Source organism: Vigna unguiculata, chromosome 10 (assembly GCF_037176805.1).
Source record: "Vigna unguiculata cultivar grain cowpea cultivar isolate G323 ecotype 2 chromosome 10, ASM3717680v1, whole genome shotgun sequence".
NCBI lineage: Eukaryota > Viridiplantae > Streptophyta > Magnoliopsida > Fabales > Fabaceae > Vigna > Vigna unguiculata.
This window is the reverse complement of record NC_140801.1, coordinates 25350611-25422699: the sequence shown is the minus strand read 5'-3', so window position 1 is coordinate 25422699 and position 72089 is coordinate 25350611. Positions and strand designations below refer to the sequence as shown.

The window sequence follows — 72089 nt, the reverse complement described above, 5'->3', positions numbered from 1 at the left end:
TCTTAATGAAGAGATGAGAAGGAAGGCACATGGTTCTTCATCTCAGTCTAAGATGTTTGTTACATAAGCTAGGGGGAGAAGTCAGAAAAAGGAACATAAAAGTGGTAGAGAGAAGAGTAGGAGCAAGTTCAAGTCAAGATACAAGAATCTAGAGTGACATTTTTGTCATAAAATTGGGCACATTTAGAAATATTGTTTTAAGTGGAAAAAGGAGAACAAAGACAAGAAGGGCAAGCAGAGAGAGAATGACCATGATGATGATGATCGTGATGATGATCGTGTCACTACTACCAAAGGTGGTGATCTTGTTCTTCTTCGTGACTTTGAGTTAGTCAATCTTATATCTGATGAGAGCATGTGGATTATTGATAGTGGTGCTACATTGCATGTTACACCTAGGAAGGAGTTCTTTACATCTTACACTTCTGGTGATTTTTGAGTGTTAAAGATGGGTAATGATGGTGTTTCAAAGGTTATTGGTGTTGGTGATATTTGTTTGCAAACCAACATGGGAGTGCAATTATTACTCAGAGAAGTCAAACATGCTCCAGATGTTCGCTTTAATCTGATATTTGTGCATTTTCTTGATGATTGTGGTTATGACAATTACTTTGGTTCTAGTAAATGGAAGCTCACTAAAGGTAACTTGGTTATGGCCAGAGGGGAGAAACAATCTAAATTGTACAAGACTAAAGCTTTGGTTACTAAAGACAGTGTGAATGCTATGTATATGAAGGCATCTTTGTGGCATTGGAGGCTTGGTCATATAAGTGAGAAAGGGCTTAACTACTTAGCTAAAAAGGATGTGCTTATAGGATTGAGGAATGCAGAATTGGAGAAATGTTCTCATTGCATGGCTGGTAAACAAACCAGAGTATCTTTCAAGAAGCATCCTCCCTTAAGGAAGTCAGAATTGCTTGAATTGGTGCATTCTGATGTTTGTGGCCGATTAAAGGTAAAGTCATTTAGTGGTGAACTTTACTTTGTTACTTTTATTGATTATTGTTCCAGGAAGCTATGGGTCTATGCTCTTCAGCGAAAATATCAAGTACTTGAAAAGTTCAAGAATTTATGCTATGGTTGAGAGGCAATCAGGCAAGAAGCTGAAATGCATCCGTAGTGATAATGGTGGTATGTATCGTGGACCCTTTGATGTTTATTGTAGACAACATGGTATTAGACATGAGAAAACTCCTCAGTTGAATGGTCTAGCGGAGAAGAGGAACAGGACCTTGGTTGAAAGGGTTACATGTATGCTTTCGGAAGCAAAGTTGCCTAAGCACTTTTGGGGAGAGGCATTGCTTGCAGTTGTGCATGTTATTAATCTCAGTCCCGTAGTTGCTTTGAATACTGAGGTGCCAGAAAAAATTTAGTTTGGTAAGAATGTTAGCTATGATCATTTGTGTGTCTTTGGTTACAGGGCATTTGTTCATGTTCCTAAGGATGAAAGATCCAAGTTAGATAAAAAGACAAGGCAATGTATCTTTATTGGCTATGGTGAGGATGAATTTGGCTACAGGTTTTATGATCCTATTGAGAAGAAGCTTGTTAAAAGTCGTGACGTACAATTCATGAAAGACCAGACCAATTGAAGACATTGATTAGGTGGAGAAGACCACACCCGAGAAAGATAGTAATCTCACTGATGGTAATCCGATGAGGTTGCCCGCTCACAATCTGGAGAATGTTGAAACGGAAGCTCAAGATGATGAGCAACATGGTGATGTTGATGATCAACAGGTTGGAAGTGGAGTAGAGGTTCCAATTGATGATGCTCAAGAGGAACATGATGATGATGATCTTGGTGATGTACCTGAACCACCTCAAGTCTAACTCAGGAGGTCTAATAGATAGAAACAGCCTTCTACAAGGTATTCTTGTGATGAGTACATAACCTTGAATAACGGTGGAGAACCTGAGTGTTTTGAAGAGGCTCTGGCTAGTGAAGAGAAGAAACAGTGGTTGGATGCAATGCAAGATGAGATGAAATCTTTGCATGATAATCACACTTACGACTTGGTGAAATTGCCTAAGGGAAAAAGGGCATTGGAAACTAGGTGGATTTTCAAGGTGAAACAAGATTCAAATTCTACACTTCCAAGGTACAAGGCCAGATTAGTGGTGAAAGGTTTCAAACAGAAAAAGGGTGTTGATTTCAATGAGATTTTCTCACCTGTGGTGAAAATGCCATCCATCAGAACTGTGCTAAGTTTAGCTGCTACTCTTGATTTGGAGGTTGAGCAAATGGATGTGAAGACAACTTTCCTTCATGGTAAATTGGAGGAAGAGATATACATGAAGCAACCTGATGGTTTTCTTATTGAAGGCAAGGAAGATTATGTGTGTAGGCTAAGGAAGAGTCTATACGGTTTGAACCAGGCTCCAAGGCAGTGGTATAAGAAGTTTGAGTCTTTTATATATGAGCAAGGTTACAAAAAGACTATTTCTGATCATTGTCTTTGTTAAATGTTTTTCTAATGATGACTTTATTATCCGGTTATTATATGTTGATGACATGCTTATTGTTGGGAAAGATATTTCCATAATTGACAGGTTAAAGAAGACACTTGGCGAGTCTTTTGCCATGAAAGACTTGGGAGCTGCTAAAAGGATTCTTGGCATAGGTATCTCACGTGATAGAAGAGAAACGAAGATTTATCTATAACAAGAGCAATACATTAGGAAGGTGTTGCAGAGATTCCATATGGAAAATGCTAAAACTATGAGTACTCCTCTTGCTAGTCATTTTAAACTGAGTGTTAAACAAAGTCCTTCAAATGAAGTTGAGAAGACCAATATGAGTAGAGTTCCTTATGCATCTGCGGTGGGTAGTTTGATGTATGCGATGGTGTGTACAAGACCAGATATTGCACATGTTGTTGGTATAGTTATTCGTTTTCTGTCAAATCCGGGTAGAGAGCATTGGAATGCTGTGAAATGGATTTTGAGATATCTTCATGGTACAGTTGATATGAAACTTTGTTTTGGAGGTGATAAACCTACTTTGATGAGTTACTCAGACTCAGATATGGCTGGGGACATTGATTCCAGAAAGTCCACTTCGGGCTATTTGATAAAGTTTGTAGGGGGAGTTATGGCTTGGCAATCAAGACTACAAAGGTGTGTAGTGTTGTCTACTATAGAGGCAGAGTTCATTGTTATTACTGAAGCATGCAAGGAGTTGTTATGGTTGAAGAAATTCTTACAGAAGCTTGGTTTTGTGCATAACAACTATCCATTATTTGTGGATAGTCAAAGTGTTATCCATCTTGGTAAGAATCCAACTTTTCATTCTAGATCCAAACATATTGATGTGAGGTATCATTGGATACGTGATGCTTTAGATGCTAAGTTTTTGGAGTTGGAAAAAGTTCATACAAATGATAATGGTGCTGATATGATGACTAAAGCATTGCCAAGAGAGAAGTTTGAAGTTTATTGTGAGATCGCCGGTTTGGCGGTTATCTCCACATAGTTGTGAAGGGGAGATTTGTTGGGTATTGGGCTCCCTTCCTATGTGGAGAAAATGCCCAAAACTTGAGAAGCCCATGTCTCACTTAATCTAGTGGAGAGGGGCTACAAAATAAATAGAGAGGCAGAACAATAGAGTCAGAACACACTGAAAACCCTAACACATAGAGGGAGAGGTAGAAGGAAATTCTGTTCACGTTTTTCACATAGCTGCCACTGTAAAATCGGCGTTGCGGATTCGTTCACCGTTGGATCAGGCTGAAATTTTTATAGTAGGTTCGGAACTCATTGTTTTTCATTCTGACCAGTCAGATGGTTGATACGAGGTCTGAGTTGGGAGATCTTAATTTCTCACTGCAGTAGTGATTTTATAGGTTTTTTTTCTCTTGTTCTTCTCTATTTGAAAGCTTTGTTTCTTTGTTATTTGGTTGGGTGTTGGCACTAATTTGTGATGTTGATTGAGACTCTTTTCTACTCTTGTTGATCATAATGGAGCTATTTCTTTGGTCTAGACGACTCGTGGGTTTTATCCTTGATTTGAGGGGTTTTCCACGTTAAAAATCTTGGTGCCTTTATTTGTGCATGTGGTGATTTATTATTGTTGCTCTTTGATTGTTGCTCCTAATATATTCTTGCAAATTAGGGGAAATTATATCCGCTGCATTCTCTGGTATATTGTTTGTGTTGTTTTTCCCCATCACTTAATCAGGATCATGTAACCAATGACTTATTGAAAAAAATATTTGAATAGATAAAAGTGGATTGTGAAAAGAATATTTCATCAACGTCATCCATGAGTGGCTAAGAGTCAAAATAATGCCTAGGTTAGCTAGGAGTGGTTACAAGTAGAAATAATATACTCATGGGTTACTGAAATGTGGCCACAAGTTCAAATAATAGTCAACTTGTTAATTAGAAGTAACTTAATGGAACATGTAACATCCCGTCAGGATATTACGAATTTTCATAAAATAAAGAAAATAAATAATTACACTGCATTTAATAATACCTCATTTCCCAAAAACGTGGGAAATTAAATTTTTATTAACCTATGAAAAGTCCAATATTCCAAAATTTATAAACACAATTTATAATAAATATCCACAGTGTTTACAAAGTATTATTCAAACCACATATCATCAAAAATTCCCAATCCAGCCCTTGCTCCGAGCCTAAGCCTCACCAGCTCCACCTACAATATCATCTGCTCACGTGTACCACGTACACGATCATCGTCAAACACAAGCAGATAGGGTGAGCTAAAGAGATAACACATAAATATACACCAAACATATATATATATATAATAAAATACATCAAAATAAAATCTCTTCTTTTATCCTGCATGGCCACAACCATGTATGATATCATTTCATCGTCAATGAACCTCCTCCTTCTTTATCACATGGCCACAACCATGTAATATCAATACACATCAAGGAAGACTCGTTCTCTTCCTTCCACATGGCCACAACCATGTAGTATCGGTGCACATCAAGGAGACTCGTTCCAGTTCTTCCACATTGCCACAACCATGCTAGCAGTGTTCTACATCCTCTAGTAAGTATCTCAAGGCGCCTTGTTGCCACACCTATCGGCCACAACTGATAGAGCATGTGCGGGAACCATGCTACGGATCACACACTGTAATGCCAGGTGGAGTTCCCAAATACGAACATAGTCTGTAACGTCCCAGGACTACCAAACTCGTCAGCAAATCACTGAGGAGGGCAATCCATCTGGACCCATCCGTACTAGCCACAACCAGCACACTCACATCGGCAATACTCGCCATCCCAAGCCACAACTCAAGAGTTCCTCGTGTTCATCCGCTATCCCGAGCCACAACTCAAGGGAAGTCATTTCGGGCCACAACCCATAGAATGCCAAATGCTTAACCCCTATCCTGGGCCACAACCCAAGGATACGTTCCGGGCCACAACCCATGGAACACCAGCAAGCCCACCATTGAGATATCTTAGAAGCCTTGTAGACCACGCCTCACAAATTCCCCTTATCCCATTAATACAACAGTAAAACTTACCTTGAACGCACAACAGCACCCTCGCTCGCTTAGGCTAAAAGACTTTGTTTAAACAGTCCAGCCTATCTCGCTTAAGCTAGGCCCACTAGCTTGAGCGAGCCCCTAGAACAGTTGTAGCCCACGAAGTCTCGCTTAAGCGAGCTCCTTCTCGCTTGGGCGAGACCCTCACTCGCCCAGGATTAAAGTGCCTCATCTAGGCGATGAGTTCAACGAGACAGCGGAACCACACTCGGAATCTTGCTTAGGCGAGAGGCTCTCGCTTGAGCGAGACGTCCTTCGCTCAAAACAATAAATCCCGCACGCGCGGGATTTGCAACCAAGCCACACAAAAACACACGCGAGTTCTCGCTTGGGCGAGACACACTCGCCTAAGCGAGATGGCCTGTCGCCCAAGACCAAATTACTCCGCCTGAGCGAGATGCTCGAGCAGAGCCTAAAACTGAGTCCATGCAACTCTTACCTAGGCGAGTTTGGCTCGCTTGAGCGAGAATTATAGACTTTGGCACTGTTTTACGCACACAACAGCAACAATTGAACCTAAAATGCACTTCAAATTCATACCATTCATTCAGCACAATTTCATTAGGCATATGAGCATAATTGGACACGAAAATATGCCCCAACAACCCAATTTTGCATACTCACAGAATATACAGAACACAACCCCATTATATGCATACATTTAGGTCAAATTCCAATGAAACAGTATCCAAAACCCACAACCCCAAATTCCCTCATATGCAACACGAAATTCAAGGCATAACTTCATTAAAATCATGCAAGACAATGCAATTAACATAGAACTTCGGGTTCAGCTCCCCTAACCTGGATCCTTTGGCTTAGTAGTGGATTACTTGAAAGCTTCCAAAAACACCAATGACCACCCTTCTTTGCCTATCCCTCAATTCAGTCCTAAAACCTCCCTCAATCTGCCAAATCACTAAAACTCGTGCTCTCTCTTCTGGGAAAAATTCCAGCTTGCCAAAAACCCTCAATTTCACCCCAAGTTGACCTTTTATATGAAGCTTTAATGTGGTTAAATAAAAAAACGAAAATTAATAAAAAGTGAGTTAAATTTGAGTCCACCAAGGTTCAAACCCACACCATGCCAAAGCCAAATCAATACCAAACCATCAAGCCAACTCATGGTTCTTGCTAACACACACCATTCAAGTATTATAACATATGAAACATGCTCTAACATATTACTAAAACAATAGAAATTAAATAACACATAATTTAGCACACATAGGACTTGAACCTAAGTCCTCTCACACAAACAAAGTACTCTCAACCACTTAAGCTAATACTTTTCCACATCATACCCATCAGAATTTAATGTCATAAATACACTACCTACTCGCATTTATTAATTATTTATTTATTTAATTAATTAAATTTTGTGGACCTTACCGAACCCAATTTGTTGATTTAGAATTCGATGACTAAAAGTACTTTCTTATATGCACTAACTTGGGAAGGAGAGTTATTATGAGAATACAAGTCTAAAAGCACATTAAACAAGTAAATCAATGAAGCTCTAAAGTTGCATTTGGTGCACACCATTATATGCAAGAGTTGCTAAGGTAACACAAAACTATTGCGGAAATATTCATCCTTAGATGATATATGTGAAAAAGATTTGTAAAGTAATTAAAACACAATTCAACCCTTCATTCTTATACTTTTCCCTATGTTTCACATACTTGCATTGTCTTTTGCATATCTACAAAAAATCTTTCAAAAAATTGGTCATGTTATATAAAATTATTTGTTAGATAAAACATTTTACCAGTTTTCACCACTTAAATACAACAAAGTGTAATGCTTAAAACATAGAGAAGTTGTGTTTAATGGAAATTAGGAGTGCAAGTGTTTCGTCTGGCAGATGATATAGCAATGCCAAGTTCCATTCCATCTAGTAAGAAATGAAGATTAATAAGACAATAAGTATGAACTAAGACTTCGAGCTAACTTGAACCTGAAGAATCTTCTAAAACTTTATATGATAGATAATGTTTTCCCCATATGTTGTCAAGAAATTTATGCCCAAATTCAAGCTTCATTTAAATATTTCTTGCGTTTAAAATGACTACCAACTATATTTGACACAAGCATATGTAACTTTGACCGAACTATTTATCCGGTATGATGTGCACTTTAATTAATTGAAGAAAGAATGCAACCCACGAAAATATTGAGATAAAGCTTTTTTTTTTTGGAAATGCATATTTTAATTCAAGTGTTTCTCATAATTCAATAAAAATTTTAGTATGATAAATTATTTTATAAATGTTAGGTATATAATATATGTTTATAAAAAACATCATGTTTAGAAAATAGAAGAGGTTGAACCATCACTTGCTATAATAAAAAAAATTAATAGTTTCAAAAATTACATATGAAATATTAGGTGAACCACAATTTTATTTGTCAATAAATCTATTTTGTTGTTAGCAACAGAAAAAAGAAATTACACACATCTTTCTTTCTTTTAAAACTTACTTGAATGACTTAATTATATTCATAACAAATACATTATATAATATTATCTTTGATTTTTTCAATAACAACGATACGATCGATATAAAGTAAAATAACATCATTTCTTTATAAGAATATTAGAAAAAATAATTAAATAATAATAATAATAATAATAATGATGATGTTGAGAAGATTAACGACACCAAACTATTCTTGTAATAAAATACAACAACTGTGACACTTATGTAGTGCAATAAATATGTTTGATCTTTATAAATATGAATATTTTAAAACACAATCCAATATAAGATTGAAAATAATTTTATATAAACCGTTAGTTTTATTATGTTTTTTCTAAGGCAAAGTAGAAGTAAAATAAGATTAAAGGATAATTATATAATTGAATAAAATAATCATTTATAGTAAAATTAAAATCATTAATTCATAAATAATATTATCCATACAATTAATCGTGCATAAAGAAACTAATCAAGTAAACAATCCCAAAGTGCGTAAGATGTTATTGCAAGGTCATTTTGTATGGATCAACATCTAAATAAAGTTGAAGGTGGAATATGAAAAACAAAATTCATCCAAGATTCCTATGTCTTTCTAATGAGAAAATTGACCAGTATTCCATATCTAACTCAATTGATCCAATTGTTGTGACGGGTCCTTATGTGTTTCCTTGTGGAGATGGAAAACTCATTTGATATTTGATATTGAATTTCCTAAAAACATGATAGGCATTGCAGTCTAATTTTTCTTCTTTTTTTTTTTTTTTTTTTGCCTTATAACAAAACTTTTGATATTTGATATTGAATCTCCTAAAAACATGATAGGCATTGCAGTCTAATTTTCTCTTATTGTTTTTGCCTTATAAGTGAACTGTGAAGGCTGGATTTATAAGTTATTTTTCTTCTTCAAACAGATCACAGTCTTCAAATGAGTAATAACATCTTTATTACATGTTGTAACAGATTAATCTAACATCCTTATTACATGTTGTAACAGATTTATCGGTTGTTGTTTGGGATGTGTTTCTATGATTGATAAGTTTGTGAGAACTTGTGATCATGTAAATTTGGGATTTGTAATTAATGATTGAATTTATAATGGTGGGAACATGTGTAGATCTAAGAGAGAGGACAAAGTAAAACCGTAAAATTTAAATTGATAAGATTATGTATACTTAATATTAAACCTTAAATCATTATACTTCTTTCTTGACTTTTCTTTCTAGGTGGTCTACCAGGAGGGTTTTTTGTATTTCTTAACCCATCTTTTGCTTTATTATTTTTTTTTTCACTTGTTAGACTGCTGCCGGTGCGCATTGTTGCATGTGTGTGTTGCGCGGTGATGCATAAGAAAAAACCCAAAACTATAAATGAATTCATGTATCTGGAACATTAACCTAATAACAATAAAGTTTATTTTTCAAATTTAAAAAAGTTTGCATAACTGGAAAACAATGGAGAAATTAAATAAAAATTTAAATATGTTTCTAATCTTTTAATTTTAAAAAATTAAAAATAGTCTCTTTTAAATATTTTAGTTCAATTTAGTTCTTCAATTTTTAAACTACGTGATTTAATTTTTTAACGAAATTTTATTAAGTTTATTTGACGTTTTAAACACGTTTATAAATTAATATTGAATAGAAATATATGAAATATCGTAAACAATTCAATGTTATCACGAAACTTATTTAAAACATAAAATAAATTTAACAAAATTTTATTAAAATGATCAAATTCACACAATTTTAAAATTGAGAAATTAAATTGAATCAAAATTTTAAAAAATACTAATTATAATTTTTGTTCAAAGTTAAAGAATTAAAAATATAATAGATGTGGGTAAAAAATAAGAAAAAAATAATACTTTATTAAAAGAGGAAGGAAAAACCTGATTGAACGGAGCCGGCGAAGAGAAAAGATGCCTCCATGTAAGTTGTTGGCGCAGAGATACCGGTCCACTGTGAATGCAACTTGAGACACTCTTCTCATAGAACTCTTACACTCTCAGTGTTTCTTGCATCATCATTTTTTATTTCAGACTTTGGAGAACGCAAGCAGATGGAAATTATGATGTCACAACTGTGTGAGCATTTCCTTATTTAAACACACACCACGGTCTGCAGGGGCATTTCCTTTGAATATTTTTTCTTAAATATTTTACGTTTTTTCGGTTTTTAGATTTCCCCTTATCCTTTTATCATTTTCTTTTTTTCCTTTTCAAAGTTTTTTTTTTCGTACTTCTATTTGCTTAAATGAGTCATTCTAAATTCTCATCACTCTTAACATCTCAAATTTAAAAAAAAAAACTATTAATATTTTATATTTTAAATTTATAAATAATTTTATAAAGATTATTCGTGTTTAATCTTTAATGAAGTCTAATTGAATATATTTAAAAGCGTTAGTATTAATCTGGTACCTAGTTTAATTGAATGTCTTAATCCAATCTCATGGAAAAAACAACACTTCAACTTAATTACATGTACAAAAATTATATATCATTTAAAGAATTTGAATGTCTTAATTTATACTCTATTTCATTAATAACAATTATTTAGAGAATACTAAAATTTGTAACATCTCATTTAATAATTTTTAAACTACTAAATAAAGCATTATATACTGATAACCCAAAGCAGATAGCATGGAAGTTAAGTATAATCTTATACAGTCATCCAAAACTGAGTAATGACAATACTATATGTATAAGACCTCTAGAAGAAAGGGAAGGTAAATTGTAAATTCTAACCACTTACTACAAAACACACCTATCTACAGGACCTCTGGATACTATTGCTCAGTCCTACTATCAACACCACACGAAAACTCTCCACCTGTAGCCTCCTCTGCTCACACATTTAAGTGATCATTGCAAAGAATAAAACAAAGGGTAGACAAACATAAAACACGTAGGGTAAGCTAATAATGATTTAAAGAAGGTTACATTAGAGTAAGAGCATAATAACAATCAATTATCACAAATTCATACAAGAACATTTCAATACTCACACGTCATCCAACTCTAGACTCAATTGTCCGGATATATGCAATTAACATCGGACCTCTTAGTGGCTTGCACCGATTTATGATTCCCAAACTCTGCAGAGTTTGGCCTCAAGGGATTATCACTCAATCATCACACCAGGTAAGTCTCCTTCGCGCCAAAGACTTGATCGAGTCCAATGGCTAAGACCTCCTGCTACTCCTCACGACATAACTCATTTTACTCTATATGAGCCTTAATGGTCATTGGAGCGTCAGAATACCAACCAAAACTGAGTCCTTATGTCTTTACATACCCTACCTCATACACACTTAGAATTTCTCCACGAAATTCCTCCATAATTCACATACAACAGGTCCATATTCACCTAATCTCACTCAAAGCATACCAAGACAGTCAAAATAATCCATTTCAAATCAATTAATGCAATGAAACACATCAAAACAGCAAACACATGAAATCTAGCAGCTCAACGCTCAGCCTCAGATCCCAACGCTCAGCCTCAACATTAAAATTTCGTTCTAGACCTGCAGGGGTCCCAGTGCTGGGGCACTGCTCGGTTGGCGCTCAGCCCCATTCTTCTCGCATTTTTCAATGCTAGGCACCGCTGGGTTGGCGCTCAGCGCTGATCCTCTCGCATTTTTCAAGGCTCAGCCTTGAATTCTGAGGCTCAGCCTCACACCAGAAAACAACACAGATTATGGTTTTTGTTGGGAGATGTTTCACTTGATTTCATGACCCAAATTGGCACCTCCATGGCAGTGTTGTCTAGTTTTCAAAATGCTTTTCAAGCAAAGTGAGATGATACCAATTAGAGCCATGATTCAAGTGTTCATTTTCCAATTCACCCTCAATTCACACAATGCAATCACAATTTCACTTATACCAAACATCAAACAATTCACATTGCATCACACTCCAAATAATCAATTCTGATTACACACAATTACATTCATTATATCCTCTAATTAAATTTAATTATCAGCTTCTCTTACCTGATTAACTCGCACGATCTACTGCCAAAAACCTAAAACCCCCTTTCCATTGCTGATGCTCACAAATCAACCTAAAATTATCAGAAACGCGATCAGAGAACATCATTAGAGTCACTGATCGATAGGGAATTTTTACAAGATACGCAAACCTCACATGTGATACAGATTACATCACATGCAGGATTTTCAAGAAAAGACCGAGAAAAGTGCAGAATTATAGCTTACTCAATTCAAGGTTCTGATTGGACAAACTTAGAGATCTCGCCGCAGTGATCACTCTGGCGGTCTCTGATTTCAAAAAGGGTGAGAGAATGGTAAGATATTTTAGAGAGAAATCAAAAAGAATTTAGAGGATGGAGTTTGTAAGACCCGGGAAATTCATATAAATAATAATCAATAAAGTACAAGTAATGGTGAATTGGAAATACCCTAAGGGAGTTCCTTGATAATCCTTAGACAAGGAACAATGCTAGCTTAAGTGGTTGAGAGTACTTAGTTATATGGAGAGGGCTTGGGTTTGAGTCCTATGTGTGTTGTGGTATGTCTATTTAATTATGTTTTCTTTTACAAATATATTTTGAATGCGAAAGTAAGACTTAACATGGTATGTATGTGTGAATTAAACGTGAATTAAATCATAGCTTGATGGTTATACCTATGGTTGGTAAGTGTTGGGATGTGAGTTTGAACCTTGGTTGGTGAGAGTTGCTCTTTTTCATAATTTGGTATTTTTTTATATATATAAAAGGAAAATATAGAAACTCTAGAGATTCTCTAGCGAAAACCAGAAGGGTAACTTGGAATCAGTTCAGGGCAGTAAAAGCACCATTTAAATGGCCATTGATGCTTATAGTGTCAATTAATTTCGTTTAATGATTTTTTTATTAATTTGGACTGAAAATTTTGGGAAGAGGAGAGGTTGAGTGGAATACAGACGTGAGTGTGGCAACAAGAGAGAGAAACGAAATTGAAAAATTAGGGAGAGAAAGAGAGGGTTGGAAAAGAGTGTTAGAGTGGGAACAAGGGTTGAAGCGTGGGGGACGAGAAAGGATCATTGAGAGTGCACTAGGAACAAGGAAACCAGGTAAGGGGAGTTGAATCTAGTTCTTTATTTTTGTTACTCTTGATTTTGGTTGTTTAAATTATAAAACTAGATGAGTCTGGTTGCGTTTTGTTGTTGGTTTCTTTGATCTGTGAACTGTCATTATCATTAAACGCCATATCTTTTATATGCCTTGTGTGATGATGACAATATTGTGTTATACGTGATTTTTTTGTTGCTCTGTGTAGTCCTTTTGGGACTCATTTTCTCGTTCTCTTTGCTGGTGTAAAATTTCAAGAGAATGAGGGGTGATTTACGTTTAGGTAAATCTGTCGTGGTACGTTGCAGGAGTTCTTTTGATTTGGACTTTCATTCAAAATATTGAATTCTCAAAAGAAGAAAAAGAAATTGAGGGGATGTTGTTTTAGGGTGGGGCCGTGTGGATTTTTTTTATCTTTCCATTAGAAAATTCATAAAATATTCCATGTGGGTCTAAGAGAGAAAACTTTGTTTTTTTTTCTTTTCTCATTCACGTTGTTGGTGGTGAAGAATTTGTCTTTGACTTTGAATTGTTACAATTCTTAGGTTAATTAAGTGAAGGAATAACCATGGCCCACGTAGCAATTCTTTTTACTTACTTTAAACTTTTGATGGTTTGGTGTGTGATTTTTACATAGGTGCATGGTATGGTTTCTCTAGCCATGGGTCCCACTCCTTATTGGAGAATTATTTATTTAGCTGCGGGTCCCACTCCCTTTTAGAAGTAGTTTTTTTTATTTGTTTTGGGACAAATCACATTACGTGATTTAGAGTGCAGCCACTCTTCTTGTAATCTTTTTGGGATGGTTTTAAGAGTTGATTGTTAATTTTATAATTACAGTTGGGTTATCTTTAGGTTATGAAGTGATTAAAATTGGAAGGTAGTGATATTGTGTACGAGGGTAAAAGTTAAGTATCTAAAAATTTATTATAGAGGGATATAAATTATATTAAAATATATTTAACGTTATATTTTTGTCTTCTAAATATACAATTGAGGTGATTAATATGAAAGTGTGGTTTTGATGTTTAAGATTAGTGTTTAGTAAATTTGTTATGTGGTGGCATAAGAAAAGTTACAAAGGCATGTTCTATTAAGTATTTGCCACATGTAGTTGGGTACTTAGGTTGTTATTTTCTTGTGATGTTTTGACAATAGAATAATTAACATATTAATATATGTATATATGAGAAAAGTAAAATAATATAATTGGTAGCCAGGAGTGTTACCTTTTGATAAGAAGTGAGATTCACGTAATTGGATAAGTGAATATACTTTAAATTAAAATAAGATGCGTGCGATAGTCATAAACCAGTGGGTTTGGAAGTGTCCGGTGCTTGGCGGTGCTTATACAGCGACAAGCGATAGTGTAGGGGCAGGGGTCCATTGCAAATGGATTTGCAGGGATAGGTTTGATGGCTTGGTCAGGGATATGCTGGATTAGTTACAAGCGGGGAGGTTCGTAACGAAGACTTGAGATGCGTGATTGATGCGGGCGGGGAGGTCCGTATGTTTTGTGCTCTTGTGTGGGGATACGAGCGGGGAGGTTCATATGTTCCGTGCTCACACTTGAGGCTACTATGAGCGGGGAGGTTCATAGTAGGTGTTCACGCATGTTGGACTATGAGCGGGCAGGTTCGTAGAGTTGGACTATGGGCGGGGAGGTCTGTAGAGTTGGACCACGAGTGGGTAGGTTCGTGGGAGCATGATAATCCCTAAGGACCAAGGTTGTGAATGGATCTTTCTCATAAAGGTTATGAGATTGGGGTGTAATGTTATAAAGAAGTCAATAAACTAAAATTGGCTAAGATAGATTGGGTGAGGGTAATTCTTATTATTTTATTGATTGTATTATTTTTCTTTCTCAACTCACCCTTTTTGTTTGTGTTTGGCGATGATCGCGGAAACAAATGTGAATCCAGGTGAGAACACTGATGCATAGTGACAGAGCGGGGCAGACGATGGGGGATTTTTCTCTATATTTTATTTTCATGCATTTTGTAATAAATTTTATGATGCTTTTTCTCTATTATGAACATGTAATAAAGATGGAGTAGTATGATTGAACTACCACGAGATAAGTTTTAAATTTTCCCGCGCTGGGGGAACTTTATAGAATATTTTAATTCCAAAAGAAATTTTATGATATATGCTTTATCTAGTGATATCCATCTAAGATGTTACAAAGTTTTAGAGATAATGTTTTCTAAATAATGAAATCTTTTATGAAATTTCTATTTATATAAGCGGTTTATTATTAAAATAATAATAATAATAATAAGATCTCATTATTTTAAACACTTTTATGTGATTTTTTAGGTTCTCAAAAAATTCAAAGTTAATTATATAAAATTTATTTTACCTGGTTCTCTCTTTCTCTTAAATGTTATTAAATAATATACTTTCACGTAAAAATCACTATGTAAAAATCACAATATAATTCCATTACACGTATATAATCCGAATTAGAACCTTTAATCATTAGTTATACAAAAATATTGTCTTTTTAACTTCAATTCCTAATGTGTTATATCATCTCAAAATTTTATAGTCTAATTAAATTTTTTTCACTTAATTGTAGCCCTGAATTTAAGTTATTACAATGACTTTTTAAAATAAAAAATATAATTACTTAATTTTATAAAGATGGTTTTAAAATATTACATTTTTTTTACCTCTTAAATAATTATGTTTTCAATAATATTCAATCATAATACTCCCTGAAGTATCTAGTTTAATTAAAATTTATTTGTTACTGAAATATTTAACTTGCAATAGAAACTTTAAAATTGTAAAAATTCATAATTCACTTAAAATAATACTTTTAAATGATTTCAGGTATGATGTTTTAATGATGAGAAATTTAACTTTAATCTAATATTAACATCATGATCGTTCTAATTTGAAAACTTTAGAGTGTATTCACTTGAGGGTGATTATTGTGCATGTGGATGAGAGATGATTTTAAGTTGATTGAATTGTTCACTTCAATGGATTTGAGAGAGAAAGGAAGGAAGAGTGAGATTCCTTTATTTTTTTTCATCATATCTCTTATGCGAAGATTTGAAAATGATATTGGCCATATGACAATTATGCCCTCTGTTAATTATGATTTTAAATGTGAAAATATAACTTTTAAAAGTATGATAATAATGTAAAAATATAGCTTTTAAAATTATGGTTATAACAATAATTAATATCCTAAATTTCTAAATTATTATATATAAAAAGAAAGTTGAAGAAGAATTTTTTTTTATTAAAATATATATGTTTCATTAATATATATATATCTATATATAAATTTATTCATTAAAATAATTTTTATAAAATAAATCTAACCCATCTAAATATAATTTTATATTACTTTCAACGTCAAGGCAATTTGGTAATCTTGTTTTTCTTCTCATTAAACTTAATTTTTAATCTATCATATCAATCAAACAACTCACAAACTTTTACAAATTTTACTTCTAACTCTAATCATTTTCATTTCCAAATCCTTCTAAGTGAACATAACAACTTCACTTTCTAATCTATTCAAATTTATCTTTTCCCTCTCTCCCAAAAAAAAAAGAATATATATATATATATATATATATATATATATATATATATATATTCACATGGAAAGTTGCATAAAATGATAAAAAATATATAAAATAATGGAAAGAATCAAACCAAACTCGTGCTAAAATAACAAACAATTTAGCTAAGAAAAACAAAAGTTTGAGTGTTGATACCTGTTATAAAAAAATTAAACTAAGATTAGAAGGAAGATAATTTAATCACATAATAAAGTCAGGTTTATTGTCAATCCCAAAGTTAGCAACTCTACCAACATGTTGATTGTTTACACAATAAATGTGAGAAACTTTATGGTCCAAATTATAACAAAATAAAAGCCCAAATAAACTTGCTAATTACAACGTAAAGACTGAGCCTATACAACGATCTTTAATATGATCTTTTATATTGCATGTTATAACTATTAAATTAACAAAGAGAGACATATATAGTTAGAACTCATCTTGTGAAAGCATTTGATAAATCATTCATGTATCAACCTTACATCATCGATTGATACAAAAGAAAAATTAATATACAATTCAATTCAATCCTATTTTCTTGTGTTATTTCCCATTGTTCGTATAAACTAATGTAAAGCTTGTCTGTAGAGCATCTACTAATTAAGATATACTCCTATAAACACTTCAAATATCCCCCCAAAAAATATATATATTAAAAAAGACTAATATAATTACATTTATATGCCTAACTATCACATGTGAAATGAATTTATCTACTAAACCACAAATGGGAGAAATGTCTTGGGAATATTGGCCCCCATGACAAAATATTTTATTTCTGGTTTTCGATAATAATTAAAAATTATTGACTTCCTATTAGAGATGGCAAATAAATTCATCCTTATGGGTAGTGTTCAAACTCATCTCCGTTTGGACGTGAAATCCCTGCATTGACTGGGTATAAGTATGAATATGAGAATCCCTGACATTTTCAATTGGATATGGGGATGTACATATTCCGTCATAATACTCGTCCTCACTAGAGATGGCAAATAAACCCATCCCCGTGGGTATTGCCCGAACCCGTCCCCGTTTTGACGGGGAATCCCCGCATTGACTTCGTATGGGTATGGGTATGGGGAATCCCCGATTTTTTCAATTGGGTCTGGGGATGAGGATGAGGATGAATATATCCCCGCCATAATACCCGTCTCCGCCATATTTCCATCATCGTTTAAATTATTAAAATATTCATAATTAATTAAGTAACCCTATATATTCTTTTTATTTTTTATTTCTTCTAAATATTTGGTTTGTCATGAAACTCATTCGCATCTCCAATATATTTTTTATCTTATCATAATCTTTATGTAATTATGTTAAAATGACGTATGTCAATTAAAAAAAAATTATGTCTAACATTTGAATATTTCTATTATTTTTTAATATTTTTATTTATTGTATATTTTCCTTTCACATGAGAATGTTTAATACTCTTAATTTAAGTGTTTAATAGCATAAACATTTCATTTACTTGGTAATATAAAAAAAAATCTTTACTTATTATTATTAATTTTTATTTCATTTCAAGAACTCTTTTATTTCGCTAAAACAATTTTTGTTATTTCTCAACCATTGAGTATATGTTGATATTTGAAAAGTTTTCTTACATCTTTAAGATATTTTTCATCTTATCATACCCATAATTATATATTTATTTTCTTTTGTGTGATTCCTTCCAATAGTCTCCAAATTGTTTATAAGACACACATTTGTTAATTTTTTAATATTTTTTTTTGTTTATTTTCATCATGTAGAATACTATTTCGATAAATTTTATCTAATTATTTTTTATTTTCTAACTCATTACAATCATACTTTAAGTTTTTCACTATAATTGTATAAATAATTTTTATTTACTACAATATAAAAATTTAATGTAATTGTCATGAATATTTTTTATCATCATCCAACATATATTGAAGTTTAAAAGATACAAGATCTATGATAAAATTTTATTATGTTTATTATTTGTTCTTTGCGTCGTTTCTTTATCAACCATTGAGTATATATGTTTATATTTGAAAGTTTTCTTAGATCTCTAAGATATTTTTCATCTTATACCCTTAATTATATATTTGTTTCTTTTTGTGTGATTCCTTCCAATAGTCTCCAAATTGTTTATAAGACACACATTTGATAATTTCTTAATATTTTTATTTTTTGTTTATTTTTATCATGTAGAATACTATTTTGATAAATTTTATCTAATTATTTTTTATTTTTTAACTCATTACAATCATACTTTAATTTTTTCAATATAATTGTATAAATAATTTTTATTTACTATAATATAAAAATTTAATGTAATTGCCATGAATATTTTTTTACCATCATCCAACATATATTGTGGTTCAAAAGATACAAGATCTATGTTAAAATTTTATTATTATGTTTATTATTTGTTCTTTACGTCATTTTGATCAAGTGATGTATTATAACTTTTATTAGTGTATAAAATATAGATTCATTATAATTTAAAAAATTGAAGTAAACAAACATTTAAAATATATTTTATTTTAAATATTTTTTTCCTTTTATATTTTTTTAAAAATATTTTTTCCTTTTATAGTTTTTTTAAAAAATATTTTTAAAGTTTATCAACTAGGTTTCATTAATGTTTGCAAATTTAATAAATGTTTTGGTTCTCATTAAATTTTATTTGGTACTCTAATCTAAAATGTAAACTATTATAATTTATTTCAAAGTATTTGATATCAAAGAAACAACCATACTCCTAATATTGAATATTTGATAATATTATATTTCCTTTACCGTAATTTTTATTATTTTATAAAAATTAGTTAAAATTAATATTAAAGTAGTAAGTAAATGGGTACGGGTATGGGTACGAGATTATACCCGTTATCCGGTGGGGATGGGGATTGGACAAAAGTTTGATACCCGTTGGGTTTGGGTATGGGGATGGGGATGAATTTTTTTTACGGGGATGGGTACGGGATAGTGAAATCCGTCCCCGCCCCGCCCCGTTGTCATCCTCACCATATCTCTGTTTCCATATAAATTATTAAAATATTCATAATTAATTAAGTAATCATATATATATATATATATATATATATATATATACTTTCTATTTTTTATTTCTTCTAATTATTTGATTTGTCATGAAACTCATTCGCATCTCCAATAAATTTTTCATCTTATTATAACCTTTATATAATTTTTTTAAAATGATGTATATCAATTAAACATTTTTTATGTTTCACATTTGAATATTTCTATTACTTTTTAATATTTTTATTTATTATATATTTTTCCTTTCACATGAAAATGTTTAATACTCTCAATTTAAGTGTTTAATAACATAAATCATTCATAAAAAAATATTATTTACTTATTATTATTTATTTTTGTTTCATTTGAAGAATTCTTTTGTTTTTAAAACAATTTTCTTTATTTCTCAATCATTGAGTATATATTTTGATATTTGAACATTTTTCTTAGATTTCTAAGGTATTTTTCATCTTATCATATCCTTAATTATATATTTATTTTTCTTTGTGCGATTTCTTTCAATAGTCTCTCAAATTATTTCTAAGACATACATTTGTTAATTTTTTAATATTTTTATTTATTGTTTATTTTCATCTTGTAGAATACTATTTCGATATATTTTATCTAATTATTTTTCATTTTTCAACTTATTATCAATCATACTGTAATTTTTTCACTATGATTGTATAAATAACTTTTATTTACTACAATATAAAATTTAATGTAATTGCCATAAATTTTTTTATCACCATCCAACATATATTGGAGTTCAAAAGATACAATATTTATGTCAAAAATTTTATTATTATGTTTATTATTTATTTTTTGCGTCATTTTGATCAAGTGATGTATTATAACTTGTATTAGTGTATGAAAAAGAGATTCATTAGAATTTAAAAAATTGAAGTAAACAAACATTTAAAATATATGTTAATTTGAATATTTGCTTTCCTTTTATATATATTTTTTAAATATTTTTAAATTTTATCAACTAGGTTTCGTTAATGTTTGCAAATTTAATAAATGTTTTGGTTCTTATGAAATTTTATTTGGTATTCTAATATAAGATGTAAACAATTATAATTTATTTCAAAGTATTTGATATCGAAGAAAAAATCATCCTCCTAATATTTAATATTTGATAATATTATATTTCCTTTACCGTAATTTTTTTTTATTTTATAAAAATTAATTAAAATTATATTGGAGTAGTAAGAAAACGAGTATGAGATTATACCCATTATTCAGTAGGGATGGGGATAAGATAAAAATTTGATACTTGTTGGATTGGGTATGGAAATAAAGATGAATTTTTTCTACAGGAATGGGTATGAAGATGAATTATTTCTACGAGGATGGATATGAAATAACAAAACCCATCTTCGTCCCACTCCGTTGCCATCCTTACCTCCTATTCATATATTTTTGTAAGAAAATTATTGGAGGAAATAAATATTCACTTTCTTTATCATTGTCTACATAAGTACGTGACAATAAAAGTAAAACAAGATTTATATAATTATTAACAGAAAAAACATTTTCTTCAACCTAATCACCGTAAGTTTTCTATTGATTCTATTTTTATTCAAAAATAACTAATACGGTAATGTAAGACTCTTTTAACATGTCATATATTGTAAGTTTATAAATTTTTTCAATAATTATTGAGACTGACAGTATTAATTTTGGCTTATGTGATATTTCTCACAATTGTAATGCATCACCAAAATCATCAAATTAATGCTAATTTCACGATTTGCGATGTTTCACCAATGTGTAACCAAGTTGATCCAATTAGTGTGATTAAATAACAGAAGGACGATTTTTTTTTTTTTAACTTTAAGGATATGAAATATTTAAAACATAAATGAAACCTAAATTACAGATAAAGGATCAAAATTCTATTTTATTCCAAAACATCCCTGTTAAACCCATCTTACATTCCAGTGATGTATTTTCCAAAACGAGAAAAAAGGTTTAAATGTTTAGATTCCAAAATGTATAGCCATCCATTTGAACAAGTTGGGTAAAAAAGTGGATATTTACATATATCCTATTGTTTCATATACGGACAAACAAATTCCGTCACATTTGAAAGCAACTCAGAGCTAGCACTCACTATAATGTTGAATAACACTGGCCCCATTCCAGTCTCGTTTTACAAGTACAAATATTTACATTTTTTATAACCATTTTACTTCTCCAGTAAATTGTTATATTAGACCTAGTGCTTGAACAAAGGAAAATGCCACAAAATGCGTTAAGCGGTGTAGGGGGTGACCCATGTGACATGCTGCATCGGCAATGAGTTCGTGTTGTTAAGGGAAACTATTTGAATATAAGGGTACCCAAAACATTCAAAAGGAGTTTGAGGACGAGGGACAATGAATGGGACAACGGACATAATTGTTATGCGTAAAGGAGCACATGCACTGTCAAAGAATCATGTGCTAGCTCAACGTCACTTGTCACTGATTTTAAGAATTTTAAGAATAAGTCACGTTTGTGTTAGTTACTCTTGATTACAAACAAAGTAATCATTTCACAGATAATAAACCCCCAAATAAATGGTAATTTCCACTTTCAACCCCTTCTCAACAAGTAAAAAGACTAAATAAAACATTAGAAACATTGCATCCTACTTTTAACTGGGCAAAGTTGGTCTAGAATTGGAGTTTCCATTACTTTTACATGACGGGGCCTATCACATTGAGCTAGTTACCATGTGAATGCAAAGGAGATTTAATAACCAAAAGACTGTATACAGCAACATGCATGTGGGGATCAATATTGTGGGTAAAAGAGGGAATGGAAAATTTTCTATGGCACATGCTGATGGTGTGTATAGATAATTTAACCATGACATGGGATCTGAGCTGCAAAATGTTGAAATGCACAACCCAGTTTCAATTTCACAAATGCAAATCAGGCTATTAATTTGAATAAACAACTGAATGTTCAGACAACAAACCCTTCAAATTGAAGGTTGCAGCTTTCCATCAGCAATCATGAAGTGGATCCAATTTGTACAGGAGAGACTCCTATATCTATACACCATTCATGGCAGAGTCTGCATGGAGTGTATTGCCATCTTCCATGATCTTGCCATTCACTTGAGTTCTCTGCCTCTGAGCAAATCAAAACAACCTTGTTATGTCCAAATCAAAGACAAAGACATTACATTAAAGGAACAAAGGAAAGGACAAGCATATTCAAGTACCCAATCTAGGGGGTCTCCAGAATTCCCATTTAATAGCTTGTGATTCTCTTCTTTGGTCCTGCCATCTTTGTCTTTGATGCTCAACGGTAGCAATGTTGCAGCTGCAATTGACCTGTCTGGTAATTCTGCAGAATAACCAAGTCAGAACAATACCAAATAGCAGCAAAGTAAAAGACAATAGCTATGTAATTATGTACATGAGACAAATGTTTGCTAACCTGGTAATTTCTTGTCAATAAAAAATACCACCAAATTAACAGTGTACCTGCCAGCCAAGGACAAAAAGATAGAACTCATGAGGGACATAGGCCACAGTTTTATTCACGTTATAGAGCAAAATATGCTCTGCTTACCAGGCAACAACTACATCGACCGTGTAATGTTTGCGTGATGCTACTATCAAAAGACTCTGAACCACAGCAAGCAGCCACCCAAGCTGCTTTATTGACCTAGTGGTTGATTAATTTCAACAAATCAGAATGTAAATAAACCTAAAAAAACATGCAACATGAAGGACTGAATAAAATGAGTGTCACCAACACTCTTTCTAGTTTATTAAAATTTATTGAAAATTACAGCGACGTTCAATAAATAAGGTGTGTGACCTACATATTTTGTAATTCCAAACAATAATATAGGGTGTTAAAAACTTTTACAGCATTTCTCGTAATAAATTAGCCAAACAAAAGTTGCTGCAGAAAAATCTTGTGACATACTTAATTCTTCAACAAAAACAAGATGGAAGACATTTATAAGCCAATTTAACCTTCGAGTGCCATATTTCTGATACGTGAGCACAAAAACAAGAGTAAAGATCATGTGCGATGAGAATATCAAATCACCGCATCCATAGACCACACCACGTGGAACTGCACATGATATAATTGAAATAAGTACCAGAAACAAACACAGAAAAATCAAATATAAACAACTTCAATACAATAATGTATACTAACAATTGAGAAAGAGCACTTCAAAGACACTATCTGGATGAGGTAATGTGGCAAGATTAGACCCCTGCACGATAATCAAGTACACTAAAATTATAAGAATTTATGAAAAAGAAATGTATAAAAGATGTTACACATATATACCTCACGGCAGTGGTAGTTTGGACCAGGAAGTTGTGTAGAATAAAAAGTTATTATGCGAAGAACTTGAGAAGCCTGCGGTACACAATATGCAAAGGTTCGATGAAGGGAGAAAACAGGCACATTTATATATACAAAATAGTACTTAACTTATCTGAAACATTTAAATGGCCAAAAATATACTGTGCTAACCATGTAAGAGAAGTAAAGCAAGGCATGATAACATCACATAATAATCAACATTACTCATGAGGCCAGCCTGCATTTATACTGTTGACTCATCCTAAATCATTAATCTATCACACTAAGAACTCATCTACTCAATTAATATTACCAAAAGATTAAAGAATACTTTAACAAATATGAGAAGTGTGATCAAAACTTACAACTAAAAATGCGAAAACCCTGCACCATATGACAACTGTGTAGATCTTTCTGCTCTTGAATATGAAAGGATGAAATGTCCACTGTAAAATCACACATAAAAGAATATATTTGAAACTTCAGACAAAAAAAAATAAATGAATATCAAACTAGTTGAAATGAGAAATTCACAAAAATAAGTCACACTAGCCAAAAAGGAAAATAAGAACTGAAATAGGGAAATGCTATATTATATATGTCAAATCTTGCAGTAGCAGAAAATATCAACCAAATATTTAACAGGAATAAAACCATTAGAATCATGAATAAAATAATCCTTCACCGAAATTGGTACTAAACTTCTTTATACAAAACTTCAAACCAAAATAAGAAAATATATATTTGAATTTATTTTCTTTGTCATACCTTTTATTTTCGAACAAATCATTCTTAAGTCAACAAACAGTACAAAGACCTCGAGAGTAACTTTTCAAGCATCTCAAAGCCACAATGGTAAACAATTTATATAAGAGGCTTAATAATTTAGTCTTCTGACTTCAAGGAAACACCAGGGGGTGGCAGTACTGCATACTTTCACGATCAACGCATATTTACCTTGAGAATTATCATATTATCATATAAAATACATAAATTTCTTACTAAAATATAGAATTGTCCTTAATTCTTAATCAATTATGATGATGCCTTTGGTAGGTAAAATATAAACTATCACAAGAGCCACCAACCAGATATTAAAATGGTGGGCGAAAAAAGTTCATGTGAAACTGAAACAAAGAGAGGGAAAGAGGGATTTATACCAAGACAAAGGATAAAAAGATAAGGGAAAACAACGTTTCACTTATGTAAGCTTTGTCTTGCCCAAGCTCCTGTAACAGCACCAAGATTAAAAGTTACATGGGCATTCCTACCATTCTCTGTACTGGATTTTTCCAAGTAAGAGAGAGAAAGAACATCATGACAATTACAAACCCGAAGAAGGAAGAATCCAACATCTTGTAGAGTAGGGGCAGGCTTGTGTAAATAATGAACTCCTCGGGCAGCCAAACCATGTATATACTGTAGAGGAATAGTTAAATTCAGACATCAGATAATGAAACAAATAGTATGTCAAGAAACCAAGGAAATCAAAGTACTATACTGTAACACTTTATGCATACATAACATAGGCAAGAATAGAAACACACAAACATATGCTTTACAAAATTGGTCCTTTTTATTCTTTCTCATATAACATTGTTTCTCGGTGGTTTTGTGGACAACTACCGGAGTCAATTTTGGTCCCTGACATCACATCCAAAAAATTGAAAAGAATGGAAAGAACCGCTTATTAATTGGCTTTCAATAAAATTGGAATCAATTATGGAAAAGTTAAATTAAATTTAAAGATGCACTCAATATATCTAACCTCAACAACTACTGCAAACTACTAAATTTTTGCAATGATAGAAATGAAACACTGGACCATCTTCCCAGAATCCAGAGTGTCAGGGAGAAATAAGGGTCAGTAAATTTGTTCTTGAGAGGGAACAAATAACTGATCATCTAAAGCAAAATCTTCATGGTCGCAGAATATGATAAACGATGCTTCAAGCAATTACAAATTCCTGAATTCCCTCAATGAAACACTGAACCATCAACTCTGGCATTTTATTATCGCTGACAAATAAGCTTAAGTGATTAACCAAGTGATTGTGTTATGTATCTCGTTGATACATTCCTAACCTCAACAACTACTTCAAACTACTAAATGTTTCCAACGATGGAAATGAAACAGTTGACTATCTTCCCAGAATCCAGAGTGTCTCAGAGAACCGAGGGTAAATAAATTTGTTCTTGAGAGTGAACAAATAACTGATCATCTAAAGCAAAATCCTCATAGTTGCAAAATATAACAAAAGATGCTTCAAGCAATTGCAAGTTCCTGAATTCCCTCAATAAAACACTGAGCCATCAAATCTGGCACTTTATTATCGCTGACAAAATAAGCTTCAGTGATTAAACCAAGCGATAGTATTATATACTTCATCCATTCATTCATTCTTAACCAGAAACAAATAGAAAAAAAAAAGAAAAAAAAAAAAAGCAAGCAATTGTACCACTAATCATGCCGACAGACAACATGAACAACTGAACTCCATGTAGCATGAAAGTAGAGTTCAAATCAAACAAACGTAAAACACTTGCAAATATTGTTTTAATATCCTCATCAAAGGAAAAGAAAAGAAACCTTCTACACAAAAGGGAAACCACAACATGAGCAACTACACTCAATCACTGCTTAAGGTTGATCATCATAGAAAAAAAAAACCTGAAAAACAAGACCAGCGAGAAGGTACTTCCAATTCTCAGCGAGGAGGTTGATCTCCGTAGTTGTCTCCGCACAAATTCTCTTCCATAGCTACACAAACGCACACCAAATACCTATTAAACATTAACACAAGAACACAAATAAGGAAAAAACAATATCAACAGGGGGAAGAAATAAGCAACCTTAGAAGCCTCGCGACCAATGTAAAACGACATGTTATTGTCCTTGATGTTGTCGTTGATGGGTTATGCGCGCAAAGAGCACTTCCATATTACTTCATAACCACACTGATGATACAGTCAACATTGATTGGCCAATATGAACGAAACCCACATAGAATTAATTCCCTTTAAAACTTTCTCACCATGTAAAACCGAAACTTTGGCCAAAAGCGAAGACACCCAGAAAAACAGGCGCAACTGGGTACCCGAATCCGAATCGGGAAGGGAAAAAAGATCGGGGTTGATCACAAACAGAACCGTACCCCAGAGAAGAGGAATGATCAGAAGACGAACACAAGAACCCAAAAAAGGCTTTGTTGGCAGAATCAATAGGGAAATGGAAACGGAGGCGCAATGGTCAAAAGGGGTTTTTCCTTTCCTCTATGATTCTTCTTTTCTTTCTCGCAGTGTTTTTCTGACTGCTATGCACGCGAGATGAACACGGCGAGACAGTTGAGAAGAGAGTAGAAAATTATAAGAATAACAATAAATACCAAATCGGTCATGTGCTAACTGATACGTACCTATTAAAATTTTCGTATAAACGATTTCAGTATTAACTTTAAAGATAAATTTTTATTTATGTATGAAATGTTTTTAAAAGATTTATACCTAAACAGATGAATTTTTTTTCTAAAATATATGAAAATCTTAATTAGCCACTACCACTCAGAAATTCATCTTTCAAATGTCAAATTAATTATCAATTCAAAACTATAAAAAGTGTCCCCATTTATTATATTTCCAATCCATACTACTTTAATATATATATATATATATATATATATATATATATATATATATATATATATACAAAATATTCCTGAAACATATAACTATTTTTAAACTTTTAAAATATATATATATATATGCTAAGTATTTGTTATATTATGGTATAATCATAAAATATATCAGCCTATTGGCTTTTTATAATAATAATAATAATTTAAAAATTGTATAAAATATTTATAATCAATTAATAATACAAAATTATTTACATCTAACTATTTTGATTATCATTTTATTAATGTGAAATTGAATTAATAATACAGTAGTTATTTACAATATATTATTTTATTTGGCATATAAGTAAATATCATATTTTAAGAAGATAATTAATTATACTAAAATTTATGATAAAGTATCTTTATTAATTCTATTTTGTTACACATAGAGATGAAAAATAAACTCATTTTATGATATTATCTGAATTCATTCTTGTTTTGACGGGGAATTCTCACATTGATTGGGTATAGATACGAGGAATACGTGACCTTTTCAATTGGATATATGAAGATGTACATACATATTACACATGTGATCTTTAAGTTATTTGGTTTGTTATGAAATTCATTCGCATCTCCAAATATGTTTTTGATCTTATCACAATTTTGTTCAAATGATGTATGTCAATTAAATATTTTGTATGTCTTACATTTGAATATTTATACTACCCATACCAGCCTTCTTATTGTTTTAATATTAATTAATTAATTTTTACAAAATAATAAAAAATTATGGCAAAGGAAACATAATATTAACAAATATTCATTATTAAGGGGAGGGTTATTTCTCCAATATCAAATATTTATAAAGAAATTATGTTTTAATTGTATATATTTTAAATTAGAAAATCAAATAAAATTTCATGAGAACCAAAATTTATGTTAAATTTGCAAACATTAATGAATTGTAGTTGATAAAATTTAATTTAAAAAAAAAATAAAAAAGGAAAACAAATATTCAGATTAAAATATATGTTAAATATATGTTTAGTTCAATTTAATTTTTTAAATTCTAATGAATATCTTTTTTATATACTAATAAAAGTTCTAATAAATAACTTTACTGCAAAGAACAAATATTAAACTAATAATAATAAAATTTTAACACATATATTGTATCTTTTGAACTTCAATATATGTTGGGAGATGGTAAAAAGAAATTCATGACTATTACATTAAAATTTTATATTATAGTAAATAAAATTTATTTAATTAATTATAGTGACAAAATCAAAGTATGAAAATGAGTTAAAAAATAAAAGATAATTATATAAAATATATCAAAATAGTATTTTACATTATGAAAATAAAAAACAAATAAGAATATTAAAAAATTATCAAATGTGTGTCTTGGAAACAATTTGAGAGACCATTAATTGAAATCACACAAAGAAAAACAACTATATAATCAAGGGTATGATAAAATGAAAAATCCTTTAAAGATCTAAGAAAACCTTCTACATATCAACATAACCAATGATTTAGAAATAACAAAAATTGTTTTAACAAAACAAAATAGTTATTCAAATGAAATAATAATAATAATAGAGTAAAAAAGATAATTTTTGTAGATTACGTAGTAAGTTAAAAGTTTATGCTATTGAACACTTAAATTGAGAGTGTTAAACATTCTCATGTGAAAAGAAACTATACAATAAATAAAAATATTCAAATAAATAGAAATATTCAAATGTGAGACATAAAAAATATTTAATTGACATACATCATTGAAACATAATGGCATAAAAGTTATGATAAAATGAAAAATATATTGGATATGCAAATGAATTTTATGGCAAACCAAATAATAAGAAGAAATAAAAAATAAGAAGTGTGTATTAATAAATAAATATATATATATATATATATATATATAATTTTACTTAATTGACTATAAATATTTTAATAATTTAAACGGGGATGAATATTTTGATGGATGTGGGGACGGGGACGAGACAAATATGTACATCCTCATATCCATACCCAGTCAATATTGGGATTCACTGTCAAAACAGGTATGGGTTCGGGCAATACCCATGGGGGCGGGTTTATTTGTCATCCCTACTTGGGTCACAAGCTATTATAATTATTTCGTAAAATCAATTAACTGCACTATATTTGATATCGATTCTATTTATTATATTTAAAATAAAAATTATTATACATCATTTAGATTTCCTACTTACTACTTCATTACTTTACTAACAACATTGACAACAATATAATGTAATTTTCATGATATTTCATTACATAATATTTTACTACTTAATATACAAAATAAAAAAAAATAAATGATTGTTATCTCAATTTTTAACTTAAAATAATTACATAATTACATTTTCATTTTCACTTATCTCAATTTAATTATTTTATAAATTAAAGTAATTATTTTACCATTTTATTCTTTTAATAACTACTTTTAAAATTTAAATGATTATTTATAATAAAAATTTATAAATAATTTACTTTTATTATCATTTTATGCTTTAATGAATTTTTGTTAGAATAAAAAAAAACCCGTAAACACAGTGTGTTAAGCGCATAAAATTAGTTAGTGGAAACATGCACACATATGATCATCTGTACCCATCTATACAATGATAATAAAAAATAAAATTATTATTTTATTATCATAATTAAGGATGTCAACGGGGCGGGTAGGGTACGGGTAATAGTTCTCACATACCTTACCCGGTTGGATAAATATCCACCACTACCCGTACTCATATTTGCTGGATATCCGTTATATAGGTATTCGCCTTTTTTTTTTCATATTCGCAAATATTCACAGGTACCCGCGGGTATTTACAAAATTATTTAAAAAAAATATTTAATCATAAATTCAAATAAAATAAAATAGACCACTGTCATAAATTTTAAATAAAGTTCAAATAAACTCAAGTTCGTACAAGTCCAAATAATTATAAAAATAAATATAAAATGACATTCAACAGAATGAAAATTTTTTAATTAGTGCTTTGATCAATCTCTTCAATTGATTCCTGAACAATAAACAAAATAAACAAATAATAAACCTCAATTGCCACATGTCAAGTATTCTTATTTTGATTCCATCATTTGACAACAAGCATACCATACACGTTATTGTCTATATAGGGTTTGATGTATATGCCCAATTTCAAAGAAAAGAAAGAGAAGAACGTCAAGGAGTGTACCTGGAAGAAGACAATGTAGCAATACTTGAAGTTGGAAGAGTGAGGACAAAAGACAAGACAAGATGTGCAGCTTAGAAAAAATTAGGTCAAAATGTTTTTTACTAATATATATATATATATATATATATATATATATATATATATATATATATAAGGGTATTTGTGGGAATTAAAGTTTAGCTGGTACGAGTATCTACGAGTACGAATACTATGATACTCCTACCTGCCCCATTAACATGCAGGTATCAAAAATACTCGTACCTGCGAGTAGCGGGTATCCATTTTTAATATTCGTTTCCTACCTGCTGCGGGTTTTATTTATGGATATCCATGAGTACGAATTTTTTTGACATCCATAATCATAATTATTAAAATTTATTAAAGAAATATGTTTGTAAAAAATAATTATAAAATGTGTTTCTAAATATTTAGTAAAAATATATTTTATTTTATGAATACATAATAATTAATTTAATAAATCTAAAATGATGTTAGTGTTTAATAATAATTTTTTAAGGAAATTATAAATTATAAATTTATAAAGTTGTTACTTTTAAAATAGAATAGATAAATACATAAAAAAATGTAATAATATAGTTTTTTTACATAGCCATTCATACACATGATATTTTAATAATTTTTATATTGCAGCTAAGTACAATTGAATAAAAATTGGTTCATAATTTTTGCCCAGAATTAAAAAAAAAAACCATAAATACTATTCATTTATTTGCATTATAATATGTTTCCTGTTTTTTCTAAATTAAAATGACAAATATATGATTCCATTCTCAAGTCAAGTAAACAATATTCTTCCAAGAAAATTTGATCATGAGATAAAATCTTATTCTTTAAAAAAAATTTTGCTTAAATAATATTTGGTTGTCATTTTTGTTGTCTTTGTTAAATTTAGTCATTATTTCATTTTACGTTCAATTAAGTCTTTACTTTCATTAATTATGATCAATATGGTCATTTTTGTTAATGGTGCTAATGGTGTTTAAATAGTAAATGTTAGTGAACAATGTTGTCACATATAAACTCTTGTTTTTTTTTTAAAGTTTAAAAAAATTGTCCACATATCAAGTTACAATTGTGCCAGTGTTAGTTTGCGGTTGTGTTATTTTCTTTTATTCAATTTAGTCTCAATATTCATTATTTTTGTTCAATTTAGTCACTATATATTATTTTTGTTCAATTTAGTCCCTATATTCATTATTTTTATTTAATTCAGTCTCAATTTTAGTTAAAGTGGAGTAATTTTGTCCCTTTCAAATTAAGACCAATTTTAATTTTTTTATAAATATCATATATTTTTACTAAAATTGACATTTTTATTAATTATTTTTTAAATTCGATTATAAATTGTTAGATTTAATTATAAATTGAGTATAATTATTAGATTCAATTGTTTAATAAAATATAATCGTTTAAAATATTACTAGAATATAATTTTAAAATGTTTTTTTTAAAATATAACAACATTTCTAAAATTGACATTTAAATCTAAAAAATTTAATATTGTTATTGTGTTTTAGAAATTAAAATATAAAATGTTTTATGTTTAAATGTCAATTTTAAAAATATTAGTATACTTTTCTAAAATATTTCTAATATTTCTAATACTTTTAAATGTCAATTTTAAAAATATTAATATTTTAGAATATAATTATTAAGAGAAAAAATTTAATATTTATATTCTAATAATATTTTAAATAATTGTATTCTATTTAAAAATTAAATCTAACAATTATATTTAATTTATAATTAAATCTAATAATTTGTAATTGAATTTCAAAAATAATTAATAAAAATATCAATTTTAGAAAATAAATATTAGTATAATATTTATAAAAAAAATGAAATTTGGTGTCAATTTGAAAGAGACAAAATTGCTTCACTTTAACTAAAATTGGGACTAAATTGAACAAAAGTAACGAATACAAAGACAAAATTGAAGAAAAATAACGAATCTAAAGAATAAATTGAACAAAAAAGAAATAATACAAATACAAATTGACATGTGACACTAACATTGACATGTATAACGATGTTGACTTGACATTGGAAATTTAAAAAAAAAAATCAAGAGCTGACAAGTAACATGCACGGTTCACAAATGTTAACTATTTAAACACCATTAATAAAAAAATCAAATTGATCAAAATTAACGAAAATAAAAATCTAATTGAACACAAAACAAAAATGAAGGTTAAATTGAACATATGCATAAAAAATTAGATTATATTTATGCCTAAAATCTTATGTTGAATGTTATAGCAAGATAATCAGCCTCCAATAACTTTTTTATTCATTCATTCATTTTTATTATTAGAGCACTGTAGATTAGCTTTTCAGACTTAAAACACAATCAATTCCACCTATAGCTTTTCAGACTTTTCATGTTGTCTTCGAATCTCAGGGCAATACAATGCAAGTAGTCATCCCCACAACCAACAACAATCCTACCACCAAGTGTCTAGGTGCACCGACTATACTATTTTAGGATGGGCCTTTTAGTTTATGGACCTTGTATAGGTTTAGGTTTTGGGTTTTTCTTCCTACACCTGCAAGCATCTCTTCTGCACTTCCAAAATTTCTTTAACTTTCCAAAAAATCTTTTGACCATTTAAGGAAATTCAGAAGTCAAAATATCTTTCGGAAGTCAAAATATATCACAAGAAGTTGACTTCCAGAAGTCAAAATATATTACCAGAAGTCGACTTTCGGAAGTCAAAATATATCACCGGAAGTTGACTTCCAGAAGTCAAAATATATCACCGGAAGTCGACTTCCGGAAGTTAAAATGTATCACCGGAAGTCAAATTATTACCGAAAGTCGACTTTCGGAAGTCCAAAAACATTACCGGAAGTCGACTTCCGAAAGTCAAAAATTATTACCGGAAGTCGACTTCTGGATGTCAAAAAACATTACCGGAAGTCGACTTTCGGAAATCAAAAAAATCAATTCTATTTTTAATATTTTTAATTCTTTTTAAAATTTATGTTTTCTAACTTTTACTTTATTTTATTTTTTAAAACACATATTAAAAATATTAAAAATTATAAAATAGATAAATTTAAAAGAAAAATTACTTTAGATTATATTTTTTTTTTCTGTTTTTAGTTAAAGTTTTACTATTTTAATTTAAATTATTTTTCTATTTTATTTTTAATTTTATTTATTTTTTTGATATTATTATAATTATTTTATTTATACATTTAATGTGTATAGTATTTAATATTTATTTGAATTTTTTAATTTCATTTAAAATTTAAATATTTAATTTTAATCATATTTTAATATAATTTATTAAAAATTTAATAAAAATATAAAAAAATCATATGTAATACATATGTGTGTGTGTGTTGATATTTGGAAGTAATTTTGGAGGTGTGGTGTCCGTGGGTTTCTTACATGGTTAAAGGATTTTTTGGGAATTTAAAAAAATTTTGGAGGTGCAGGATGAAAGACTTTTAGGTTTCTGGCGACCCAATTCTTAAAAAGAGGTCTAATAACCCTTAATGTTATAACTTTGATTAATTATTTAGTTATGCACAAGTAAAGAGTTATAGTTATTCTATTGAAGTGTTTGATGATTAGTTGTATGACTTAGATATTGTCAATTGCAGAGATTAACGAGTATACCTTTGAACACATTTATGGTGCCAGAGTGGCTGGGTCGAGATATCAGAGTAATGGACAAAATGGATGATATTATAAGAGAAAATAGGGGACACAAAATTATGTCACTATCCAAAATGAATTTTATCATTGAATATTACATAACTAAGCAAATGTAATTTGTGATTCTTACTTTGTCACGTTATTATTCAACAACTTACACTTTAAGGACTTCCAAACTATTCATAACTTACATTTCATTTTTTAAATTTAGACTTCACTGTTAGGTTAAATTTCTAAAAGAAACAGCATAGAAACACATGAAATCCCTCTAGCAGAATAGTTGCTGCATGCAACCCTTAAACATCTCTTAAGGAAGAGGAGAAAAACATCTAGAAAGTTCAACAAACTTTTGCATTGCATTGATGAGGAAAATCAAGTTATTATTCTAGTGTTGCACTAAAGTAATAATGATTATAGCATGTAGACTGATGTTAACCAATTCTAAAATACCACAGTAGGGTAGTTCTAACGTATTCTAGGTGTTTCATTGGCCAACACATTCTTACAAACATATCTCTATTATTAGTTAAAATTTATCACAAATTATACAATCATTAATAAGTAAAGTCAAATATTTGAAACAAAAGAACATATTAGAAAATGTGTTAATAAAAATATACTAATAAGTGCTTCCTATTACCATTTCTTATTAGTATAAAACCTTGGCGAAATGCTGCAGAAAAGAATCATAAAACCTTCGGCATTGTTTCACTCACAGTTACAAAGTACGCAAAAGAACAGCAACTCAAAATAGATAGAAAAGCAAGTAATTTTTGTTAGTTTCGAAATCATGTAGTACCTAATCAGTCAATCCCAAAAAACAAAATTGTTCAATCCAACATTCTAATTTTACCTAGTGAATCCATTTAAATCATAGAATCGACTCACTTAACTTTGGTTGCCTTATTAGATTTGCAAGGAAAACAGACAATCATCACTTAGCCTGCATCATGCCCATTACCCAGTCCTCACTCAGGACAATCTAATGGCCAATATGTACTCGAGATCCATTTGATATTACACTGCCAGACGTGTTTCCCATCATTTTCACACTACTATTCTCCAATCCACTTTTAAGCCAGGCAAGGTTACTGATGTCTGCAGCGATTGCAGCCAACTCAAAATTTGGGAAAGATGGGGGTTCAGAAAATTCGATGAATTCCGGTCCCAACAAAGAGCTTTCAGACTTTCTACCATTTGGAGCAGCACAGCAACCATGGCCACACTGGTGAGGTACTGCCTGGTCACCACAAATTCCTTCAACCATCCTACAAAATTCCATATCTGGTCTTGACGATTGTAAAATGGGACCTTGCTTCGGGACAGGTCTTTGAATTGATGTTGAAGGCTGTGTAACATCATTCGACTGATAAACGTTGAAAGCACTTACACGAGCTACTGGCCGAAAAAGGGTAGGTGGATCCTTGACTTTGTGGTGTAATTGGCCCTCAGCTTGAGCTTTACCATCAGATTTATCATCCATGACGTCTACAGAACTGACATCTCTCCCTTCCGAGGATTTCAAAGAAACGTCCCCACATGATAGAGTGTCTTCCGAGGATCCTTTTGCCTTCTCTAAGCTGGCATCTTCCATGAAGTTACCAGATTCTAATTTAATCTTATCAAGTTCAACTCCCCGACGCCTCAGAGTGGAATTCCAGTGGTTCTTAATGGCATTATCCGTTCTTCCGGGTAGAAGCCTGGCAATGGCTGCCCATTTGTTGCCATGAATTGCATGAGCAGCAACTATGATTCTGTCCTCCTCATCTGAAAAGAATTGTATTTTACAAGCTTATATCACTAGGAGAGGCATGATACGACATATGAAAATAAGACACCTCGTAGTTTCTAAGGAAATATATCACACTATTCTAGTGTAGGACTCAACAGTGCTCGCAGTGTGAGGTACACTACAAACATATTTCAATGCAATGCATGTTTGTTGAATAATGGATTTATTATGCCTCTAATGATCACATAATGTAGACACTTATAATTTGTACCTGGCTGAGCATATCTGCTCACAAAAAAAAAGGGTCTTATTTTTAGACAAATGCCGTTTGAAGACAAAAGTTGTTCTAAGACAACGCAACAAATGTTGATATAAAAACAATCAGTGCAGTGAATATATTATAGTTGGTGCTTCCAGAAAAAAAGTATGATGAATGAGACAGAATATTATTTGTGATAACATAATTGGAATAACTAATTGACTAACCATAAAATAAATTCACAACAGGTCAAAGCTTAGATATAGTACAACAGGTATTGGCCATACTGTTGTTCAATAAAATTGACCCAGTGTTTATATTTCCTTTCAATGTGTTGTCAACTTCAATGCAGCCTTCAATTTCATATCACCAACTACAATTGGCATCACGATATCACACATAATTTATTGAAGAAAATAACTAGAAGTACTATGTTATCATACTAAAGTTATTCTTGGAAATTGATTGAAACACAAACTCTGACGAGCCTCATTCTCAAGCACCACATGTGGCTTATGTTCTCAAAAGTACTCCTCTCTTTCAAGATGATTTGAAGCAGGTTAAGCCCCAGTAACGTTTATCGCTTTTTATTGAATTCAACCACATGCTCCACTACTTGTGTTGGCCCTCGTCTATTACTTTGAGTTTTATTCTTGCTCTTATGAAAGTAGATTAATTCAAGCTCACAAAATCAACTTGGTGAGAGAAGTTTGCACCCATCTATATATTATAATTTGGCCATGTTAGGAACCTTGAAACAGATATGAGAAAACAAAGATAGAGAAGACGCAAAACTAACAAACTGAATTATTCTCTATAAGTTGTAAAAAAGAATGTTTAAAGGAAATAGCTTCCTTTCACACAGGGCAGTGTTATCAATATCGGATAACGGAAAATATCGGCAAGCAAAAAATCCGTTATAAAGTTATAACGGAAATCATATCGGGTTATAGCGGAAAGTATAATTTTTGAAAAAATAATTATAGAGAAAGAAGAGAAGTAGAAAAAAATTTGAAAAAAAAGGAGTTGACAGTGGCGGCAGGCGGCAGTGGCTGACTGTGGCAGCCGGAGGCAGGCGGCGGTGGCTGATTGTGACGGTAGGCGACAGACGACAGTGGCTGACAATGGTGGGCAGCAGCAACTGGTGGTGGCAGTTGTGGCTCTTAGTTGCAGTAACTAAGGCCAAAGTTGAAAGAATAAGAGAAGAGATGTTTTAATGGATATTTAACTGCATTAGTAATATTTTACTGCAGTAACTGGTAAAAGAATAAGAAAAGGGCCACAGTAAAATATAAAAGAAAAAGAGGGGAGGGGTTTTGGACTTAGTTAGGTCAAATAATGTTAGTGGGCCTGACCCAAATTAGACCTCAGTAAAACTGATGGAGTAAAACGCATAGAAGGATGAAATTAGGGTTTATTTGTGGCAGCCACCGCCTATCTCATCTCCCACACTACTCATCTCTTCTCAGACACGGTAGCTGCAGTATCTCTTCCACTTTGCTACTGCTTGTCTCTTTCTTCAGTTCTCTTTTTTCGCCATTACCGTTTCGCCACCGCCAGCCGCCATGCGAAAAGCGGCCGCCACGAGCCGCCACAGGAAACCCGCTTCGCCTCCGTCATGTTGTGGCGGTAGGTCGGGAAACCGCAACCGATTTCCGCCATGGCGCCGCCATGGCCGAAATTTGATAACATTGACACAGGGTATTCCCTATCACAACAGTAAAGACTCTTAGTGCCTAAAAAGAAGACCCTTACCACCTCCTAAAGGGAAACTATTAATAAACTAAGTCTTTAAGGGGATCGAGAATTGATTATATTTGTAACAAGCTTGGTACATACGACTTATATGCACCAGCTAGACACTGTTTGATATTGGTAGATATTGGTAGATATCGTTGATATTGTTTATTACAATATCTTCTATTTACCATATTTATGTTTGGTTGGTTACCATATATACTTGTATCACTCTTTATTATAAATACATTCATCCTATGTGTATTTTAGACACAGGAGAGATTAATTCTATACAGTTTTTCTCAATATTCAACACACTTGATGTAAAGGATGCAATGAAATAAATTAGAACAGGTGGAGGGATGTCTTACCGGAATACTTATTCCAATTTCTAGTATCAAGGAGGGTCTAAAATAGTGTCACAAACGAAGCCTTTTAAAGGAACAGGAATCTCGCAAGTGACTTCCAGCAGTGGCAGCAACCAAGAAGAGAGGGGAATGGGACGAATTACGGCTCAAACATGGGAGGAAACTTAGTCGGAGGAGCAAGGAACAGAGGATCAAGAAGTCTTCCTTACCATGAAGATGTCAAAAGAAGAGAGGAAAGAAGGTATTTTCATTATGGAGAGGCATATAATCCAAGACATCGTTGTCCAAAGAAGAATTTGGGGTCATTATCTTGAAAGAAGAGTGGTATAGAGAAGTAGGAGTGTAGAGAAATGAGATAGGGGAGTATCTAGAAAATGCTGAAGAAGAAGTCATTGACTTTGAATATCAGCATACGAAACTTTCTCTTTTTTCAGTTTGGGGTTTGACTCAATCCCATATTGATTGATAGTGGAGCAAGTCATAATTTGGTCACATCGAATCTGGTAACTCTTCTTGGTTTGCAAGTAGAAATGACTCCATCCTATTGTGCGTGATGAGGTGATGGGCAGAAGAAACAACGAGTGGGTATTACAGAGAGGTAGTACAACTGGAAAATTATGTTGTTAAAGAGACCTTTCTCCTCTTTGGCCTAGGACAGGTTGATTTAATTTTAGGGGTAACCTGGTTGGCCTCCCTTGTAGATCTTAAGGTGAATTGGAAGACTTTAACCATGAGTTTCAACACTCAACATCAGCAGGTCCAGATTAAAAGATACCCAAATTTAGTAAAAACAGTTGTAACCCGACAAGGTGTGATGAAAATAATAAGCAAAAATGCTCCACTAACTACAGCAGTTGCCCACTAACCTTTGTTCCCTAAATGCAACATTTGTCCCATTAATTCCACAAGTTATCCCACTAATTCTTGTGACTGTTCCACTAACTCAAAGCTAAATTAATTTTGTTTTTTTCTTCAACAGTACATGCTCCACTACCTCTACTTATTCTCCTTATTTAAAGTGGCTCTAAAGGAAGGTCGCTCGGTTTTGCTAGAGGAGATTCATCTTACTCAACAATCAGAGTTAGAAGATTTGAATGCTATTTTGAACCACAAAGTTGTGATGTTATACCGGTATCAAAAAACACTTTTAAATGTCCACCATCTTTGGCTAGATGTGTACTGGCGATGCGAGCTGCTTCTAGGAAGACGACACGCACGCTAACTGTTTGACGAAATGCCTTATTTGAACTAAAAACCCTATGTGTAAAAGGAAGATGGAGGACACGGGTTGATGAACCATGGAATGGAAACGACAATGGGAGCTGCCATGCCACTTGGGGTTCCGCCAAGATAAATGGATATATTGTCTTCATCACACCACTCAAACAACCATCCGAGATAAGTGAAAACTTCACGCCACCCGAATTTCTAGGATAAGTGAATGCATCTTCATTCATCACGCCACTCACTTCTCTCATGAGATAAGTGAAGAAACACATTAGAAATGGAAATTTGTGCTCCTCTCCACGTCACTTGATAGGCTCCATGAGATAAGTGGAGGAGTCACCACTCCAGGCCTTTGCTCAAGATAAGACTCATACACACATACACAAGAGAATCACTCAACAATGCCTCTCATGTATATTCCAAATTTGCCTTTACAACGAAGGTCAACCCCCTATTTATAGTGGAGGGTCAACTAACCTAAAAATAAAAAGTTCCACTAAGCAAGGTTTAAACCCTAAATACAAAATACTAATAAAAGAAAATGCAAAACAACAATGAAAAGGTTCTCATCATCCATGCATACACCAATGCAAAACAACAATGAAAAGGTTCTCATCATCCATGCATACACCAGCCGGGAAAGACGACTATGGATGAGGAAGCACCAGAGTCACCTCAACAAGTGTTGGTGTAATGGTAAGAGGTGGGTCCAAGGCAGCCATGTGGGAAAACACTTCTGCCATTAAAGTTCAATTTTTAGAATTCAACCTTGGGGACAAGGTTGTTTCGACAACAGTGGGTATTGTTAGGAAAGAAAATTTTGAGAGAGGAATGTATATTGTAGGAGGGAATTTAGAAATAAAAGTGATTATGCGGTTAGTTGTTTGGGAGAGAGACTTTCTCATAAAGTCTATATATAGTTTCCCTTTGGGAAGTGTTAGGGGGTTATCTTTTTGGTATTGAAAATCTTTGACTTTGGTGACAAGGAAACTATTTATAGACTTTCTTAGAGAGTCTCTTCCACAAAACAACTAATTGCATAACTACCTTTCATTTCTAAATTTCCTTATATAACACACATTCCACTATTATTATTTTCCTTCCTAACAATATCTCTAGATGATATGGGATCTTCAACACACTCCCTCATACTGATAGAGGGTGGAACGATAGGTGCTACAAATCTTGCAAGGAAAGACTCTAAATATTATCCTATGAAAGTTGACTTAATCATATCTCTAGATGATATGAGATCTCCAACACTTGCAAAGATACTCCCCAGGCATGACCCTTCGTGATGAGTATGCATGGATGCAAATGATTTTTATTATCTTTAAATAGATAAAATGCTTGTTTGTAAAATAGAATTTACTTTGATTGTTATTTTTAGATATAGAATTTACTTACATTGCATTTTCTTTCATGTGTAAAGTAGTTGCATATAGTAATTTTGTATGGGAGTCTATTAAACCCAATAAAGCTTTGGGGTGTGGGCATTGGAAGACAAGGACACAAGGAGCATTTTGAAGTCAATCAAGCATGAGAAGCATTCATCTCAGCCATTGATCTAAATCTAGGTTTTGAATTTTAAAATTTAATTTTTCCTCCTCTTTGTGCACTAAATTCATGGCTAAGGGTGGTTATGGGTGGCTATATATAACTACTCCCTCGCTTGAACAAGTTACTTTAGAATATATGAGAATTAGAGAAATTCTTGAAAGCTTGCTTTTGTGAGTATTATCAACTTTCATTGGAGTCTTATATTGGTTCCTAAGTGTCGAGTGATGATTCTTCCTGAAGCTTATCATGAGGATGAAGCTCTCTCCATCTTTGAGTGGATCTCTTCTTCCATTTCCATAAGTCTCCTCCACCTTTTCCGTTTCGTTTAACTTGTTAGCTTCTAATTCTACTTTTTCTACTTATTTTATTCAGCCAATTTCGACTATGTCTCTACTATGCCATTCTTTCACTTGCTTATATAGTCATGTTCTTTTTCTGGAGGTAAACCTTTATAGTTATATCATCAATTAAATTCCTATTAAGTGGCAAACATCCATGAATGCATCTTAAGACATAAAATGAGCTTTCCATCTAATACATTCCAAGCTAAACATAACTTGATCCTTATCACTTAACATGTAGCTACAACATTGCACCGCCAATATGCACAACAACTCATATCATTCATTTATGGCTAAAGACTATTATAGTATCCAATCTCATTCACTCCACTAGTTTCGTATCTCCATGTCAATGTCAATCTAGTAGAGTGTTTGTGTCATTGGCAGTTACCACTGCTTGACAAGGGTTGAGCCCTAGGGTTTGACAACATACTTAACAAACCAACAATAGATGCATTACAATCAATCATTCTAGATATTGGTTGCATCCTTTGTCAGTTGCTTGCATAAAGTTAGTTGATGCTTATTCTTTGAATATTGTCATTACTTCTTCTTCAGAAAATTAGGATACATTACGGGAAAATAAAACCTCCATCATGAGAGAAGCAAATGAAAGACTTCTATAAAAATTCTAGCAACATTAAAAATGAAGTTTTCATTTTGTACATGTTAAGCTTTGAAGCCCTTACTTTCTTTATTGAATTGTTGAGATGTTACAACAGGCATAGGTTTGGAACGAAGCATAGGTTTGGAAGGAAACCCACAAAAAGGGCATTTCCACAACCTATATATAAAAGGTATTGGCTCCTTTCATGATGCCTCTCTCGATGATAGTTGACTCAACATTGATTTCATGATCGAGTTGGAGGGCCCTCTCTCCATTGAGTTAGTAATTTGCTATCGCAAATATTGTTGTCACATATCTCACGCTTCTTGTTTCTATAAATCGGTTCCTAGTGACTCTCTTGATTTGGGTTGGTCCAATCAAATGTAAATGAATAAGAGAGAGTATTTGAAAGAGTATCATATTATAGTCTTTAACGGTCTCTTTAGAGTGTTGCTAATATTTCTTCCAAACACATAATGAATGGAGGCCAATGTATGTTGGGTATCTCAACAAAAAAGTAGGCATTCTCATCCATAGTTTATTTTGTTCTACAAATATTTATCAGTATATTATTTTGTAGGTGAGTGAGCCTTGGTGCTGCAAACGTAATTATGAGTTCAAATATAGGAAATAGTCTTCCTTAAACCAAGTGTTGAAATCCATACATCTATTCTCCTCAAACACCAACAAGCGAAAGCCTATTTGTTCTTTTTTTTTTAAAAAAAGATATGTCTATGATCTAGTGTCAGCAAGGAGAACGTAGGTTAAATATAAGGAAAATTCGCCTTTGAGATTTACACCCATGATTAGTAAGTCATGAGGAGTAGAGTTTTGTTAATGTAGTTATTTTCATATAAAATTCTATTATTTCTATATGCACATTGTTAGGATACGACCTTCTATTACGAAGGTCTATGAAAGAAGAAATCAGGGAAAAAAAATACAGCTAATTGCTTTAATTCAAGCAGCTGAGAAACCTATTAGTGGTTATATAATTGTTGTGTGGGGAAGCTAGGTATATATATATATGTGTCCGTTTTCAAGTCTTTGGGGGGACACGGAGAAAACATGATTGTTAGTGGGAGGATCTGGACCGTCGAAGTCTTAGTGATTGTATTTGTAAACTTTTGTACACTGCATGTTCTGTACAGAATTCTCATTTTTCCATCTGAGAGTTCCTTCCCTTTAGAGTTTTCTGATCCAGATTCTATAACACATTTTTCTAAAGGTGTACCATACCCTTTATCTCTTAAAAAACCATAAAATAGACCTGTATGCAAGCAACATACTTGAGGATGACATGGAAAACAGAATGGAAGCCTTGAAGAACAATGGGAAGCTATTCATGGAGTGAATCAATTATTACAAATTACTTCTCGTGTCCTTTAATTCGGCAAAGATTCAGACAAAGATGGTTGGTAATGAAGGAATTCCACTATTGGTGAGACTGAATGAAGAAATAGAACATACGCTTCAAGGAGTAAGACAATGGACAACCCACTCACAAGACATAAAAAGATTGAATGAGGAGAAAACAGAATCATAACAGTAAGACACTTATGAGCCCTTCTGAGATGAGTAAAAAATCTTGGGCCAAAAAGATTGAATTTCCCAACATTCATGGCGGAAGCCCAAGTTGAGAATTTCTTGAAAGTACCACAGATGAAACCAAATCTGAAGGTTCGTCAGTTGAACAATATTTTATTGTCAATCTGCTCTATTGGTTAGTTAGTTGTGACAGGGATAAATAGACAAATAAAGCACAATTCCTATTAATAAGATAGGTGGAAAAAGAGGCGTCTTGTCAATTGAGAAGAGTTTGGGTATTTGGGCATTGGGAGGTGCAGATCCTCAAAATTCTGTTGTCTTTTCCCCTATTCTTTTCCAGTAAAGGCAGATTTCTTTATGATTCTGATCCAGTTCCTACTATCAACTCACACTCATGAACATCAGATGTAGATAAATTTGATACCGGTAACAGCTCAAAGGTTCTAAAGAAGTCGTTTCTGAAGCTTCTACAAAAGATTTGCTACCTTATGGCAAATGGATTTACTGATGAATGCAGGATTTTGTAATCTTGGTGAGAAGGGGCAAAACAAGTGGTAAGGATGGGGTGTGTGGATATCTTCCCATCTCAGTTCCCCAATTACTAGCCCATAGAAAAGCCAACATGGTTGAACTCTGAGCAGTTGACATTGATGGGTCCCAGAGAATAGCTAGTTATTGTAACACAATTGATTGGGCTGCTAAAGTTGATAAGATCGTGGTCTTGGCTCTGGTACAAGAGAAAGCATCCATATTCATTAATTCTGGAAAATCCAGCAACAGATCAGTTGTATAACGGGTACCTTGGAAGGATGGTTCACTACTTTGGTCTCCATTTGTGACTCAGTAAACCATTACAAGAAGTGCTGCTTCTCTTTAATCTATAAATTTTCTCACATTTAAGGTGTAGTTTCCAAAAAGAATGGTACTACCTGAGCTAAGGTTCCTAGACATAAATTTATTCATTTAACTTGATGGGGCATCATTTTAGCTAACTCTTTAAATCATAGGAATATATACACAGGCCTTGCGTTGATCAAATAATCTAACATTTCAAGAATTTGGCCTTTAAAGGAAAATTATTAAATAAAAAGAAAACATATCGCTATGGTTGTAAAAAAAATCTGCAGCCACAACCATGGCGGCAATGTTAAGGTTTTTCTCTCAACATTGAGCCATTGCTTGCGACTGCAGTTACGGCTACAACAACCACATTTTCCCACAATATCAAGAATAGCAAATACTTTACAGCCATTAATAACTCACAGGCACAGCATCAGTCTGCGAGTAAAAACTATACCCTATTGCAAATAATAACAGCCAATCTCCATCTCAATATGACTCTATGGTAATTCTTGAAATAACAAGAAGACAAAAAGGTATGATTTATCCATCAAGAAACAATAATGCACACAGCAAATCGAAATGTCCAAGTCAAAAAAGAACCACATAACCCATCAAACTATAAGAACAAAAGATCATACACAAAACATTACGCTAAGAAAATTCAAACCATTCCCATCTCTACACTCTTAAGGTCAATTTCTAAAACATTAAAATTAAATCAAACCAAAACAAAGTCAAATTCAAATTCAAACTCAAACCCACACGCATGGTACCAATATCACGTACCTGTAAAGGGCTTGCGCTTAACGGAGGGGTCGAGCTGGTTGCACCACCGGAGACGGCAAGACTTGCCGGATCTTCCACTGATCCCCCGTGCGATGAGACTCCAGTTTCTGGCGCCGAACTTGCTAACGAGACGACTCAGAATGGCGTCCTCTTCCGGGGACCAAGGACCCTTCACTCTGTCCTTGCCACCGCCGACATCACTGCCGTCTAACAACAGCAGTCCCTCATCACCACTTCCGTCGACAGCGGTAACGGCGGTTTCTTCTGGTTCCATCTGTGAGTTTAGTTAAGGTGAGAAAGAAAAGACAGTAGAAGACTGGCACAAATGTTTCGGCACTTTTTGACCCATGTTTTAGCACTTTTAAAGGGAGGTGTCAGTTAATATAATTTAATTGCAATTCTAACCTTGTCTCGCTTTCTTCAGTTACGCGCATCGTACCAAAACAGTTTTCATCATATAATTACTCGGGTCTATTTTTTTTTATATAATTTACATTAAAAAATTAATATTGTTATTAATTAAAAAAATTATTTTTATTGTTACATTTGGAAAAAAATTATTAATTTGTATCATTATATTTTATTTTTATAATTACATATATTATATTTAAATAATAAAATAAAAATTAAATAATTAATTACTATTATTTTTTATGATAAATTAATTAAGAGTAAGTAAAATCTCGTGTTAAAATTTTGAATAGAAGTACATTTAGATATAATGAGTTTAAAAGAAAAATAGTATGGAAAGGTATTAACTTTTGGTGTAAGGCCCACTTACATTGCTATTACATTGCTACTCTTATTTTTTAAAGGGCTACCCCCAAAATCAGTTGGGCCTAGGGTTGGCCTAAAGGGAAACCAGACCCTAAGTTTGTCATAACCCACTCTTCTCTTCTCACTTTCAGAAAACAGTTGCCTTGCTCTCCTCTCCTCACCAAAAACTATGCTCTGCTAGGGTTTGATCTTCAGCCTCCGTCAAGTTCGCTCAAGCTCATTCTTGCCCCGCGTAAGTTACTCTTCGACTCCTACCACTTTCCCCTTAGTATATTCTCATGTTTTTCCAGTTAGGGTTTCGTAGTGAGCCCAATCTTAAGATTTGTTCCACTGTTTTCCAGCTTCTAAGCCTATTCCTAAAGCTGCTGTGCTCCGTGGTTGGTGTCAAGGTCCTGTACTAGCTCATTCCAGGTAAGGGAAGCTAGAGTTTCTTGCATTTTATAATTTGTTGCTTATTTTTTTTATCTATCTCGAGTTGGTATGAAGTGTGTGTTGTTGTGATTGCATAAAAATGCTCTGCTATGTGTTTTGGACATGAATGTATGGTTGTTGCAGGTACGAACATTGGCGAGAACTGATAGTCTCGCCCAAGCGAGCAGGTCTCGCCTAAGCGAGACTGGCAGAGGCTCGCCCAGACCTTCTGCGCGAGCTGTCGCTCAGGCGGGCCACTTTGTTTTGAGCGAGAGAATGCCTCGCTCAGGCAAGGAGATCTCGCCTAAGCGAGCTAGTGTGAATGGCCACTGTTCCAGATTGTCGAGCTCTCGCCTAGGCAAAGGGAGCTCGCTTAAGCGATAGTCCCTCTCGCCTGAGCGAGACCCTTAAGCCTGAGCGAGGAGTTGGGCGAGGGTACTGTAATATTTGTTGTTCTCTGTTCCTGGATGGTTGGAAATTTCTTGATTTGAATTGTTATATTAAAAGTATGAGGAGAATGATTATGCATGCATGGTATGGTGTATGGGTTGTAAATGATAGGTGTGGTATGATCTTGGCATGTGATTTTATATGGGATGGTTGGTTATCAAAGTGGCATGGTGTCGGTACGAAATACACTTCTATATTCATGGTTTGGGAAGGATGAGTTGGAATGGATCCAATATGGCATATGAATGAGGATTGATTATAAAGGCTGGCATGAGATTTATATGCATGAAAAATATTACTTGTTAGATTGAGTATGATTGGTATGTGGTCAGTACGTAATTCCATGAGCCTCTAGGTGAGACCCCATGGTAGTGCTTCAATGGTCAGGACGTAATTCCATGATCCCTATTAGTGGGAGTTCATGGTGGTGCCCTATCTATATAATTTGGTAAGGATTCAAGATAAGGTTGCATCCTGACACTCTAAGGAGTCAGTTAGTCTCACTTAGAGCGGACTGACTCTTGTGGTGAGAGTAGCAGGAGGCCTGAGATTCATTAAGGGCTAACCTTGTGCGTGGGGGTTGAAACTTTATAACACTTAGCTCGGAGGTGAGCAGCGAAATCCACCACAAGTGCAAGCATCCACTGAATCTAACTAAATTATATGTATCCAGATGAGTCGAGTCTGAGTCTCAGTGTATTGTCTGCAAGTCATAACATGATTGGTTGACATATATTCATTGGTATGTGAAATAGCATGTATTCGTATGATGAACTGTTTTATACTCTAGCTTACCCTTTGTGCTTGTTTGGTTGCCTTGTATGTGGTTCTCCTCCTTTTGCGATAATTATCAATTTATTGATGTGAGCAGATGTGAGAGGTTCTCGCGGTCAATAGGGGAACAATGACTCTACTGCTTAGCCCTCCTGGGCTGGATCCCGCTTATTGGATTTTCTCTTAGGGCTATGGCCCATGTATTACCTTGTTTTAAATCTTAGTTGTATTACTGTTGGATTATGTATCCTGTGTGTATTGACATCATGGTGTGCCCTAGGATTTTCTTTTAGGAATTCTTGAATATTCTTAAGGAGTGAGTTATACTCTGAACCGTTGCTTTTAATATTGCTTATGCGTGACGTGTCATTTAAGTAAGTCTATTTATTAAATGAGACGTTACATTTGGAATCTGAAAAAGAAAATATAAAGTTAAATTTAAATTATTTTAAATAAAAAATAACATGCAAATATGAATAAAGTGAAAATATATCGTAATATATAATTTTATTAAAAATTTTACATGAATTCAAAGTTAAAATTAAAATAAAATATATTAAATATTGTTATCAACGTAGATATTGATTATCAATCAATTATTTGATGTGTACACAATTTTGTTTTTTAATTATGAAATTGGATGTGAATTTATTTGTATTAAATTGTAAAATTTACATAATAATTTATTAGTGATTTGTAGTAAAACAATATTGTTATAGGATGAAATTTTACCGATAAAGTGGTTAGTTATATATTATATTAGAATGAGATACATATGTACATATCGGTTGTTAAAATAAGATGTAGGTATAGTGTGAACTTTGATTCCGTACAACAAAAAATATTGTCCACACATGAATAATCAACTTAAAAAAAATGAAAAAAATGCAAACAAATTGTTAGATATGGTCCCTATTAAAAATAAAATTAGAGTAACATGAATTGATGTTAAAAATTTTAAACAAAAATACATGCAAATGTTGTTATCGACGTAGATATTGAATTTATAATAACTAATTATTGATGCGTACAAACAATTTATTTTTTTGTTTAAAATGGTAATATTAAGATTACCCAATAATATTAGGATATAAATTTGTTTCTATTAAATTATAGAATTGATTCAATAATTTATTAGTGATGTTTATATTAAAATAAAATGATTAGGCTCTCTTTTAAAGTAAAATATAGACATATTACAAGATACGTACAAAATAAAAATAACACGTTAATGTTAAAATTTGTAAATAGAAACACATGCATATATAAACAGACAAAAATATATCGAAAGATATGACGTATGGAGTCATAAATATTATTATTACTTTTATTGAATGATTAAGATTAAAAAATGGATATGATTTTGTTTAAATTATAAATTGAAATATAATAAACATTCCTTTTAAGTCCGCACTAAGTTAAGACCGTATTCTTTTAAGTTCACATTCCGTTTAAATCTGCATTTGAAAAGAGAAAATTCTCTGATCAATAATTTTGTGACTTTATATCTTTTTTATTTAAATTAACTTTTAGAAAATATTGTCATTTTAAAAAATATCTTTCAATGTTAAAAATTAGTTATTATTGTAAATTCTAACGTCCCATTTAATTAATAAACATAATTAAAAGAAGCGTCACACAATTATAATATAACAGTGCAGTCATGGAGTTTAATCATAACTCCTTACAATCCAAGGCACACCACAATGCCCAAAAAGGAAACAAGTCATACAGTTTACTGGAATCGTAAAGAAACTTAAGAACAGTCAAGTACATGGGCCGTAGCCCTAAAGAAAGCCCAGGAAGAACAGGAAGTCCAGCTCAAGAAGACTAAGCAGCGGAATCGTCTCTCCCCTGTTGACCACGGGTACCTCTCACATCTGCTCCCATCAATAAATTGATGATCATCGCAAAGGTAAAAGAGCAACATACAAAGCAACCAACATGGAAAGGGTAAGCTAGAGCCAACAAAATTGTTATCATGCAATCAAATATATTTTCATAGTCCAATGTACATATACCACTCAAGCATGTTATGACCTTTCAATCAATACACTAAGACACGACTCGACTCATCCGGATACATATAACCTGGTCGGATTCAGCGGATGCTTGCACTTGTGGTGGATACCTCTGCTCACCACCGAGCTGCTCACCCCCGAGCTATGTGTTACATGTGTTACAATGAATCAATTTCCCTCACCACAAGGTTAGCCCTTAATGAATTTCAGGCCTCCTACTACTCTCACCACAGGAATCCGTCCGCTCTAAGTGAGACTAACTGACTCCTTAGAGTGTCAAGATGCAACCTTACCTTGAATCCTTACCAGACTATATAGATGGGGCACCACCATGGTCACCCACTAACAGGGGCCATGGAATTACATCCCGACCACTGAAGCACGGCCTTGAGAGTCTCACCTAGAGACTCCAAGGAATTACGCACTGATACAGACCAATCATAATCAACAATAGAGGAATACTCATCATGCATACAAATCTCAGGTCAACCTTTATAAATCATACTCATTCATATACAACTGTAGAATCAATACCGACCCATCCTTCCTGGAGCACGAATACAGATTTGTATCATCACACCATAACCATGTCTCTTTGGTACCAACCATCTCATTTAATCTCATATCTATCTCATACCAAAATCATTCATTCAATTTAATAACCACAGATTTCCATACGTTTCACAAGCCTCATGCTTTAATTAGAGTAGATCCATACCTCAAACAGTTCATAACCACCAAATAGAGAAAAACAGTGCGCCCTGCAGTGGGTCTCGCTCAAGCCAGAGGCCTTCGCTCAGGCGAGGGGGTGCCCTCGCTCAAGCTGCAGGCTTTCGCTTAAGCGAGACTACGTCAAGGGGGCCTGGGATTTTCGCGAAGGCTCGCTTAGGCGAGGCCATCTCGCCTGAGCGAGATGGTCTTTCGCTCAAAACACAACTCGCTCGCCTGAGCGAGTATTCGAGAACAACTCTTGGGCGAGGAACTGCTATTCTCGCTTAGGCGAGAAGAGCTTGCCTGGGCGAAAATAACAGGTTCCTCCCACTATTTGACACCTGGAAATCCAGAAATAGTACACTCCCATACCAATCATTCAAACACGGTTACATATATAATCAATATCATTTTATGCACGCAACAGATGGAACAAACCACACACTTCAAATATACAAATGAATGGTCTAGCTTCCCTTACCTGGAAGGGTTTAGCTGAGGACTTCGACACCATGACAATGAGCACAGCAGCTCCAAGAACGGTTTAAGGAGCTGGAAAAACAATGGAACAAACCTTAAAATGAGCTCCCTACAGAACCCTAGTTGGGAAAACACAAAAACATGCTAAGGAAGGGATGGTACGAGATGAAGAATAACTTACGTCGAGCAAGAAGGAGCTTAAGCGAACTTGACAGCGATGAGGAATGAAACCTTAGGGCAGACTGTTTTTCTAAAAGTAAGGGAAAATGGAGACGTTAGGGCAGATTAGGGTATGGTTTTCCTCTTTGGGTCAGCCCTTAGGCCCATTAGATTAAGGGCAACCCTTAAACATTAGGGCAGAAAAACTGGGCCTTACATAAATTAGAAAATCGAGATGGTGTAAATATTTTATATTTTATATTTGTTACATTTTGTTATATATCTTTTATATTTATCATATATTTTACATCTCTCATATCTTCATAATCTCTATAAATTTTCAACCCTATAATATTTCATTCTCTAAATATATGACCCCTAATATTTTATATTGTAATATAACTCTTAAAATTTCACAAATCCGTATCAAATTATCGATATCAAAATGCAGATTTAAGAAAATATTTATTTCATATGATTAAAATTTTGAATTAGACCTTTTAGTTAAATATTATATTCAATGAAATGCTTTAGCTTGTTTTTTTGTTATTTGTAAATATTTATATTAGAAGATATTTAGAATTTGAGAAAAAAAATAATAAATATTTTTAAGAATAAAAATATAAGACAATTCAAATAAATGTAAGTAGATGATAATCTAATTATATAAAACTTAAACTATTTAAAAAAATATATGAAGAATAAAAGTTAAACATAATATAATTAAAGTATTATAGTAATTAATTTTGTTTTTAATATTCAATAAATAATAATAGATAAAATAAAAATGTAAAAAATAAAAATATATTAATATTAATGTTAATAAAAATAATTAAATAATTATGGTATTATATTGTAATATATATTAAAATACTTTTATATGTAGATTATTATAATAACATGCATGATTATGAATTTTAAAAATTGTTTTAGACAATGTTTGGATAAATGAATAATTGAATATTTATGCAATTAGAAATTAAATGTTTTTGAAATGTAAAAGTTACCTTGGGTTGAGTATAATAATAAAAAAATTATAAAATAATGATAAAAAAATTTTAATAGATAAAATTAATAGTTAGTAATACTCGACTTTAAAGATAAATTTGGAGATGATAAAAAATTATCTTAATAGATAAAATTATAAGGGTGTTCTTGACATTTTAAATAAATTTTTAAAAGAGACTCATTAAATAAATTATTAAACTAATATTTTACTATTAAGTGAGATAAAAGAAAATTACATTCTTTATTTATTCGATAATGAAAGAGAACAATTGAAAGATGAAAGCAAAAATAATTGATTTTTGTAAGAAACTAAGTAAGAATGGAAGATGAGAACAATTTGTAAGAAACTAAGGCATAAATATATAATGGAACCAAAATTAAAATATGGTTATAAAAAACACACAGTATACTACTTTTTCTTCTATGTTCATAAAATAAAAAATAATATAAAAGACTCATTAAATAAAATATTGAACTAATATTTCACCATCAAGTGAGACGATAGAATTATCTTCTTTTTTCCCCTCGAGAATGGAAGAGAACAAATGAGAAATAAGAGCAAAAATAGTAGATCTTTTTTTCTTCATAAACAAAAAAATAGATGAGAATGAAATATGAGAATAATTTATGAGAAACACAAACTATAATGAAAACAAATAATAAAAAATATCTTGATAAATTTTTTTAATCTTTATTTTGATTTTATATTTGATTATTTATTAACATTAATTATTATATTTATAAAAGAAATAAAATATTTGATTTAATATCTATAATAAAAGAAATCAAAATACTTAATATCTATAATAAAAACAATCATAATACCTACTATAAAAAATTTCCAAAATTTTGGGGGTCCATGGCCCCCTGCTACCATGATCATCCGCCACTAATTCACTCAATTACGAAATCCACGCACACACTTAACACTAACCCTCACAATTCTCAGAGGGCTTTCTTCTTGTACCTCCATATTTCTTTTACACACCCAAATACTTTTTAAATTCAAACAATATCTTTTGACCATTTGATCGACGAAAAACAAATATCATCTTCATAATTATTTTTAGATATCGATTTTTGATAAAAGATATTTTCGGATGTCGACATCTAGAAAAGATTTTGAACTTTCGAATGTCAAAAAGCATACATATATATTACTAGAAGTCGACATTCAATAAATATATATATATATATATATATATATTTTTTTTTTTTTTTCTTTTCTTTTTTATATAATCTACTTAAAAAAATTAAGAAATAATTAAACTTTAAATTAATTTTTAAAAAGTAATATATATATATATATATATATATATATATATATTTTATTTTATTTTTAAAATATGTATTAAAAGATGAAAATTAAACAAAAAAAATGATAAACTAAAGAAAAAGTAATTAAAATCTAAATAAAATTAAAAAAATGTTAAAATAGAATATATATATATATATATATTTATTTATTTATATATATATATATAAATTAAATTTTGTCTCAGTTTAGAGAGGAACAAAAATGTTAAATTTAAAAAAAAATTAGGACCAAATTGAAAACAATTAACGAATATTGAGACCAAATCTATTATATATTAAGAAAAGAATATACTACCAAAATTACTACATTACTCATTCTCTTTTATTGACACATGTCATAAAATTAGTTTTTTCGTCATTTTAAAACTCTGATACAAAAGGACTCGGGTTCAAATCCTACAAAATTCAATTTGTTTATGTTTTTTCATTTATTTATGATTTCAACTATAATATTAATTATAAATAATATTATTATTATTTGTAATATTTTTATAAGTATTAGTATTTCTAATTATTAATAATATTATTATTATAAATATTATTTATAGTGATAGTTGTAACGCCCCAAATAAATAGATAAAACCCATTTAATAAAAACGCCACATACATAATATCCAGAGAGTACGAAGATTTGGTATATGAAGTACTTCGTACTCCAACATAACCATAAAACATAAAAGAGGCCCCACACGGCCTAAAACAAAATATACTAGATCTTGTGCAGACAAGAAAAGCATAGCTAATAAATTCTTCAGCGATGGGCCCCATAGTGGGTCCAATATTCGTCCAGTCCATCAAGCTGTAGCATTCCTATCATCATTACCACTGTCAGGGGTTCTCCCATCTGCTCACATCAATAAATCGATGATTATCGCAATAGGAGAAGAACCACATACAAGACAACCAAACAAGCAAACATGGTAAGCTAGTGTACAGAACTCTTATATCACAACAGTCAACATGCAATCTCAGAGTCAAACATGGATAGCAGACATTCACACATGGATTACCAAAATCATTTAAGACTCCCAAGACTTGACTATCCGGATACGCATATTAAGGCACCACCACGTGGCAGTGGAATTATGTCCTAGCAATGAGGCGTCACCGCGAGGCCTTCGCGGAATTATACCCTTACAGGAGGCACCACCACGTGGCCTTCATGGAATTACGCCCTGGCCCTTAGGCATCACCACGATACTCACGTGGAATTACGTCCTTATGTTGAGGCACCACCAGGGACTCCCCTTAAGAAGGTCCATGGAATCACGTCCAACAGATAAGGCGACACCAAGAGCTCTCACTACAAGAGTCATGGAATTACGCCCTACCCACACTTTATACATGTTTCACCAACCAATCAGAAGGTTCTCACAATACTAACATCATGTCTAAACAACCAATCATACAACTCATGCTTTCTAACTCATGCACAATGAAGCAATATATCATTTTCACCCCAACCTCATATATTAATCACGACATCATCCCTCAAACCATTCAAGTATAGTATTCAAGTCAAGAAAACAAGCAACCACATCATTAACCATTCATATTATAGCACACCACTCGCCCTAGTCTTGCTCAAGCTAGACGACCTCGCTCAGGCGAGGGAGATCCTATCGCTTAGGCGAGTCCCTTCTCGCCTAGGCGAGAGCTTGGAAAATGAAACAGTGGCTCCTGTGCATTCTCGCTTAGGCGAGTCCCTTCTCACCTAAGAAGGATTACCCCTTGCTAAAAAAGGAGGCGAGTCGCCTAAGCGGTAGCTCGCGCAGGAAAGGCTTGGGCGAGTCTCTGTTAGTCTCGCCTAGGTGAGACAAGCTCGCTTGGGTGAGAAAACCAATGCTCGCCACTGTTCACTCGTGCATAACACATAAACAACACCAAAATCGCATTTTAACCAATATCCAACAATCAAATCATGAGCACACCTCAAGGATATGACTTAAACTCATAAATAACCGAAAACCCTAGATTCCCTTACTTGGAAAGGGCTTATACGAGACTTCGACACCAACTGCGGAGTGCAACGGTTCGAGAAGCAGTCTCAAAAACTGGAAGAACAGCGGGCAATAAATGAACAAAGTTACTATGGAACCCTAAATGGTAGAAAAACAAAACTGAGCTCGAGAAATCTTTGGCCAAGATCGGAGTCAAGCCCTAGCAGAGTGTTCTGAAAGGAAGAGGGGCAGCGCTTAGGGTTCTGTTTTGCAAGAATGAATCAGAATTGGAAACCCTAGCAGCTTTAGGGCCTTAGCACCCTATGGGCCAGCCCTTAGGCCCAACAGATTAAGGCCAACCCTGAAACATTAGGGCAGAAATAAAATTGGGCCTTACATTCTCCCCAACAACAAAAATTTTCGACCTCGAAAATGGAAATTTACCAGGTGAAGAGATGCGGGTGTGATTTCCTCATGTCCTCCTCTAACTCCCATGTGGGGTCACCTGCCCTCCGATCTCAGATGACTTTGACCAATTTGATTATTTTTCCTCTGCGTTCCTTAACCTTGTTATCCTCTAGAGCAATGGGTGGTACTTCCATAGTGAGGTCCTCCCTGATCTGTATATCCTCAGCTTCCAACACATGAGCCCGATCAAACACATACTTCCTCAATTGTGACACGTGAAACACCGGGTGAAGATTTGCCAACTGAGGAGGCAAAACTATCTCATAAGCTACTGGTCCAATCCTCATCGAGATCTGATAAGGACCAAGGAACTTAGGAGAAAGTTTTCTTGAGCGGAGAGCCCTTCCCACACCAGTGGTTCGGGTCACCCTCAAGAACACGTGATCTCCAGCCTCAAATTCTAAGGGTCTCCTCCTGCGGTCTGCATAAGCCTTTTGTCTGCTTTGTGAAGCCTGCATTCTATTCCTCACCAATCTCACCTTCTCGGTGGTCTGCTCTAACAATTCTGGCCCAACTAACACGGCCTCCCCATCCTAATACCAACACAAGGGAGTCCTGCACTTCCGACCATAAAGAGCCTCATATGGTGTCATCCCAATGCTTGCATGGAAACTATTGTAGGTGAACTCAATCAACGGTAACACTTCATCCCAAGCATCCAAGTGATCCAAAAGTCCTCAAGTGACTGGATCGTCCTCTTAGACTAACCATCTGTCTGAGGATGATAGGCTCAACTCATCGTGAGTTTGCTTCCTAAAGCACCCTGCAAGGTTTGCCAAAACCGTGACGTGAACCGTGGATCTCTGTCTGATACAATGCTCGAAGGCACCCCATGCAACCTCACAATCTCCTTGATGTACATATGAGCCAACTTAACCATAGACATCCTCAGGTTCATTGCTAAGAAGTGCGAACTCTTGGTCAATCGGTCCACTATGACCCAGATGGTGTCATGCCCTCTAAAAGTTCGTGGCAGATGGGTCACAAAGTCCATCGAGATGCTATCCCATTTCCACACTGGTATTTCTAAGGGTTGCATAATCTCATCGGGTTTCTGATGCTCCACCTTTGCCTTCTGACAGGTCAGACAGGCCAACACAAACTGTGCTACTTCTTTCTTCATACCCTGCCACCACAAATTTTCCTTGAGGTCTAGTACATCTTAGTCATGCCTGGATGTAAGCTAAGGCAACTCTTGTGCCCTTCCTCAAGGATTAGCCTTTTCACCTCAACATCATCAGGCACACACACTCTGCTCTGGAATCTCAATATGCCGTCATTACCCAAAGCAAAGTCCTTTGCCTCTTTCGACCCCAATTACTCTCTAACCTTGTTCAGACTAGCATCCAATAACTGTCTTTCTCTAACCGAGTTCAGGAATTCACTAGATATGGTCAGGTTACTACATCTAATGAATCATGATTCCAACTCCTCCTGCAGTTTCATGTCTCTGAATTTCTCCAACAGTTCCACCTCTTTGATCATGAGGTGAGCGGTGTGCACCGTCTTCCTACTCAAAGCATCGACTACTACATTCGCCTTCCCTGGATGGTACAAAAGCTCAAAATCATAATCCTTCAAGAATTCTATCCATCTTCTCTGTCTCATGTTTAACTCCTTATGATAAAAAAGGTACTTCAGACTCTTGTGATCACTGAATACCCAGAATTGAGCACCGTAGAGGTAGTGCCTCCAAATTTTCAAGGCGAATACTATAGCTGCCAACTGTAGGTCATGAGTGGGGTAGTTTCTCTCATGCACCTTGAGTTGCCTCGAAGCGTAGGCCACTGCCTTCTTCTCCTACATCAACACACAACCCAACCCTAGATGAGAGGCATCACAATAGACCTCAAAAGGTTTTCCAATATCGGGGATCACTAGGATTGGAGCACTCATCAACCTCCGCTTAAGCTCTTGGAAGCTTTCCTCACACTTGTTCGTCCAAGTGAAAGGTTCGTCCTTCTGTGTAAGTTGCGTCAAGGGCGCCACTACCTTGGAAAATCCCTCAATAAACCTTCTATAGTACCCTGCTAAACCCACGAAACTCCTTATCTTTGTCGCTGATTTGGGACTTTCCCACTTTACCACTGCCTCTACCTTTGCTAGGTCCACTGCTATCCCCTGGGCGGATATCACATGTCCCAAGAATTGCACTTCATCCATCCAGAATTCACACTTGGACAGTTTAGCATACAATTGTTTCTCCCTCAGAATACCAAGCACTACCCTTAGGTGTTCGGCATGCTCCTCTGGAGTCCTGGAATAGATAAGGATGTCGTCTATGAAGACTACGACAAACTTATCTAGGAACGGTCTGAATATCCGGTTCATGTAGTCCATGAACACCGCTGGAGCATTGGTCACACCAAAAGGCATGACCACATACTCATAGTGTCCATACCGAGACCTGAAGGCCGTCTTCTACACATCATCCGCCTTCACCAATATTTGGTGATAACCCGACCGCAAGTTAATCTTCGAGAATACCGATGACCCGTGCAACTGATCCATCAGTTCGTCTATTCTCGGGAGGGGATACTTGTTCTTGATCGTCATTTTGTTTAACTGCCTGTAGTCCACACACAAGCGTGAACTCCCATCCTTTTTCTTTACCAATAACACTGGTGCTACCTAAGGTGGCGTACTAGGTCATATAAATTGTTTCCCCAAAAGCTCCTCAATCTAACTCTTGAGTTCCACCAACTCCGCCGGCGCCATCCGATATGGGGCCATCGACACCGGGCCGGTTCCCGGTACTAGGTCAATAGAGAATTCCACTTCTCTATTGGGAGGTAAACCTGGCACTTCCACCAGGAATACATCCTCAAATTCATGCACGACTGGTATAACTGACGTCCTCTCCTCTTTCTCCACCTTTAGATGTGTGAAGATTATGTAACACTGTGTACCCCCTTGTAGTTCCTTCACAACCCCCTGAGATGTTAACAACTCAGGCTCCTCTGAGTTGGGGAAAAGCAGCTTCTTCTCTTGACAATCTATAAGAATGCGATTGGCAGAGAGCCAATCCATTCCCAAGATCACCTCTAACTCCTGCAGAGGTAAGCATATCAAATTTACTTTATACTTGCGTTCCTCTACCTCCACTGGACACCTAGCACACAAGGACGATGTCCTGACCAAACCCGATGCCAGAGTAGACACCACAAGTTCACACTACAGCTCACACACCGGCAAACTCAACTTTTTCACACATGCATCTGACACAAATAAGTGTGTCGCTCCAGAGTCATATAACACACAACAAGCTTTTCTAGCTATCATACAATGGCTTATAACGAGGTTACCTGAACTTGCTACCTTCGTCCCGGTCATGGCGTACACTCTGCCAATCGCTTGAGGCCTGTTGTCTCTGTGCCTTTGTTGGTTCTGCACAGGAGTCTGTACTAAAGGTTGTGTAATTGCCCTAGCAAGGGTGGGGCAGTCCCTCCCAAAGTGGCCTTTCTTGCCACAGTTTTTGCACCTCTTGAAGCCTGCAAGCTGGGGGCATACATTCCTCTTATGCAGTCCTCCACACTGGTAGCACTGAATCCTACTCTGTTGGGAAAAAGACTCCCTAGACCCCTGAGACTGGAAATGAGGCCTAGTATAGGGCTTCCTCCTCTCCTCGTGCCTATGCCTGGACCCAAATGGTCCTTCCACTCTTGGCTGGTGTGGGTGTTGAGTTTCCACCTCCACCTTCATCTTCTCCATGACCCTCGCCTTCTCTACCAAGGTTGTAAAGTCTTTGATGGATAGCAGAGCCACCACCAAACGAAGGTCTCCATGGAGGCCGTTCTCGAATTTCCTGCATCGCCACTCTTCATCCAGTGGCATGGTGTAAAAACAACTGAGGTGCTTGAACTTTTCTACATACTTAGTCACAAACTTTCTTCCTTGGGTCAACTTCAAAAATTCTACCCCTTTAGCATATTTGACACTGTCAGGGAAGTACTCGGAGAGGAACTTCCTCCTAAAGACATCCCAAGTAACTGGTTCCTGCCTCTCCTCCATAATGGACTTCATGCAGATCCACCAGTGCTCAGCCTCACCCGTGAGCATGTAACTGCGAATGCCAGTCTACTCTCATCTAGGCAAATCTTAGCATCAAATATCCTCTCCAAGTCTTTCAGCCACTGGTCTGTTGCGTCTGGACTGGTCTTGCCTCTAAACTTCATTAGGTGGTGTTTCAGAAAGTCCTCCAGACTCCACTCCCTGGTCGTATGTCGTGGCTCCAAGCCAAAAGCAGGGGCAGCTACCCTGTTCTCCTTCAGCTGGCGGAGGGCCTCCATATGCTGTCTGTGAGCGTCCTCAGCAGCTTCCATCTGTTGCATCACCAGCTGTTGCTGCTCAAGTGTTGTCGCCTGTCGCTGCATTGATGCTTCATGTTATTGCATCATTGTCGTACTTTGCTGCGTCATAGCAGCTACCATTGCTTCAATCGCTCTAGCGATATCTGGCACATCGCCCTGGGAAGATTGTGGAGTCCTACGAGATGGTGCCATAGTTCATTGACACACAGGAAATCACTTGGTTAGGCTCGATAAGACAGGAATTAGCTAAGAACACTCAAAAAGACACAGAAAAAACTAAGCGGACACCAAAGTCCACAGACCTAAGGAACGACTGCTCTGATACCATAAATGTAACGCCCCAAATAAATAGATAAAACCCATTTAATAAAAACGCCACATACATAATATCCAGAGAGTGCGAAGATTTGGTATATGAAGTACTCTGTACTCCAACATATACATAAAACATAAAAGAGGCCCCACACGACCTAAAACAAAATATACTAGATCTTGTGCAGACAAGAAAAGCATAGCTAATAAATTCTTCAGCGATGGGCCCCATAGTGGGCCCAATACCCGTCCAGTCCATCAAGTTGTAGCATTCCTATCATCATTACCACTGCCAGGGGTTCTCCCATCTACTCACATCCATATAATCGATGATCATCGCAATAGGAGAAGAACCATATACAAGACAACCAAACAAGCAAACATGGTAAGCTAGTGTACAGAACTCTTATATCACAACAGTCAACATGCAATCTCAAAGTCAAACATGGATAACAGACATTCACACATGGATTACCAAAATCATTTAAGACTCCCAAGACTTGACTATCCGGATACGCATATTGAGGCACCACCACGTGGCAGTGGAATTATGTCCTAGCAATAAGGCGTCACCGCGAGGCCTTCGTGGAATTATACCCTTCCAGGAGGCACCACCATGTGGCCTTCATGGAATTACGCCCTGGCCCTTAGGCATCACCACGATACTCACGTGGAATTACGTCCTTATGTTGAGGCAACACCAGGGACTCCCCTTAAGAAGGTCCATGGAATCACGTCCAACAGATGAGGCGCCACCAAGAGCTCTCACTACAAGAGTCATGGAATTACGCCCTACCCACACTTTATACATGTTTACCAACCAATTAGAAGGTTCTCACAATACTAACATCATGTCTAAACAACCAATCATACAATTCATGCTTTCTAACTCATGCACAATGAAGCAATATATCATTTTCACCCCAACCTCATATATTAATCACGACATCATCCCTCAAACCATTCAAGTATAGTATTCAAGTCAGGCAAACAAGCAACCACATCATTAACCATTCATATTGTAGCACACCACTCGCCCTAGTCTCGCTCAAGCTAGACGACCTCGCTCAGGCGAGGGAGATCCTCTCGCTTAGGCGAGTCCCTTCTCGCCTAAGCGAGATTACCCCTCGCTAAAAAAGGAGGCGAGTCGCCTAAGCGGCAGCTCGCGTAGGAAAGGCTTGGGCGAGCCTGTGTTAGTCTCACCTAGGCGAGACAGGCTCGCTTGGGCGAGAAAAGTAGTGCTCGCCACTGTTCACTCGTGCATAACACATAAACAACACCAAAATCGCATTTTAACCAATATCCAACAATCAAATCATGAGCACACCTCAAGGATATGACTTAAACTCAGAAAAACATGCAGAAACCATAAATAAACGAAAACCCTAGCTTCCCTTACCTAGAAGGGGCTTATAAGATACTTCGACACCAACTGCGGAGTGCAACAGTTCGAGAAACGGTCTCAGAAACTGGAAGAACATCGGGCAGTAAAAGAATAGAGTTACTATGGAACCCTAAATGGCAGAACACGAAAAATAAGCTTTAGGGAGTACAGGTACGAGCTTGAGAAACACTTACATGGAGCGAAAAATAAAACTGCGCTCGAGAAATCTTTGGCCAAGATCGGAGTCAAGCCCTAGCAGAGTGTTCTGATAGGAAGAGGGGCAGCGCCTAAGGTTCTGTTTTGCAAGAATGAATCAGAATTGGAAACCCTAGCAGCTTTAGGGCCTTAGCACCCTATGGGCCAACTCTTAGGCCCAACAGATTAAGGCCAGTCCTTAAACATTAGGGCAAAAATAAAACTGGGTCTTACAATAGTAGTAAAATTATAACAAATATTAGTATTATTATAATAATAAAAATAATTGTAATTATTATTATATGTTACTATTATATATTATTGCTATTAGTATTATTAACATTATTAGTAGTAAAGTTATTACTCTTCTTTGTAATATATAATATTAATACTATTATATATATTTGTTAGTAATTACGTCTCAATTTTTATTAGATTATGATAAATTATTTTTTTGTCTTAAACTTCAAAAAATAGGTATATTGATAAATATATGATTAGTTTAAAATTTCACTCCAACATTTCATTGTTAATGTTCATACCCATTCAAATTTGAAGGATTTGTCGACCATTACTGAATTATGTCAACCTTTGACAAAAACAAACAAATTAAACATATTTTACTTTATTGATTGTCTAATTCATTTTATTTAACTCTTAATGTTTCATTTTCTACAACCAAGATTATGAAAACAAAATTCGGAATAAGATGAAAGATGAATTTCTTGAACACAATATGGTTATTTACATTCAAAAAGGAATAACTGGAAATTTTTATTCCGGATAAATTATTGATGAGTTTAAAATTTTTTACTATAAATTATTTTGGCTCCTCCAAAATTATTGGTCAAGATCCATCACGGGTTATTACTATTAACTATAACTAATAATCATTATTACTATGAACTATAAATATTATTATCATTATTATTAATTATAATTGTTTCTATTCTTATATTATTAATATTATATTATTATTATTATTATTAATAACAACTATAATTATTATAATAGTTATTACTATTATTATTATTATTATTATTGTTTTTATTATTATTGTTAGATACACATTTTACTTTTACTTACTATGTAGGAATTAAGTTTCAATTACTTGTCATTTTTATTTGTTTTGTTGTTCATTTATCTTTTCATTTGAACAATTATTTCAATTTAAAAAAATAGTTACTAAAATTAGTAAAATAATAAAATTGAAAAATAATTTTTTTATTATACTATAACTAATAATCATTATTACTATCAACTATAAATATTATTATCATTATTATTAATTATAATTATTTCTATTATTATATAACTAATATTATTATTATTATTAAGAACTATAATTATTATAATAGTTATTATTATTATTATTATTATTATTATTATTATTATTATTATTTTTATTATTATTGTTAGATACACATTTTACTTTTACTTACTATGTAGGAATCAAGTTTCAATTACTTGTCATTTTTATTTGTTTTGTTGTTCATTTATCTTTCCATTTGAACAATTATTTCAATTTAAAAAAATAGTTACTAAAATTAGTAAAATAATAAAATTGAAAAATAATTTTTTTATTATAAATAATTATTTAATTTAAAATATAATAATTAAAAGGATAAAATTGATAAAATAAAAAGGACAGAAAAGATGTTTATCTCTTTATATATGTAGTTGTATTAATATTATTATTATTATTATTATTATTAGTAGAAGTAGTAGTATTAGTATTATTTTCTTTTATCACTACACGATATTATTATAGTGGTATTATTATTATTATTATTATTATTATTATTATAATAATAGTTAGACACATATTTTACTTCTATTTACTACATATCATATTTCAATTACTTGCTCTTTATATTTGTTTTGTTATTCATTTTATCTTTATATCTTGGTATTTTTTGAACTGAAAAAAAAATAGTTACTAAAATTAGTAGAATGATAAAACTGACAAATAATTTTTTATTATGAATAATTATTTAAATTTAATAAATAATAATTAAGAGGTTAAAATTGTAAAAATAAAAAAAGGACATAAAAAATGTGTATCACTTTATATATTTAGTTAGTGCATTATTATTATTATTATTATCACTACGAGATATTATTATAATGGTATTATTATTATTATTATCACTACGGGATATTATTATAATGGTACTATTATTATTATTATAGTTAGACACACATCTTAATTTTATTTACTAAGATATCATATTTCAATTAGTTGTCCTTCTTAATTGTTTTGTTGCTGCTGTATATATCCTTATATATAATTATAGATTATTAGTATGTCAACTAGGGGTGGCAAAACGGGCCAGCATGTCCCGTTTTGGCCCGACCCATATGTTGTCCGGCAAAAACGGGCCAGGTTGGGCTGGCCCGTCAAACAGAAACGGGCCAATAATCACAACTCGACCCGTATAGGATGGGCTAACGGGTTGGGTCGGGCTGACCTGTCCAGTTTTTTTTTTCTTTTTTTTTTTAAAGTTTTTAATTTTTTTTAATTTTTTAAATTTGTTTATATATACATATAAGCTATTATTAAAGTCATATTTAATCAAATAAATATTTTTAAACTTTTAATTGATTAGTTAATGTTTTTAATTAAATAAGTTAAAATAATTTTTAAATTTATATATTAAATTATTCAATTATAGCTAATAATTCAAACTTAATTTGTAGGCGTTAATGATTTAAATTACAATACTATTATATATTTATACATTTAAAATATATAATATACAAAATTAATCTTTTTAATTACTTATTTTTTATTTTTTTTTTAAAACGGGCCAACGGTTCAGGATGGATTGACCCGTAGTTTGGTCCGTCAAGTTGACGGGCTAGACGGGACGAGCCATAACGGGCTGATGGGTTTAAATCTTCAACCCAACCTGTTCCTTTTAATACAGATTGACGGGCTGGCCCGTTGGGCCTAACCCGTTTTGCCACCCCTAATGTCAACATTAGTCTTGGTATTTGCATTGACATTAATATTTATAGCATAAACATATTATTATTATTATCATTTGTTTGTTGTTATTAGTATCATTATTATTTTCATTATTATTATTATTACTATTCATAATGATGTTATTAGTATAAATATTTTTTTTAATTATAAAAAATGTTATTATACTAAATACTTTTGTTAAATAGATTTTTAATCTTTTAAAATTTTTATTATTTATGATTTATATTAATATTATTATTATTATTATTTTTAATGGTTAAATAAATATAATAACAATTATATTGTTATTCTAAACAAATTTGATATAAATAAAAAAACGTGTGTACATGCACGGGTCATATACTATTATAATTATTTTGTAAAATAAATTAACTGCACCATATTGTAATATTAATTTTATTTATTATATTTAAAACTGAATTTACAACTTCATTTCATTTCATGGTATTTATTATTTTATTTTTACATTATTGTTATTATTTATCCATTATAACTCTAATTATTATTATTATTATTATTATTATTATTATTATTATTATTATCAACTCTAATAATTATAATAATAATAATAATAATTATTATTATTATTATTATTATTATTATTATTATTAACTATAATCGTTGTTATCAACTATAATTATTATGATCAGTATTACTATCAACTATAATTATTATTATTATTATTATTATTAACTACAATTATTTCTATTATTATATTACTATTATTATTAATTAGAACTATAATTATTATAATAGTTATTATTATTATTGTTGTCGTTTTTTTTTATTATTATGGTTACGTACACATTTTACTTTTACTTATTATCTATGAATTATGTTTCAATTACTTTACCCTTTTATTTGTTTTGTTGTTTATTTATCTTTACATTTGAATAATTATTTCAATTCAAAAAAAAAGTTACTAAAATTAGTAAAATAATAAAACAGAAAAATAATTTTTTTTATTTTAAATAATTATTTAAGTTTAAAATATAACAATTAAGAGGGTAAAATTGAAAAAACAAAAAAGAACACCAAAGATCAAAGATGTTTATCTCTTTATATATGTAGTTGTATTATTATTATTATTGTTGTTGTTGTTGTTGTTGTTATTATTATTATTATTATTATTATTATTATTATTATTATTATTATTATTATTATTATTATAGTTAAACACACATTTTACATTTATTTACTATGAGATCATATGTAAGGCCCATCAAAGGTTGGCTGGCCATTCCTGCCCTAAAGTTAAGGGATGCCCTCTTGTGTCTGGGCCTAGGGCTGGCCCAATTGATAAAACCCTTTCAGGTTACCCTAACCCTCACTTTGCACTCTTGCAGAAGACTCAGCAGCCGTCACTCTCCCTTCCCCTCACAGAACGCTCTGCTAGGGTTGCTCTAAGGTCCACTTCGAGCTAACTCAAACACAGTTCCTACTCCGCGTAAGTACCCCTTCTAGCTTGTATGATTTTTTCCTTGGCATTATTCCAGTTGGGGCTTCGTATTAATCCCCCTTAGTTCTGTTTCTCCGTTGTTTCCAGCTCTTTAGCCGCTCCCAGGACAGCAATGCTAGCTATCGTGCCGCCAAGGCTTCTGTTAACCCTTCCTCCAGGTACGAGAAGTTAGGGTTTCGAGTTTGCGTTGTCCCTAATCTGTTTTTGGGTTGTCTTTGATCTGTTTGAGCCTGCTGGATGTTTGTATGGATAAATCGCTATTTGTGGTGTGTGGGATACCTTGTATGATTGAAGGGTTTGGAAAAATTGTATCTGCTGCAGGTGAATCCAGGGCGAGACCTGGTAATCTCGCCCAGGCAAGTCGGACTCGCCTAAGCGAGTCTGGCGGAGGCTCGCCCAAGCCTTTTTCTCCAAAGGTCGCCCAGGTGGCCAACTCTTTAATTTTGAGCGAGCAGACAACTCGCCCAGGCGAGAGGGGTCTCGCCTAAGCGAGATCCCGCGTTGTTTCTTGTTCCTGTTTTGAGCCCTCACCTAGGCGGAGGGGGAACTCGCCTGACCGAGACTGTCTCGCCTGAGCGAGACCCCTCAGCCTGAGCGAGGTGCTGGGCGAGACAACGTTGTGTTTGGATGTTTGTTTATTTCTGGATGATCTGTTTTGGTTGGGTATGAATGTTATGATGAGGGACATTTATATAATGGAGTGTGATGTATACGTAGCATGATTCATGAATTATAAATGATGGGTTTGGTATGAGTATTGGCATGTGAACTAAATGAGATTGGTGTTGTTAAAGTGGCATGATAATGAGATGAGTTGGATTCTATGTACATGGATGGATTATGATGAGTTGGAATGGGTTGGATCTGGAAATGTGAAAGGTAACGACTTTAAAGGTTGATATAATGAGGGTATCTTTGCATGGTGAATATTATTTGATTGTATGATCGTATTTTGTCTGTGTCAGTGCATAATTCCTTGGGGTCTCTAAGTGAGACTTTCAGGGTCGCGCTTCAGTGGTCAGGACGTAATTCCATGGCCCCTGTTAGTGGGTGTTCATGGTGGTGCCCCATCTGTATAACTAGGTAAGGATTCAAGGTAAGGTTGCATCTTGACACTCTGAGAAGTCAGTTAGTCTCACCTAGAGCAGACTGACTCCTGTGGTGAGAGTAGCAGGAGGCCTGAAATTCATTAAGGGCTAACCTTGTGGTGAGGGAAAATTGATCCATCGTAACACTTGTAATACATAGCTCGGGGGTGAGCAGCTCGGGGGTGAGCAGAGGTATCCACCACAAGCGCAAGCATCCGCTGAATCTGACCAAGTTATACGTATCCGGATGAGTCGAGTCGGGTCGTAGTGTATTGATTGAAAGCCATAACATGCTTGGTTGATGTATGGATATTGAATGGTGAGAAATATATTTTGACTGTATGATAAAAATGTTGTTGGCTCTGGCTTACCATGTTTATTGTATGGTTGTCTTGTATGTGGTTCTTCTTTCTTGCGATGATCATCAATTTAATTGATGGGAGCAGATGGGCGAGGTTCCAGAGGTCAGCAAGGAAATGGAGATTCCGCTGCATAGTCCGCGTGGACTAGTTTATATTTTCTATATGAGTTCATCTAGGGCTGCGACCCACGAAATAGATGGTTTTAGATTTATATACTTTTAGTTAACTCTTTATCCCGTTTTCTTTTGGGCATCATGGTGTGCCATGGATCGCTGGGAGCTTGGTTTCAAACTCTCGGGCTGCGCTTGTATGTTATTTTATGCGACGCTACATTTAATTTCGCTTATAAATTAAATAGGGTGTTACATCATATCTCAATTACTTACTTTTTATTTGTTTTGTTGTTCATTTTATTTTTATATTTGTGTAATTATTTGAATTAAAAAAATAGTTACTAAAATTATTAAAATGATAAAATGGATAAATAATTTTTATTATGAATAATTATTTTAATTTAACAAATAATAATTAAGAAGATAAAATTGTATAAACAAAAGAGGGCACAACAAATGTATATCACTTTATTTATGTATTTATTGTATTATTATTATTTTTATTACTACCAGATATTATTATAATAGTTATGAAATAAAGCGAATAACATAGAGAATGACGACAGATAATAGAGAAGAGAAGAAACAAGAGAGAATAGAGAATGAGAGAATAGGGAGCAACTCATCTGTGTCTTATTATTGATAGGAAGAGTCCTATTTATAGATACAACATGTATTCGATAAAGGAAACAAATCAACGTAGTCAATACAAATATTTACATAATTTACATAAAGAGTAATGAATCATATGAGTATCAATCATATGAGTAAATGTATCAAATCAATGGACAATCATTAATTCATTAATTCATAACACTCCCCCTTGAGTGTCCATTGATAAAAGAATGTGCCTCGTTAAAACCTTACTAGGAAAAACCCTTTGGGATAAAAAAACCTAGTGAAGGAAAAAGAGTACAACATTCTGTATTCTGTAATACAATATTGTTCATCACATATTCTATTTCTCCCCCTCATGTAAACTTACATCATTAAGGTGACGGAGTCCGAACTTGTGAATCATTTGCTCAAAAGTTCTCCTTGGCAAAACCTTCATAAATGACCTGCCATATTTTCACATGAATGAATTTTTGGATATCTATATCATCCTTTCAATTGAACATACACTATTGTCTTCATATATGATTGTTGATTCCAACTTTCTCGGGGATAGTCACAAGTTTCTTGCACATGTTGAATTATAAACCTTAACCAAACATATTCACAACTTTCCTCGTAATTTTGTATGATTAGACGATGTTGCTACTATGGTTTGTTTCATATACCTTCATGAAACCATTGTGCTACCACATGTGAACAAACATCTTGTTTGTGATCAACCATTGTGACATTGTAAGAATATGTAAAACAACATGCATATTCATAACCCATTGGTCTGAATCTGAATCATTTGGATGGAATAAGCTCATATTCGTAGTACCCTTAAATTAACGAAGTATATGTTTTACTCCAAACCATTCTCTTCTTGTAGTTGAAGAACTATATCTTGCTTAACAAATTTACAGCAAATGCAATATTAGATCGAGTATAATTAGCAAGATACATTAGTGTTTGTATGACACTAAGATATGGTGCTTCTAGACCAAGAAGATCTTCATCATTTTCTTGAGGTCTAAAAAGAGTCTTTATCAACATCTAACGACCTCACAACTATTGGAGTGCATAATGGACATGACTTGTCCATTTAGAACATTTTAAGCACCTTAATTATATAAGCTTCTTGACGTATAAAAACACCTTTATTTAAATAATCAATTTCTAATTTCAAATAATACTTTGCCCTTCAAAGATCATTCATCTCAAATTATTTCTTTGAGTAATCAATTGCCTTTGTGAGCTCATTAGGAATTCCAACGACGTTTATGTCATCTACATAAACAATAATTATGGCAAATTCATTATTTGGATCTTTTCATATAAATACAAGACCAAATAGGATCATTTTTATATCCTTCTTTTAATAAGTACTCAATAAGACGGTTATGCCACACACGTCTTGATTTCTTTAATCAATAAAAGAGCATGTTCAATTTTATTGAATAACCCTCTTTAGAATTTGTCTTGTTGGGCAAATAAAATCCTTCAGTGATTTTCATATAAATATGATTCTCAAAAGAATCGTACGAATAGGTTGTAACATCATCCATTAGATGTAAATGCAAACCTTGTTGTGCAACTAGGATAATCAAATATTGCAATGTTGTTGCATCCAATACTAGTGAATATGTTTTTTCACAAATCAATACAAGGTTTTGTGAACAACCTTGAGCAACCAATTGTGCTTTGTATCTAACAATTTCATCATTCTTAATTTGATTTTTGCGCAAAAATCCATATGTACCCAACGGGTTTCATAACTTCAGGTGTGCGAACTATATGTTCAAAAACCTTTCGTTTAGCAAACAAATATAATTATGCTTCTTTGCATATTTTCATTTTGGCTAATCTTTTCTTTGCCGACAATCTTCAATGATCATTACTTATTGATCCTCATTGTCATTCATAGCATTCATCGCTATGTTATAAGTAAAAGTTTCGTCAATGTTAACTTTATTTTGGTTCCATATTATATGATTAATGACATAATTTATTGAGATCTCATCATTTTCAACAATTTTAGGTACTTGAGGTTCTTCTGGAACTGAACCATTAATTATGTCAAATGAATCTTTTGGGATTTCTACCTTTTCGATTAGGTCATTTTGCATTTTAGCTCCCTTTCTCATTCAAGAGTTTTTATATTTGGAACCAATAGGTCTATCACGCTTCAAACGTGTCCACATGAGTTTTTCAACCCTTTTTTTTCCGCATCATAATAACTGATCATGTCAAACAAGGCAATCATTTTGATTTGTAAACTTCTGGTTTACCATGACATGCATTTTAATTGTACTAATAAACTTGTAGTACAAACTATAAGAGAATGTTGATCATTTCTCCAACACACTTTCTTTTTCAACTCAATCATAGAGATATAAAGATATTTCATAGCTTTTTCATTGTTTGTCTCAATATAATATCCATTTAGACAAATATCATTGAAACTTAATAAGTTTCTATTCAACTTCTTGGTAGAAGTATAATAGCTCTTCTAGAGTCTTCAAATATATTTGTAGTACTATAAATAATACTAACATTGATGTCTCGCATTATCAAACAAGAGAAAAATTTATTACTCTTGAGAATTGTATAAGTTGTTGTACTATCAATAAGACACATATCTTTTAGTACTAGTGCAAACATTTGTTTTTCATATAAACGTAAATATCAATATGAGATTTATTTTTTTAACACTCTCATAATCAATGAGGTGATCAATGCTTCCATTTGCTTTAGCAAAGAAAATAATAATATTAAGATGAGTAACATCCATATGGCCATAATCAGAATCACCATCTTCCTAAGCAAAGTATGTTTCTATGTTTTTCTCATTATTTGTAAGATGCTTTGGTGTACAATGAGTACAACTCAAATGGCCTTTACCACCGTAATGATAATATATACTTTCATCTTTTTGTCAATATTTTCACATTTTCCTTTTCCCTTTTTCACATTATTGTGCCACTTCTGATGACAAAATGTCTTTGAAATTTTCTTTATAACCATGTCCATATTCAATATCACGATCACGATCATGAAAATATAAATCAAATGTTGCGGCATTCACTTCTGGGAATGGAGCAGAACCAATTTGGACAGGTTTCTTGATTTTCTATCAAAAGCTCATTGTTTTGTTCAGCCATACAAAGACATG

The 72089-nt window shown here is 33.0% G+C and overlaps 4 protein-coding genes across 4 annotated transcripts; all 4 read right to left on the bottom strand.

Moving 5' to 3' along the window:
• Positions 1–22363: 22363 nt before the first annotated feature.
• Positions 22364–27398, bottom strand: LOC114167399 (phosphatidylinositol:ceramide inositolphosphotransferase 1-like). Its single transcript, XM_085668368.1, has 12 exons — positions 26891–27398; positions 26709–26798; positions 25370–25456; positions 25198–25266; positions 24403–24483; positions 24020–24091; positions 23882–23942; positions 23692–23794; positions 23279–23374; positions 23144–23190; positions 22926–23050; positions 22364–22833 (listed from the first exon to the last, which is right to left on the bottom strand). The coding sequence occupies exons 1-12, from the start codon at positions 26921–26923 to the stop codon at positions 22753–22755; spliced, it is 945 nt and encodes a 314-aa protein (XP_085524494.1). The 5' UTR covers positions 26924–27398; the 3' UTR covers positions 22364–22752.
• A 7931-nt stretch (positions 27399–35329) lies between these two features.
• MYB1 (myb domain protein 1) lies at positions 35330–45940 on the bottom strand. Its single transcript, XM_028049710.2, has 2 exons — positions 45587–45940; positions 35330–36345 (listed from the first exon to the last, which is right to left on the bottom strand). Exons 1-2 carry the CDS (start codon positions 45858–45860, stop codon positions 35561–35563), a joined length of 1059 nt encoding a protein of 352 aa, XP_027905511.1. The 5' UTR covers positions 45861–45940; the 3' UTR covers positions 35330–35560.
• Positions 45941–56152: 10212 nt separating this feature from the next.
• Positions 56153–57000, bottom strand: LOC146882355 (uncharacterized). Its single transcript, XM_085667363.1, has 3 exons — positions 56917–57000; positions 56471–56635; positions 56153–56395 (listed from the first exon to the last, which is right to left on the bottom strand). The coding sequence occupies exons 1-3, from the start codon at positions 56998–57000 to the stop codon at positions 56153–56155; spliced, it is 492 nt and encodes a 163-aa protein (XP_085523489.1).
• A 1784-nt stretch (positions 57001–58784) lies between these two features.
• LOC114165320 (uncharacterized) lies at positions 58785–60113 on the bottom strand. Its single transcript, XM_028049969.1, has 2 exons — positions 59292–60113; positions 58785–59153 (listed from the first exon to the last, which is right to left on the bottom strand). The coding sequence occupies exons 1-2, from the start codon at positions 60111–60113 to the stop codon at positions 58785–58787; spliced, it is 1191 nt and encodes a 396-aa protein (XP_027905770.1).
• Between the last annotated feature and the right edge of the window lie 11976 nt (positions 60114–72089).

Bases quoted from the DNA above. Each gene is read 5' to 3' on its own strand.
- LOC114165320 (XM_028049969.1), bottom strand. From the start codon at position 60,113: ATGGAGGAGAGGCAGGAACCAGTTACTTGGGATGTCTTTAGGAGGAAG. The intron at 59,154-59,291 runs GTGTGTGAGCTG...TTACCTCTGCAG, and splicing joins TGAAAAAGTTGAGTTTGCCG to GAGTTAGAGGTGATCTTGGG.
- LOC114167399 (XM_085668368.1), bottom strand. From the start codon at position 26,923: ATGTCGTTTTACATTGGTCGCGAGGCTTCTAAG. The intron at 25,267-25,369 runs GTTTGTAATTGT...GTGCTGTTACAG, and splicing joins TTGGATTCTTCCTTCTTCGG to GAGCTTGGGCAAGACAAAGC. The intron at 24,092-24,402 runs GTAAGTTTTGAT...TGTGTACCGCAG, and splicing joins GGGTTTTCGCATTTTTAGTT to GCTTCTCAAGTTCTTCGCAT.
- LOC146882355 (XM_085667363.1), bottom strand. From the start codon at position 57,000: ATGAACCTGAGGATGTCTATGGTTAAGTTGGCTCATATGTACATCAAG. The intron at 56,636-56,916 runs GTATCAGACAGA...TGTTGGTATTAG, and splicing joins ATGGGGTGCCTTCGAGCATT to GATGGGGAGGCCGTGTTAGT. The intron at 56,396-56,470 runs GTGACCCGAACC...GGTCCTTATCAG, and splicing joins GAGATCACGTGTTCTTGAGG to ATCTCGATGAGGATTGGACC.
- MYB1 (XM_028049710.2), bottom strand. From the start codon at position 45,860: ATGGAACCAGAAGAAACCGCCGTTACCGCTGTCGACGGAAGTGGTGAT. The intron at 36,346-45,586 runs GTACGTGATATT...AATTCTTTTCAG, and splicing joins TAAGCGCAAGCCCTTTACAG to ATGAGGAGGACAGAATCATA.